General features: G+C 41.4%; 2 pseudogenes; one reads left to right on the top strand and one right to left on the bottom strand.

Moving 5' to 3' along the window:
• Window positions 1-25173: 25173 nt before the first annotated feature.
• LOC149262111 (protein HCC2 pseudogene) lies at window positions 25174-25488 on the bottom strand (annotated as a pseudogene).
• Window positions 25489-25852: 364 nt separating this feature from the next.
• On the top strand, window positions 25853-54703 carry LOC149262110 (nuclear pore complex protein NUP58-like; annotated as a pseudogene).
• Window positions 54704-72089: the final 17386 nt, after the last annotated feature.

The raw sequence follows: 72089 nt of genomic DNA, 5'->3' as shown, positions 1-72089 counted from the left end.
AGTTCATTTTTGTATCTGCATCTGCATCTTGTTCAAATTTTACCCACATGTTGATCTATGTTCAAACTTCCTTAGCCTCCATGATATCATGACAAAGAAATTGCAAAAATTTTAGCTTTGTGGAAGGTAAGATGGTATTATACTCGTATGTAACATCCCTGGTGAAAATTTCATGTAACATCCCTGGTGAAAAGTTCATTTTTGTATCTACATTTGTATCTTGTTCAAATTTTACCCACATTTTGATCTATGTTCAAACTTCCTTAGCCTCCATGATATCATGACAAAGAAATTGCAAAAATTTTAGCTTTGTGGAAGGTAAGATGGTATTATACTCGTATGTAACATCCCTGGTGAAAATTTCATGTAACATCCCTGGTGAAAAGTTCATTTTTGTATCTACATCTGTATCTTGTTCAAATTTTACCCACATTTTGATCTATGTTCAAAATTCCTTAGCCTCCATGATATCATGACAAAGAAATTGCAAAAATTTTAGCTTTGTGGAAGGTAAGATGGTATTATACTCGTATGTAATATCCCTGGTGAAAATAATAACCACGGATGAATGGGACACTTATTCCAAGCTGAATGTTAGGAAAGACATCCTAGGGGGTGTTCATTTGGTTGTTTATGGCTGAGGAAATTGGAAAAGGCAACGGATAAGTCTTTGGAAAGGAAAAATGGCTTTTTTGGCAAAATTATTTATGAAAATAATGGAAATTAGGAAAAAAATGAGGTGAAAAATCACATATTGCATGTGAGGAGAAAATTGAAGGAAAATAATGAAAAATGAAGAAAATAGAGGCCTCATTCATAAAAAGGCTTCTAAGGGTCAATTGGTAACCTTTTGTTAGTTCAGTTTTGGAGCACTCTCATTATTCTCTCTATCTCTCTCTCATGCTCTTGGATACTTATAGTTTATCTTGGACTACTTTGGAGATGGAGCAAGAAAGGCCAAGAAAGCAAGAGGAAGCAAGGATCAAGCAGGGAAAGGCAAGATCAAGTGGCTATAGTAGGCTTCATTGCAGGTATCGACTTGCATGTGTATTTTCCTTGCTAGATCTACAATGCATGGTATTGCATGTGGTTCTTTTCTATCATGGCATGGGTTTTTCCAAGTGTGACAGTGTTTCCAACCTAGCGTTGCCATTTCCGGATAGCCATGGTGTGATGGGATTCTCTTGTTTGGTCGAGTTGGGTTTCTGGATGGATTCAAAGATGAGTGGGGTGGATATCTGAATTGATAGAACACATGGCTTAGTAACCCCTAAACCAGACTGCGGGTTTCCATAAAGTCAGGTTGATTTATTGTATTCATTAATGAGAAATTCATTCCCTTGATTTTCATGTGAAAACGTACTGATGTGTATATGGATTTTGATGGCTGATATGTTTATGGTATCTCTGTTCCTATTATGTTAGTTATATATAAATTTTGTGACAACAACTATGTATGACTCTCTGCATGTTTTTACTTGTACATGAATGGATAATGTGTGTATTACCTAATATATGATAATGCAATAAATGGCACGAGGGAACAATGGTTCATAATGATTCTCAGATAAGTATGAGATCCCTACACTTAATTCTGTTGTTTACACCTGTAGGTTACATGTTCGCAATATGTTTGATGAAATGCCTTTCATGGCTAATAGGGGTCTAGTTAAGGTATTGATCAACTTATTGCTTTTGCATCATTGTTTCCCTATACATCCCCTGATTCTAAGTTATCATTCCATTCTAGACATTGGCTTTAGCTCTAGGCCTAAAAAGGTGACTTGAATCCCAAGGTCGATGGCACAGAACTAGAAACTTTGGTCCAAAGTCACTGGCATGCATGCCTATGAGAGCAAATTTAGGTCTTTGGTCCCTCCCTTGCCAATAGCATGAGAGCGACTATGGCCTAAGAGATCCATAACAACAGTGGGACCTAGGGATAGGTTGTTTGAGTGGTTAACATGTCTCCTGAGGATTTTGTTGATGATGTTGGATGACTGTGTGTGATGTTCTGTAGATTCCACTTCCTTGAGGTCACATAGGCGGTCGAATTTGATTATAGTAGCCTCTCGTCTCATGTTTACCCCAGTTTGAATGGTTACTTGGGTGGATGTGGGAGGAAGGTGTTACAGATTGGTATCCGAGCATGATTCAACTCTCAGATTGGATGGGTTGAATGTGTTGGTCAGTTGAATGTGTGTCTCTTACACTTATATACTCATTGCATTTTCTTGATAATGGATTAGGGTTTTAGTATGACTATCATGGATAATTTGATGTTGATCTTTCAAAATATATTTTTCATAAGTACGTGACTAATTTCATATGGATTATATGTCACTTACATGTTGATTTTATGTCACCTACTTACATCCTTGTATGTTAGGTTACATCCTTGAGTATTTTGATTACATTTATAAGTCTTGTAGGTTGATTACAAGGATTGATTGATTATGCTCAACTACGTGCGTTTATGCGTATGTGTAGTTGGTTAGGCATTGATTATGCATGTTGTTGGTTTCATGTGGGAATGTGTATAATGGAGTAATGGTTATTGTCAAGCATGAAATCATAGCATACATTCTTGATATGGCCTTGCAATGAAAACTGGATCCTAGTTGGAATGATGTTTATGTATTCATACATTTACTTTTGTATGTAGATATGTTGTTATGAATATGTTATACATGTATTATGCTGATTTGATGATCTTGCAGACAAGGTATCCTCCCCAAGCTATATTGAGGTATGTCAATTTATTGTGATTTGGTTTATCTGACATATTATGCATTTCAGGAAGAAATATCAAATGGCTAGCAAGATGGTTGACTACAAGGACTCTCCCTGTGAATCCAAAGAGAAGTATGGTGTTGGGAACTCTTTAAATTTGGCAGTTACATTGAGAAGTTTGAAGGAAGAGATAAGGCATTGTAAGGCGGATAATGGTCAGATCATATAGGCACAAGAGAAGTAGGTAGAGGTGAATGTTATACTTCTTCAGAGTTTGTCAGGCTTGCAAAGACAAGGTATGCTTCAGATCAGCCATGGACATGAGGATAAAAATAATGGGGCATATGGCAGTAGATCTCTTGGTAGACAAAGGTCAGATAGATATGATACAATGAGAGATGACAGGTTGTTGGACACTCTGGAAAGGAGGGAAGATGAGTACATGTATTATTCTAGTTATGGTTCTAATAGACATCATGATCATGATTTCTATCATCCTTATATGAGGAATGATAGGGGATACTTGCGGATGAGTTCAAGAAAGGAAAAACACCTACTTTTGATGGAGATATGAAGAAGCTGGAATATGCAGAGGCTTGGATACTTGGAATGAAGAAATTATTTGAGTTGCATGAGTACACGGGTAACATGAAGGTCATAATAACTATATTTAGCTTGAAAGGTAAAGCATACATCTGGTGGGAATGTGTTAAGCGAGTTAGAGACATCAAGATAGATGACTCTAGCTTGCAGGAGTTCAAGAGACTTTTCAAGAAGGAGTACTTGTCAGAAAGGTACTATGGCAATAAGGCAAAAGAATTCTATGAGCTAAAGATGGGATCAATGATAGATGACGAGTACATGACCAAGTTTTTGGATCTATTGAGTTATGCATCGTATCTTACTGATGAGAAGGCTAAAGTTCGTAGATTTGTAAGTGGTTTTCCATTAGAATTTAGAGATCGGATTGAGTATGATGAGACTCGATCACTTGGGAAAGTTATTGGGAAAGTCAAGCATTGCTATGAACAATCAAAGCATAAGAATGAATCTCAGCATGCATGGAAAGGAAAGGACAAAGGTAAAGGTAAATGGAAGCTTAAGAGGACAAGGCATCAACATGTAGATGAGAAAGAGAATGTAGCACCGCAAAAGAGATTTAATGCAACTAGACATGGACATGAGTCGTAGAAACATCATAGAGGTGTTGGTATTGGTCAGTTGGAGTGTTGTACATGTGGCAAGGAACAAATTAAGAGAGATTGTCCACAGAACAAGGGTGGTAGGTGATGAGCCCCAAATTTGGTAACATTTTGGGCTCATTCGGCCTAACTACCCTTGCTCAATCCTTCATTTTTCATAACTTATACATCATTTTTTAGTATGTTTATGTCATTTGTACGAATAAGGGTAGTCACTATTCCTAGGTGGCTAACACGTGCCCATTTCAGGATTTTTTGACACATGTTGGAGCAAAACTGAGCAGACAAGGACTAGGAGACAGCCAAGCTGGGGTTGAGGATTCGTAGGGGGGTTGTCTACGGCATTAAATATCCTTCCTCGGGATCTTCACCCCCAAATCCAAGCTCCAAAAGCCACCAAAACCGGATCTAGAAGGCAGCCAAACAGATTTTGTGGAAGCACCTGTTCACTCCCAGTTTGGTCAGCCAAGTCCCATAGATTTAGGAGGCCAGCTTGGGCCTCATGATGTATAAATGATAAGGCTTCAGCCTTCGAAGAGGACTTTTGGAAAAACTTTTGCACATTCTGCACTACAAGCTGCCAGCTCTGTTTTGTTCTTTTGTAGCCATTATTGGCATGACTCTTGACTTATGATTATTATTTTTTAATGGGAAGCAGTCAGATTTGATCTCAGCTCTGAGTTTCTAGATGAGCCATAGCTCTCGGGGTTGGGCCCAACCTAAGAGCCTAGGGCCTCCTTCTTTGTACTGATATCGTTCCTTTCAGCATTATGATTTTCCTTATATGCATTTGAAATGCAGTTTGTTGAGTTCGATTTCGTTGTGTGGTTAAGTAGGTCATTGTTGAAAAGTAGAGTTGCTTCAGATATCTAGAATAAAGTAATGAGATAATAATTGATAGGAGCTCTAGAAAAGGGTTGCCTGCACTCTCATTTTCACCTCTTCCTAGGGGTTGGAATTGCAGACAGTGCTACCCAACAAAAACACTAGTTTGCTTACCCATGCAATCTTTGGTGCAATGTTTTCATTTGTAGGAGTTATTCATGCGTTCAAACCTCTTGGAATGTTTCTTTGCTTCAGTGTTGTACATGGTTCTCTTTAGAAATAACGTTGTTGTTCATTGGTTTCATTAACAGTTAGGATAGATTAGTTAATATTTTGATTGTGTGCAGGACATGGTTGATTTGGTTAAGTATACACTGTGCGGTGCATATCCATCACTCTCTCGTCCATCTAAGCTTCGTCCAGGCCAACTGATCCATCTCCAAGTTAGATCCCTCATCTCACAACTACTCTTTTGCCCACGTCACCCTACCTTCTTGCCCTTCCATTGCCTAAGCCCTCTTTAAGACAAGCTAGCTTTCCACACCCTCTTATCACTTCATCCCTCGGTCACCGAGTTATTTCAGACTCCTACCCTACCTCCCTATCCATTCATGCATCCTCTTTCACTCACCCATAATCCAAAACCCAACCTTAGAACATCCTGTAGAAATTCTGAACATCCTGTAGAAATCCCTGAAACATCTTGTAGAACCCCTGCAGACTTTCTGTAGAAGCTCACAAATGAGGTTTCTTGGTAGCCAAACTTTGTGAAACTCTCTGGAAGGGTGTTAGGGACTCCTTAGACCCTCTCTGAACCTTCCCGACCTCTTCCAAGCATTTCTCCTCCTTGATCCACCTTTGCAGAGTAAAAAGCCAGTTAAAAGCACATGCACGATAATTCTAATAACATATTCAAAAATACAAAAAGATGTTTTCTTCAGGTAGAGGTAGTCTAGACACATGTATATTACCTTCATAGAAAGGAATGGCATCTCCCTCTGTAGTTTTAATTCTCCTCTTTGCATCAGTAGGACTAGTTGGTAGAATTAGGGTTTGCTAGGGTTTGTGGTTCTTTGTGGCTTTCAGTTTCTTTCCGCAAGTAGATTAGCTTCCTTTGAGTTAGCTTTCATCCATCAGTTAAAAAGCTTCTTCTAAGAGCTCATAGAAGTTAGCTTAAGCCCCTAGCGGACTTGTGCCAGTTGACCAAGTGACAGCTGCGGCAAGAGCTAGTACTTGTGCATACAACACCGTCGCTTCCAAGTTTGTTACGAACTACCGGGTTGATAAAATTAAAGAAGGGAGTCCCAGGAGTTGTAGCAGTATTGCTACAATACTGGAGCCCACCATCTTTTTGGCGCCGTTGCCGGGGAAGCGTCAGAGTATTGGTGATTGCCGCTTTTCTTCTATTTTCCACTACAATCTTCTGCTAAGTAGTTTATTTCATTTCCATTATTGAATTTCGTTTATGCAAAAGTAGATTAACCTTTCCCGCTTTCGTAGATTAGCATTTCAATTCTACAAGCGTAGCCTAGCATTTCATTCCTGCAATTTCATTTGAGAAAAATAGATTAGTCCTTTCATGCTTTCATTTCAATTCCGCATTTCCATTTCAGCAAGATAGTTAGTTGTAGTTCAATCTATTTTAGTTTTGCAGGTACCAGAAAAAAAAAAAAAAAAAAAAAAAAAAAAAAAAAAAAAGCAATCAAAAGTCTTTCCATTTCATGCCTCGTAGAAATCGAGATAAAACAGGCAAATTCTTACCCAACACCCCCACCACTTCACTGAGTCAACTTTCTCTCTTCTTTGGTGACAGTGATCCAGAAGAACCTATAGGCGAGCCTCCTGAGATATACGAAGATCCTATAACAAAAGAAGAGTTAAAGAACACTCCATCTGAAGCCATGGCTGACAATAGAAGAGAAGATGAGAGAATAGAAGGTGCCTTTTCCATCCGAGAGACCAATGGAGACATGAAAATGAAAAACATAAGCCCCTCTGCTTTACCTCACTTCCATGGACTGACTACTGAAGACCCTGATACCTTCCTGTTTGAGTTTGTTGTCCTTTGTCGAACCTATGACTATACCGAAGATGAGAAAAAACTGAAACTCTTCCCCTCTACCCTTAAGGATGCAGCATTACGCTGGTTCATGGGCTTACTTGGGAACAGTATCACCACTTGGGCTCAGATGTAGCAACCTTTCAATACCAAATACCGAGACTACTGTAGGTCCAAGGAAGCCAAGGGAGAAATCTTTCGGATGACCATGGGAAATAATGAGTCTTTAGAAGATTACGAGGAAAGGTTCCAACTTAGCTATAAACGGGCCAGGTGCACACTTGACCTTGAATCTCTCAAGTTGGTCCTGCTCCGAGGAGTCCCTGAAGACCTTCTAGATACCCTTCACATGCTAGCTGGAGGATGTATTTACCAACTACCTTATGAGGATATAAAGGCTGTGTTTAGAAACCACTCTAGGGCAGCCCGGAAAAGAGGTAGAGGAAACTCCCTCTCAGCTAGTATTCCTTTCTCCAAACATGAGTTTGCAAATCAGTTAGAGGATCTCAAGAGTAAGGTGAGACATACCATTGCCATGCAACTTGATACATTCCGAATCCAGCAGAAGAAAGAGGAAGCTGAGAGGGCTTTGGCTATCTTCTGCCCTGGGTGTACAAGGAAGCACCCTAAGAACGAGTGCCCATTACATTCGGTAGAGGTATGTTTCGTTTGTGAGGAGGACCACCCCACAAACCAATGCCCAACCTTACCTAGGCTTAAAGCCATGTACCAAGGAACGGAGGCACCCACTGAACCTCTCTATTTCCTCAACCAAAGGAGGCCACATGGACCTAGATCTTACCAACAGGGGATGCAAGGGACATCCCAAGCTTATTATAGCCCCAACCAATCTGCTCCTATGCCTTCCTGGGGTCCCCCTGCTCATCCTTCCTGGTCTGTACCTCCCCCATGGTCTTACTCACCTCAGTACCATACTCAGCCCACTACTCATTCATTTCACTCACATGCCCAGCCACAGCCTCAGTGGAATGCACCTCAACCAAGGTGGAGGCCCCAATACAATACTCCTCCTGCTATTTTGCCTCCACCACCAGCTCAACCACAACCATTACCTCATGCTCCTCCAAGACAACCCCAAATGCCTGCTCAACCGAACCCGAATCCCAACAACCGACAGGCCCAACAGGTATATACTGGGGAAACAACATGCCCTACCTATGCTGTGGAGATCCAGGAGATCAACCTGCGATCTAGAAAGACTCTTCCGGATTGCCAACCTCCTCCCCCAGAGGATGAGGAAGATAAACAGGAAAGTGAACCAAAGCCCATTCCACCCTTTCCTGAGAGACTAACAGCAACCACACAACCCAACCCAGAGGAGGATGAGCTTCTGGGAGAACTCAAACAGTTGTGTGTGAAAATACCACTTCTCCAAGCCATCAAAGATGTACCGATATACAACAAACTGGTTAAGGAAAAGTGTTTCAGACACCCAGGTAGGCGAAAAAGAGATGCCTCAACCATCAACGTCATAGGACAACTGTCTGATCTTATGTTGGGGCAAGTAATCTGCCCAAAGTATTTGGATCCTGGGAGTCCTTTAGTTGATTTCCACATCAATGGCACCATCATACCCCACACTTTGATTGATCTAGGGGCTGCCATTAATGTGATGACCAGAGATACCATGCTCAAACTCAACCTTCAGGGTTCCTTAAGAAAGACCTCGACAGTCCTTCAACTAGCAGATCGCTCCACCGTGACTCCCGAAGGGATTGTGGAGGATGTCTTGGTCTCTGTTGACTCTTGGGAGTACCCTGCGGACTTCTTGGTTCTTCAACCAAAGGCAAAGCTTACTGGATACCCCCTTATTTTGGGAAGGCCTTGGTTAGCCACTACGGATGCTTACATAAGCTGTCGTGCAGGAAACATGACCATCAAAAATGGTCCTATGTCCAAGCAACTAGTCCTATATCCTCCTGTCCAACCTCTATTAGAGCATGACTTACCACTTTGGTTGGAAGAAGGAGAAGAGGATGAGGTGTACTCTGCACCCTTGTGCACCTTAGAAACCACCAGGGGAGGTCCTCAAACCAAGGATGATTTGATTGAGACCTTGATTCAGAATCCACCTCCCAGTGCATTGTCCTTAGAGAAATTGGTGGAGGATACCCAAGCCAGCACCTTAGTGGACCTTTGTGTGACCAATCCAATCACTCCCAGAGTCAAAAATGTGGAGTTTGGCCCCGATAGAACGTTAAAGATCAACTCCTCCATATCTCCTTCCCAGGAAAAGGAGCTGTGTAGTCTGTTGGCCAGTCGTCTAGATGCTTTTGCTTGGAGCTATAAGGAGATGAAAGGAGTCCATCCTTCGGTCTGTACCCATCACATCTACATCAAATAAGATTGTAAACCGGTCAGGCAACCCCAAAGGAGAATGAATCCAGCCCTTAAGGACATCATCAAGGAAGAATTGCAAAAACTGTTCGATGCAGGATTCATTTACCCCATCTCGGATAGCGAGTGGGTGTCCCCTCTGGTGTTGGTTCCCAAGAAAAATGGGAAGTGGAGAATCTGTGTGGACTACCGAGAACTGAACAAATCCACCAAGAAAGACCACTTTCCTCTACCCTTCATAGATCAAGTGTTGGATGGACTGGCGGGAAAGAAGTTTTTCTCTTTCCTAGATGGGTTTAGCGGGTATAATCAGATCCAAATCAGCCCGGAAGACCAAGATAAGACCACCTTCACTTGTCCTTGGGGTACCTTTTCTTACCGAGTTCTTCCCTTTGGGCTATGCAATACTCCTGCCACCTTCCAGAGAGCCGTCTTGAGCATCTTTTCTGAGCTGGTCCATGACTCGGTGGAAATCTATATGGATGACTTCACTCCTTATAGGTCCAACTTCCAGGAAGCATTGTCCAATCTGGGAAAAGTCCTAACCAAGTGCATTGAGATGAACCTGTCCCTTAGTCCTAAAAAATGTGAGTTCTTGATGACTAAAGGGACCATGCTAGGACATACCATTTCTCGCCAAGGGTTACAGGTGGATCCTAACAAAATTGCTCTCATCAAAAAGGTTCCACCTCCTCAGAAGGTAAGAGATGTTCGAAGTTTCTTAGGTTTAGCAAGGTATTATAGGAGATTCATTAAAGACTTCAGTAAGCTAACCTCGCCATTGTTTGGCCTCTTAGCAAAAGATGTTGAGTTTAAATGGACTGACGATTGTCAGAAGGCTCTGAATGAATTAAAGGATAAGTTGGTGTCTACCCCAATCTTGAGAGGTCCAAATTGGGCCCTACCTTTCCACATCCACACTGATGCCTCGAACAAAGCCATAGGGGCAGCCTTAGGACAAGTTGAACAAAAACTTCCATACGCCATATACTTTGTCAAAAAAAACTTATCCAAGGCAGAACTGAATTATATTGTAACTGAGAAAGAATTCTTGGCCGTGGTCCATGCACTGAACAAGTTCCGACATTACATCACTAGCTATCAAACATTTGTGCATACTGATCATGCTGCAATTAGATATTTAATGAATAAACCGGATGTGAATGCTCGTATTATTAGATGGCTACTTTTGTTGTAGCAGTTTGATGTGACTATCGTTGACAAACCAGGTAAAGAAAATGTTGTTGCTGACTTCTTGTCTAGATTGGATTTACCTGCAGGTGAGGATGGAACAGTGGATGACCAGATGCCAGAAGAACATCTGTTTGCTATCTCAGTACTCTCTCCATGGTTTGCTGATATAGCAAATTACCTTGTCTCAGCACGGTTCCCTCCGCACCTATCCTCAAAAGAGAAGAGCAGAATTATAAAGAAGAGTGCCTCATTCATTTGGATCGGGGGCAACCTATTCAAGCTTGGCCCCAATCAGATCTTAAGGCGTTGTTTAAGGGAGGAGGAAGTCTTTGACATCCTCCTAACTTGTCATGACGGGCCTTGTGGAGGACATTTTGCAGCCAAAAGGACTGCCTTCAAAATTCTACAGGCAGGCTACTATTGGCCCACGTTGCATCAAGATGTCAGAAGATATATCAGCCAATGTGACCGATGCCAAAGGATGGGGAAACTGACTCCAAGAGACGAAATGCCTCTCCAACCTCAAGTGACTCTTGAGCCATTTTAGAAGTGGGGTATGGATTTTGTGGGTCCAATCAATCCTCCTTCAAGGCAAAGGTCTTACATCATTGTGTGCACAGACTACCTGACAAAGTGGGCAGAAACCAAGGCAATCAAAGCAGCGACAGAAGAAAATGTGGCTGAGTTTTTAAGAGAAAACATCTTCTACAAATTTGGCTACCCAAGAGAGCTAGTCACCGATCAAGGAAGCTAGTTCACCTCCAACTTAATCGAAGACCTACTCGCTCATCACAAAATCAAGCATAGGACTTCCACCCCCTATCATCCTCAAGAAAATGGACAGGTGGAAGTCACCAATAGAGCATTAGAAGGGATCTTGACTAAGGTTGTGAGCAGCAGTAGAAAAGATTGGGCAGATCGCCTGGTTGAGGACACTTGGGCTTACAACACCACTTGGAAGACCACAATCGGCTTCACAACTTATGAGCTGGTCTATGGGAAGAGAGCTTTGCTATCAATTGAGTTCAAGTACAACACCTTGAGGATGGTAGCTCAGCTGGACCTAGATCTCAGCCATGCCCAACAAGAAAGGTTATTGCAGCTGAATGGGCAGGATGAACACCGAATGCAGGCCCTTCTCCACTCAGGGGTGGTTCAACTTCAGAGGAAGGTATGGCATGACCGACACCTCAATGACAAGCAATTCCAGCTGAGAGATTGGGCACTGTTGTACGATTCCAGACATAAGGATTTTAAGGGGAAGCTGAGAACAAGATGGCTGGGACCATATGCAGTGGAGAAGTGTAATGACAATGGGTCTATTCTTGTTCGGACCATTGATGAGGAAGCCATCCCCATGCTCGTCAATGGGCATCGACTAAAGATCTACAGGAAACCTCTTTCGAGGCAATAATTCATCAAAACTGTGGAAAAATAAGTGCTGGTCATAGAGAAGGGTTCTGCCTCTGTTTTGGGCATACCCTGAACATCAAAAAAAAAAAAGGGAAAAAAAAAAAGAAAAAAAAAAGGAAAAAAGAAGAAAAAATAAAGTTCCTTGGGTGAAAACCTTTCTGAGGCTCCCAAGGCAGATGGTAGGGGTGAAAACCTCATTGAGGCGCCCCTGCTGTCTTTCTGAAAATTTTTGAATAAAAAAGACCCTTGGGTGAAAACCTCTCTGAGGTGCTCAAGGAAGATGGTAGGGGTGAAAACCTCACTGAGGTGCCCCTATTGTCTTTCAAAAAAAAAAAATTAAAAAAAAAAATAGAAAAAAAAGAAGAAAGAAAAAAAACAAACAAAGAAAAGGAAAACAGAAAAGAAGGAAGCAGAAATAGGAAAACAGGCTCAAGATTTGACAATTCATGCAGGTTGCAGGTATTCCATGCAGAAAAGGAGGTCTCTCAACTCCAGGACAAGGGTCCCTACTATGCTACCAGGTGACCTCACCAGCAGTCCCTCCAGAAACACTCATCTCTTCCAGGGTCTGGGCACGATTGGATCACAGTTTAACCTTCTACAGGAAGCTACTGGACTTTCTACAGGAAGTTCTGTATTTCTACAGGAAACTTCCTGTAGAATCTTTGGACGGCCCAGGACCGACTGTGTGGAAGAATTTGAAGCCCGAAGTCCAATAAGGAGGCATGCAACCAATGTTTCTCTCCATCACCCACTGCTGTCACCTCCTTCTACCACCCCTGCTACCATACAATGGAAATACCTGCACAGTCAAATTAGAACGTTGGATTCTCAGAAGAAACAATTCTCAAATGGAATAAAGTATGCAGAGGCCCAATGCGCTACTTATCAAATCAATCCGAGGACCGTGCAATCATGACCGTGATTCCACCGTTTCGGCATGCACCCTAGGAGGAGAAACGGCTACAGGATATCCTACAGGAATCCTGTAGCAGTTGATCCGGCTAGAGCATACACCATGAAGGCACCTGCAACTCATAAAGCTGGCGCATGCACCATCCGCAGCCAGGCAACCAGTCTTGTAACCAGCAGCAGTCGGTAAGAAGGAACTCCCATGCCTGTGCATGAAGCAGTAGCAAGCGGATCCATCACCCTCGTCCTGAAGCATGAAAATAACGTCGCGGCCGCACAGGTAAGTGCCTCACCCTTTTTCGTCAAATTACATGAACAATGCTCTAAAATGTGTGCGAGTATGGAAATGAATGGGTTGAGCCAATCAGGTAGCCATTCAACTGGCCACCACGACCCATTTGATGGTCTCATCCGATTCAGAAAGCGTTGGTTGTGTCAAACAAGACAGGCAATGGACACGTGGGAAGCGTCCAGTCGGGGAGAAGCGGCGATCTAACAGAAATGGCGGTGGTAGATATGAAGGGAATGATTTGGTGGTCAGGCAGACTTACAGTGGAATGATAACAGGTGACGTCGTCCAACGGTCCGGCAGGGACAGCTCACCCCCACGCCACGAGTTCCGCAGGGATTCAAATCCACCGGCTAGATCGCGTATGGCACTCCACTCATTTATCCTCAATCGCTTTGTAGTCGAGTAAGCATCTGAAATTTCTTGAAGACTGTTACTCTGAGTCCTCGGCCTGTTCAAATGTCTGGTGGTTGCACAGAAGGCCCAGAACCACTAACGCGCTCTCCAGAACCCGTGCACGACTTCTACAGGAAGCTGTGCTACAGGAAGCTCACCGCTACGGAGGAAATTAATCTATTCACGTCAAAGGTGGCAAGTCGGAACGAGGTAAGCCTGAACCTAGTCCTCCCATGCAATTGGTTCGAAGGGTGGCGAAGTCGACGTCATAAAAAAAAAGTAAAATTACAGTCTGCGCATGAATTTGCAAGCGTCGTCTTACTTCTGCATGAGAATTATCGTCATAATGTATATGCGGGGTTTTCTACAGGGTTCGGTTCATAATTGAGCCACTGTCAAGGCTCACATGTAGACAGTCGTGAATTCACAAACTGTGTGCATGACAGAGGCGTAATTCTGCGCTCTGTCTAAGAAAATCCCAAAGGTCCATCTTGTTATACGCGCCAGCCAGCTCCAGCTAACATAGCAAGCTTTCACCATGCCGGGTGGGTTCATTAGGAAAGAGCTGACAGACTCAAAGAAGCTACGGGAAAACGCTGAGGTGGTAGACCTGTTTTCTCGTGCACGGTGGATGTCGTTGTGCGACAAGCTTCAAGGTTACGATGACGAGGTGGCAGAGGAATTCCTGCGAGCTTTGAAGCCAAAATCAAAAACGCTGGCCGTTGTCAATTTGATAGGTTTGAACCTCAGACTCACCCCACAGTTCATCAGCAGAGTCACTGATCTCCCGATGGGGGTACCGTGGGATAAGGAGGAGAGAAAACTGGGCCAGAAGGCTAAGAAGGAGTTCCTTCTGCCGGAAGGGCAATTCTCAGAGGACAAGAACGGAGTTCGAAGAGCTAGCTTACAACTGCTATGGAGTGAGGTCAACCTCCAAATTATGAAGTATATCACGTGTGAGGGGAGATTCAGCATCGTGTATGGATACCATTTCCGGCTGCTCACAGAACTTAGGCACCAAATGGACCTACCCTCAGAAAACAAGTTGAGTATTCCTTACTTCCTCCTGCAGTCCATGACTGAATGTGCAACCAAGTTACGAGAGGGAACACCAGACCAGGTAGCCCATCATGGGCTCATTAAGCTCCTCGTGGAGGATGCACTCCACACATACACCGTCCCTCTCTTGTGGGAAGCCTTTCGAAACTTGACTAAGGATGATGACATCAAAATTTTGGCTGAGGAGCTCACCCCCTCCAGCAGCGAGGAGAAGGAACCAATTCAAATAGAGAAGAAAGGAAAAGGCCAAGAAACCATGGCCAAAGCACCAAAGAAAGAACACAAGGGGAAACAAGAGAAACACCTGGCTGCCAAAACAGAGGATGACAAACCCACATTAACACCCAGGGAGAAAAGGTTACAGAGCAGGGTGGAAAGGACTGAACAAGTCCACGTCAGTGAAGGAACCTCTAAGGCAGCCTCAACAAAGTCAAAAGACAAAGCACCCTCAGCCAAGCAGGCTAAAACGGTGCCACCTATTTCTACAGGAAAATAAAAAATGGCTTCTACAGGAAGCCAGAAATCAGCCGCTACAGGGCTTTCTACAGGAAGTCCTGAGAAAGGAACACAGAAGGGGAAGATGGCCGAAATCCTCGCGAGGGAGGCAGCAGCTGTGCTGGCCACCCTAAGTACCCCTCCCAAGACAAAGGAAAAATGAAAGAGGGAGACCCCTCTGTATTTCAAAGCAAGGAGAAGTGTAAGAATCAAAACAAGCAGGCCCCAACCTCCATCCAGCGACCCAATTACCATAGAAGACACCCCTACCTCGCCAAGGGAGAGGTCCCCCTCAAAAATATCATTCACTTATGAGCGGGGGAGCCCAAAGACAACTGCTTGGAAGGAGAGGATGGAAAGGTTGACTTCAGAAACCCCTCTACAGGATGCTGAGGCCATTCTACAGGAAACATTGGCCAGGCTCAAGGAGACCGAAAGAATGGAGGGAGAGGCAGCCACATCACCACCAAGGGAAGACGGAGTAGAGCCACGGAGGGAAGAAGAGGTAGAGCATATTCCGGAACCTAGTCCCTAGCCAAGCTTGAGCTCGTATTATAACTTTTTGGAGGCTGGAAAAATTATTCCACAGAAATTCACAGTGTCGTTTTCTTTGCGTTGGAGGAAGAAAGAGTGAGAACCCACACGTGGATGAGGATAGCTAAATCTAAAGGAGTGGCAGATATAGGCCCCTTGGAGGAACAACTCAAGGAGGCACGAAGAGAATTAGCTATGGCCAAACACGTGGGAAACTGCCAGCGGGTATTCCTACAGGAAGAGAATGAGAAACTCAAACTGCAGCTACAGGAACAGAGGAAAGAAAGGGGCACAGCATTAGAGGACACTACAGCAGAACCTCAAGGCAAAGAAGGACTGCAAGTTGGTCTTGGGGAGCTAAACCAGCATCTACAGGAAAGGGAATTGCAAGCACAAATCGAGATACAAGCTCTCAAACAGCAGTTGCAACAAAAAGAGGCACAACTGGCCTGCATGGCCAGTTGGGCCATGGATGCTCTACAATGTAGACAACCGGCCAAATCTTATGGCATATACCTACGGGACCAGTGGCTGCAATTCCAAATTAATGCATTAGCATAGAGGGGTATCTCCCAAATCCAAGACCCCCAATAGTTCACAGAGTTATGCAATAGCAGTTCATCAGAGGACAAGGCCAAGCTATCGGAGTTCTATCTCCATAATTTGGCCCTTCCTAATGTGACTTCATGGGATCCCAACACAGTCGTGGGAGATATGCAGTTGATGGAATTTGCCTCATGTTTGAACCATGAAGAAAAGAGAGCAGCAGAGGTCAAAGAGGTCATGAACCGAGAGTTACATGAGCCACTGCTAATTAGAGCAGAGCCAGGGGACCCCACTGCATTGATATCAGCCCACCAACACTTAGCAACCGACTCTCAAGCTTTATTGAAATACATGGATCAACAGGCTCAGGCTATAACACATTTCGAGGATATGGAGCGACTATTAGGGGACAATTGTGTTCATGCTTGCACCCGCCGGTGGAACACATTGTCCCACAGCCTCAAAATCAGGGAATATCACACTCCAACTCGAATGAGGGAAGCTCTAGTACGAGTGCCCCTCTACAAGAAGTCCATACAGAACCTCCAAGCCAGCTGGATTGGCCTCAAGCTAAGCCCACCTTTGCTTTTAGGATTGATCGAAGGCAGCACAGAGAAATAAGAGCATAAGCAGTGGGAAGAGGTGGAAAGGAAGGTTGGGTTCCATGTCAGTGAGGAGGATACTACTTCAGAAGCCTGGGATGTGAGAGTGGCGGTGAAAGCAATGAAGGACGAGGAGCTGGATTAGTTGCTCAGGGATGAGAAATCATTTTCGCTGGGGGGTGATGATGAGCCCCAAATTTGGTAACATTTTGGGCTCATTTGGCCTAACTACCCTTGCTCAATCCTTCATTTTTCATAACTTATGCATCATTTTTTAGTATGTTTGTGTCATTTGTACGAATAAGGGTAGTCACTATTCCTAGGTGGCTAACGCGTGCTCATTTCAGGATTTTTTGACACATGTTGGAGCAAAACCGAGCAGACAAGGACTAGGAGACAGCCAAGCTGGGGTTGAGGATTCGTAGGGGGGTTGTCTATGGCATTAAATAGCCTTCCTCGGGATCTTCACCCCCAACTCCGAGCTCCAAAAGCCACCAAAACCGGATCTAGAAGGTAGCCAAACAGATTTTGTGGAAGCAGCTGTTCACTCCCAGTTTGGTCAGCCAAGTCCCATAGATTTAGGAGGCCAGCTTGGGCCTCGTGATGTATAAATGATAAGGCTTCAGCTTTCGAAGAGAACTTTTGGAAAAACTTTTGCATATTCTGCACTACAAGCTGCCAGCGCTGTTTTTTTCTTTTGTAGCCATTATTGGCATGACTCTTGACTTATGATTATTATTTTTTAATGGGAAGCAGTCAGATTTGATCTCAGCTCTGAGTTTCTAGAGGAGCCATAGCTCTCGGGGTTGGGCCCAACCTAAGAGCCTAGGGCCTCCTTCTTTGTATTGATATCTTTCCTTTCAGCATTATGATTTTCCTTGTATGCATTTGAAACGCAGTTTGTTGAGTTTGATTTCGTTGTGTGGTTAAGTAGGTCATTGTTGAAAATTAGAGTTGCTTCAGATATCTAGAATAAAGTAATGAGATAAGAATTGACAGGAGCTCTAGAAAAGGGTTGCCTGCACTCTCATTTTCACCTCTTCCTAGGGGCTGGAATTGCAGACAGTGCTGCCCAACAAAAACACTAGTTTGCTTACCCATGCAATCTTTGGTGCAATGTTTTCATTTGTAGGAGTTATTCATGCGTTCAGACCTCTTGGAATGTTTCTTTGCTTCAGTGTTGTACATGGTTCTCTTTAGAAATAACGTTGCTGTTCATTGGTTTCATTAACAGTTAGGATAGATTAGTTAATATTTTGATTGTGTGCAGGACGTGGTTGATTTGGTTAAGTATACACTGTGCGGTGCATCTCCATCACTCTCTCATCCATCTAAGCTTCGTCCAGGCCAACTGCTCCATCTCCAAGTTAGATCCCTCGTCTCACAACTACTCTTTTGTCCACGTCACCCTACCTTCTTGCCCTTCCATTGCCTCAGCCCTCTTTAAGACAAGCTAGCTTTCCACACCCTCTTATCACTTCATCCCTCAGTCATCGAGTTATTTCAGACCCCTACCCTACCTCCCTATCCATTCATGCATCCTCTTTCACTCACCCTGTTATAGAAATTTTTGTGCCTTGCATCACTGAGCATGAAATGTCAATAATCAAGGGATCCAAAGTCCCTAAACATGTTGTTCCTACCCGTAGAGGAACAAGGCCAGCAAACCACAACACTTAACAAAAGTTCTCCACCTGAAAACACTCAAAAACAAAGCAATTCTGGATCATGTCAACTGCTCCACTGAGCATCTGCGCTGAATGTCAACTGCTCCACTGTCTACCTGCGTTGAATGTCAACTGCAAAGAAGGCTACCTGCGCTGGGCGAGTTTGGACATGTGGCTGAGTCATTCCTCAAGGTGTCAATGCCCAGGAAGCTTCCAAAATGACACTTGGATCAGGGAATTTGACTGGTGATGAGTAAGAGGTTCCAAATCTCCAAGTGGAAGTAAGAACCTCCAAGTGGACTCAAGAACTGAAGTGGGAGAGGACACTAGTCAGCTTCATACCAGCCTCAAGCTGACTCATCCTTTCTCCAAAACTCCTATATATAGATCTCTCTCATGAGGTCTAGGGAGGCTGGAATTTAGTATTTGCAAAGAATTGCTGTTGGTTTGTGGCTAGAAATATTGGGTGTGTTATGCTTTGAAAGGAGTTGAAGAGGGAATTCCATTCTGCTGGGAAGGAGATGCTGGGTTGGAGCCCTATGGGTTGTATCTCTTCCTGAACCCTGTTACTTTCAATAAAGCTATCTTGATTCTTTCCTATATGCTGGTGTACTTTGTATGATTTCATTGGTATATTTGATTTACTTCTAATCCTGAATCATTTATGAATATGTATATTTGCCTTTGTATTTTGTTCTTCTCTTGTTGCAAGTAGCTGTTCTCTTGTCACAGGTAGCTGTTCTCTTGTGATCTCGTGGGATTCAAGTAGCTGTTCTCTTGATCAAGCGAGGAGGCAAGTAGGTGTGGACACACAAAGAGAAGAGGATCTAGTTCGAGGGACAACCGGAAGATAACAGTAAGTCTGCCGATCTCCTCTCTTTCATATTTCATAAAGGAAGAAATCATGATAGCTGTATTCGTTTGTTGCTAAGGCGCTGTCACACCTTAGGTGGATAGGATCGTCCTAAATAGGCATTTTTCCCCACAAAAAATTGGCGACTCCACTGGGGAAGAACTTGTTTATTCATTTCATTTGTGTTTCTATCATTTGTTTACTTCATAGACTTGACAGCAACTTACTTCATAGACTTGACAGCAACTCTTGAACTGCATCTTTCCCGGATGCAAAGTAAAAGTTGCTGCTTTGATCCAGTATGTTGGACTTGTCTATGATCTAAACTAGATCCACAAATGATTTGATTGACCCTTGTGATAGTCTTTAGTACCCTATCAAAGCATCCCTCTGTTTATACCTTGCTTGTGTTTCTGATTTCGCCTGAAACAGTTGATTTTTGAGCATTTTGTGACCCAGAAACCAAGGGAAACGAGAGTTTCTCTCTTCAGCGCAGGCACTGTGAAGGCAGTCTGCATTTCAACGCAGGTCCTGAAGGGGCTACCTGCGCTGAATGTCAAACTGACAGTGTTGGACCTGTTGAACCAGTGTGGCCTTGTGCAGCTGGGGTTCTTTGTCCTCTTTTGCCCTGTTTTGATCTCTGTTTTTGCAGCCTTTAACCAGTATAGGTGCTAGTCTGATAAACCTTTTCTTTGCCTGAATTCCGCCCCAATTTTTGTACAAAAATATTGTGAATGTTTTTATGTGTTTGTGGCGTCATTTACAGTCTTCCTTTGCATGAGTAAAGTAGTCTTTCTGTAGCCTTTGATTCAGATCTGATTGAAAGTGATCTTAGAAGAGAGTTCATTGGCTGTTTGTTCAGATTGATTATAGTTTACTTTTGCTTATTGGTTTGAATTTGTTCTTTTCAAAATATCAAAACGAGTCTTTATTTCGAAAATCGCAAAGTGATTGTAATCTCTTCTACCCTTGTTGATTTCGAAGAAAGTGAACTTGTTTATTTTGATCATTGTAAAAGCAAATTCAAAGTTGTGCAAAAAGCTTTCTTTGTAGGCATTTATACTAAGAAAGTGAAAACAAACACCTGCATTGTGCATTTTGCATTTGATAAGTTTGCATGTTGGATTTAGGGAAAGTGCATTAGAGTGTGCTGATTTCTCTTTGAGAAAAGATAGTCGCTCTCTTTTCCCTCTGTAGCTAGGATTTTCAAAGTTGAAAGATTGAAAAGCTTGCTTATCATCTTAGACTGCATTTAGGAATTCGTATCATACATCTCGTTGTGAACCTTGAAAGGCAAACTTTAAAAAGATCAACCTAAAATAAACTGAATGAACCTAACAATGCTTTGTAACATAACGCACAACATAGAGGTCTAGGCTAGAGACGTGTTCCGGCGTCGTTAAACATAGTGACTGTCGATCTCGAAGAAGGTGGGTGATTCCTCCTGAGAGTCGGTGGCACTAATACGGATTGTGCTCCCACGTACCGTCACGTATATATTGGGAGACCCCTATAGGCATATATCTTTTATCCTTAGGAAGCCGTGTCGGTCGCCCTACTGATCGCAATGCAGTGAACACAGCATTCACGAAGATCGACCACCCGTACTGTAAAAAGTATTCTGTGGTTTTGCGAAAGGTTTGGCACACCCTCTACCTAGATCTCCAGAGCAATTTCTTTTGGCCTTTTTCAGACTCTATAACAGAAAAAGTCCATCCGAGCATTTGTCACTTCGGGCTCGTTAAAACATCGAAGGAGACTAGAGTCATCTTTAGCTTTTTCTCGACTCTTTAAAACTGAAAAAGCAAGTTGTGTCTAAAAGCGTCGTTAACAATTTATTTTAAACGGAACAATCACCCTTTAATCCTACGTTGATCTTTAGGTTGAAAAGATGGAGCACACCAACCAAGGAGTTCCCTTGGGTGGAAATCCTAGTCCCTTCTCCTCTTGGGGAGATGTTGGTGCGCCCCACATGGCCACATTGTCGCTTCCAGGACTGACAATTGGCCTACCAGTTTGGCTCTTTTTGACCAATGTCGTTCAGAATACCACCACTCCTGAACAGTCGAGTCAACAGTTAGATCAGACAAGAGTTGCCTCCCAGCCTTCCACTTCATCTTCCTCCCCTCCTTCCTCTTCGCTTGACGGAACTGGTCGATCAAAAAATCAGGTTCCTAAGGACAAGAAGGAGAAGAAGAAGAAAGAAAAGAAGAAGAAGGAGCCTAAGGCGACTGGGGGCAAACAAATGTCATCTAACAAAAATCCACACACCGCACTTGTAAGGCCTAAATCGCCATGCATCATATGCAGGGGAGACCACTTCCATAGAGATTGTCCCTGTATCCCACGGATACTAAGAGACTGGTCCCCCCGTTTGCACAATTCGTGAGCATCGACCTCTGATAGCCATGTCGACTGCTCACCGTCAACTAGTGGGAGTGAAACTCCAGGACAGAATGGGAAAGTTAAATTTCCCTGCAGACTGTGTGAAGGCGATCACGCCATCCACCGTTGTCCCTTCTTAGACGAGGCAAAAAGAGTTTTGGAAGATCGTCCGATTTTACGAACGAATCTTCCTCCTAGATATCAAAGACTCCTGCCAAGTCCCTCACTAGTTGAGAATCCGGCTGAGCCACTTAGATGGTCAGCCGAAGCACCTGTCATTGAAGAAGAACCGTCTGGATCCATGCTTGACGAAAGTCAAAAGGTTGATACGGCAGTTGACCCAGTTTTGCCTTCAGAGGCTCCATCTTCGAATGACACCATCACAGAGGAGAATACAGACGACACCGTCCAAGTTCTCTTCATCAGCACTGACTCTGATGATCAAGGGGGCAATGCCACCATTCCTTTGTCGCAGGAAGGAAGTTCATCAGAGCGCTATCCGGCCGTATATTCGGTCCCACCACCAAGCAACCTGGTTGTGTCCTTTGATTGGAACCAACTAGGCAGACCCCGGTTGCCAGCCAGTGTGCCATTCAGAATTATTTGTCAAATATACAGAATGGTAATGGCTGGCACTATCATTGATGAGGGGGCATCTGTGAGTATCCTTTCCTCTATTGCTTGGAAAGCGCTTGGTTCGCCGGCGCTTTTACCTGAGATGAGAAATCTATCAGGTTTTGATAAAGGAACCAGTCGACCTTTAGGGATCCTCCCCAATGTGCCTATAACATTGAAAGGGAAGACCGTTCAAATGAACGTGATGGTCGTTCAAGGACCCTTGGATTATAACCTACTCCTTGGACGAGACTATATATATTGCATGGGAGCTGTAGTCTCCTCACTCTTTAGAGTAATGTGTTTTCCGCATGAAGGAAGAATGGTCAAGCTCGTGGACCAACTTTCGTTTCCCGGATCACACATCGCAAATAGTCATGTGCCATCCCTAAATGGTCTATTCATGCAAGAAGTGTCTCAACCCACGGTCCGTCCTCCTGATGAGCGCAAGTAATCCGGGAGGATATGACTGGAACCCAGGGGGCATGCATCCTGGTCTGCTTCGGCAGGGAACTTTGGGTATAGGGTAGGTTTCCGCAGGAGAATATGACTAGTCCGTACCCCGTCCGTGGATGGAAGAGGGGTTGTTCTAGAATAGGATTCTTTTGTCAAAGTTACGTGTTTGGCACCAGTCATTCACCCTTGTCTGCTTCGGTAGACATTGCCGAGGAAGTGTTTTGTTTGAAAGATTAACGAGACAATCTTTGGGTAACCTGAAAGAGGTAAGCCTCTCTCGATTTAAAACAAATGTTTTGGCGGAGGGTAAGTAGAGGTAACCTTGAAACTCTGTTTTATACCTGGGGGCATGCAAACCTTTTGGAGTGCAAGCAAAGAGCGGTTATTTATCTGTTTTTTGGGTTAGCCGTTTCCTAACTTGTATAAAGAAAGGAGAGTGAGCATAGCTTTGGTAAGACGCAAGCTCTATAAAAAATGGGATCTTTCATGAGACACTCTTATCAAAAGACTGGGTATTCGAGCAGTTTTAGCATAAAGTTCATGCTCGTTAAAAAATAAACGCAATATCCAAGCAGTTTTAACGCGGTCTTCATGCTCGTTAAAAAATAAATATAAGAAGTGAGCAATGTTTCCTCCAGAGTTTAAGCTCATTTTTATCTAAAAAATGAACCTATTCCGGTAAATAACCACTATGATCGTAAATTTATCAGCCATAAAAACCTTGGTCGTGTTTGCACCTGCCACCTCCACTTTCATTTGGCCGATCGTTCACCTCCATATGATTGTTTACCCATTTTGAGGAACAACTGTGAAGAGTGATTTCACCTAGCCATCCTTGTGACACTGCCGTGATTGGAAAATTCCAACCTGTACCTGGAATCAGTTGCTATCCCTGTTTATCACTCGTTCCTCAAAAGACGAGTCTTCTTTAAGCTCTTTTCAACTGACTCGTAAAATATGAAAAGATTGCTGAGTTTTGGCCTTCCAGCTCGTTAAAAGGACAGGAAGAGCTATCCCTCCTCTAGATTTTAATCTTTTTGGACCTGAGGGATTATTGCACAAAAAGATCAAGCGCTTGTTTTGTTCGGCTCATTAAAGAATGTTGGACACCTAATCCTAAAGGGTTAGCGTGGAAGTTGAATGGACAAAGCAGTCCAAGAGACCTTGGGATCTGAATCCCAAGAGTCACCTATTGTACTATAAATGTACATCTATTGTTAATAAAAATTGTACTCACTGATTTATCTTTCTCATATCTGTCTTGCTATCCATGTGAGTTTAACATGGTATCAGAGCCTTGATGAGTGGCCTGTTTTACTGAGCAACTGGTCTGAGTTGCCTTGAATAGTGCTGACTAGAGCTGGCCTAGTCTTCTGTAACGCTCCATTAATTCTATCATCCCTGCGCTGTACCTGCGCCCTGCTCTTCTGAAGCTGCACACTACCGTTATGAATCCTCAGATCAACAAGCCTTGGCATTCTCACAGCCTCTAGTGAAATATTTGGACAGTGGGACGCATCAAGAAAACGGATATCTGTACAAGCAGCTGCAATTTCTCTGAGTGTAGCATCACTAACATAAGAGCAATTGGAAATATCCAAGGACTGTAATAATGGACATAATATAGCTGCACCACGAACTCCTGGATCTGAAAGCTTATGGCATGAAGATACATCAAGCTCTCGAAGAAAAGGGCATGACAATATGGCAGATGAAATGCTTGAGCGCTTAAGCGACAAGGTTTCCAGCAGAGAACAACTGACAGAGATTCGAAGTGCTCGACATCGCATAACCTCAAGATAACGCAAAGACTCATGATGAATGTGTATCTCTTGAGTACCGCCTCTCTCCAAAGCAGCTTCAGTGATTACCAACCGATTCAACACAGGAAAATCGGCCAATAAGCTGAAAAATGCGTCACTTAAAGTTCCACGGTCTATAGTTAATACCTCAAGACTCCTAAGAGTACGCAATGCTTCACGGACAAGAACATCAAAAAGCCTAAGCTCCAGAACCATTTTCGTATTTGCTCTGCAAACAAGCTATATGGTCTGATGGGCAGCTATATGGACGCTTGATTTTGTGACTGTATGGATGTCTGATCGGCGACTATATGATGGTTATGCCCAGTTCGACGCGTATGGATTGTGATTATGTCTGCTTTCATGTATTGACTGTGGGTTCATATTCAACCGAGAAAGTGTTCAAGCCCACATGCAATGTGTCTCTGAAGCGGAGAAATATGGTCCTAAAGGTGAAGTAAAGGGTATCAAGAATAAACCTAATGAAAGTCGGAATGCTGATGTTGATTTTCGTGTTATGCTGACATTTGTAGAATTTTATGAGACTCTTATAGGATTTGTGAATTTCAAACTTTATTATGCTATATGTTTAAAGTATCCACCAATACTTGATCCAAGATTGGAGGCAGCGGCAGCGGCAGCAGAACCCGCTTCAAATACTGTGAACCCGCTTCAGGACGATGTTGCTGAAATCGTTGTAGACCAGTGGAGTTGCTGAAATCTGCCCATGTCTTATATGTGTTTGATTACTCAATCCATTATTCCTTGCGCACGCGCATTATGTCATTAGAAATATAAGTTCATAAGCTATAGCATCAGTCAATTGATCTGCATTATACTCCAGCCCAAACATTCTCACAAATTCCATGTTAGGATCCTTCAAGTACATATTATGTGAACAGTCAATAAGGTAATCCGATCCTTCTTCATCAGTTTTTTTGAAATAAACACAGTACAATTGGGCTACCTGCCTTACTGCATTTACAGGTCCAGTCAACCCCATTATTTTTGCATGAAATTCTTTGAGATATGCACGCAATTGTGGAGTATCACGCAAGGGATCGACGGTAATAAAGACTGGGTTAATCCTCATGTTCTTCAAATCTAAGATATCAATGACTTTGACTATCTTGTTTGAATAAATTCTTTGCACGTGCCAATGAGGAGGGTTTCATACACTTGCTGGAGAGTATTCTTGTACACAGGATTTAATTTGTGAGCACTGGGAGTAGTGTGGGCATAGATATTTCTTAAGTCTGATTTTTGTCAGAACTTGAAAGTAAGAACAGCATTCAGTTCAAATTTATGGTGGTAAATGTACAGTTGGGAATCTTATAATTATTAAAACATTCAGCTAGACTGCCTGTCCTTGAACAGCTGTACCTTGTAACAAAATACTTGAGAGGGAGGAACTAGTGATGATGCGTTTTGTGAATGTAGTTGGATCCTGCTGAAGAATGGAGCATGCTTTGTTGGAAGTTAAATTCTCAGGTGAATTGAAGAAAAATCATTTTTTGAATGAGGAGTCTGTTTTCTGGATATCACCATTCTCTGTATGTTGAATCTATTGCAAGCTGATTTGAAGTTGTTGCCAGAAGTTTATTTGGTGTCCATCTTTTCCTCATTGTTTTATTATTTTGAGGTTAGAAATGGCTCCAATCGGTGCAATATTAGAGTTAGTGAACAATTTAATACTCTCTACTATGGATAATACAGTCAAAATCAGCAAGGATTTTCTCACCGATATTCATAGTTGTTTACAAGATGTACATGAAAAAATTGATTTTTTACAACTTGAATCACAGCTACAGAAAGAAGAGCTACATCAAAATAGACACCATTCTGAACCTGTTTCTGTTCAGAACATTGAGACAACCACCCATCAGCAGCATATTAATAATGGTACAGTTCATTCAAATAAAGCAGCAGTTCTATATACAGATGCAGAAACTCAATCTGCACTTCCCAAGCCCATCACCAGACCTTGGGAACAGCTTGTCCACAACAAGCACAGAACTGGTCTTGGATATGACAAGGACTTGTCCTTTCATATTCCAGACTATGCCAAGCCCATTCAGTTTCAGAGTGCTGGATTCATTTATGACAGTTCACCTGCTCCTCATGACAGTTCAGCTTCAGCTGTTCCAGATTCTGCCCCTCTTCCACAGCAACAACAACAACAAAAACAACAGATCGTGAAATGCCAACACTGTGATCGAGTTGGCCATATGAAAGATCACTGTTTTGATCTTCATCCATGTGAGCACTGTCATAAAACCAACCATTCTTCACACAGGTGCTTCAAAAACAAACGTCCTGCAAGAACAAAGATTCATCTTGGATGGATCGCTTCTTGGCAATGGGCATCAACAGCCAAGAAGATATTCCAAACACATGTCAGAACTTGTTCCAGAGTACTGAACAGTCTTGCAATTGAGTTTTCTCCATCTTCTCACCTTGTATCTGACAGGGGGGAAATGATGGTCATCTACAAGCTTCAAAGTCACATCAAGCGAGCCTGAGCCACAACCTGCCACACAAGTTTCAGAGTTGCAGCCAGAGACAAAGATGCCCGTGATCACAGATTGAGAACACTTCCTCTAGCAGAAGGCACCAGCTTCTTGCCAGTTTTGGAAGAGTTCCAGGAATTGCATTAAGTATTCCAGAGTTGTTGGTTATCCTTAAACCATCACAGGTTGAGACTTCCCTTTTCAGGTTGAAGTTTTACCTTTTATGCGGGGTAAGACCTCCCTTTTATGGTTGAAGGTTTCCCTCTTTAAAACAATAGGATCACTTCCTCTAGCAGAAAACTTCAGTTTCTTGCCAGTTTTGGAAGAGTTCCGGGAACTGCACTAAGCGTTCCAGTGTTGGTGGTCATCCTTAAACCACCGCCCTTTATACCAACATTTCATAGAGCACAATCAGCCTAGTGCTGCCATGCATTCTTTGCACATTTTGTATTACAGCTCTTTTCTTGGACTCATACATAACCCTTCGGATTAAGGGGGGGAATGTTGGACACCTAATCCTAAAGGGTTAGCGTGGAAGTTGAATGGACAAAGCAGTCCAAGAGACCTTGGGATCTGAATCCCAAGAGTCACCTATTGTACTATAAATGTACATCTATTGTTAATAAAAATTGTACTCACTGATTTATCTTTCTCATATCTGTCTTGCTATCCATGTGAGTTTAACAAAGATATCGAAAACTCATCCCTTTTGTATTGTTTTATACTTTTTCGGACTTAAGGGATTAGATGACGAAAAAGGAATTTTGGAGTTAACTTTACGTACCTTTTCAGACTCTCTAAAAATGAAAAGGACCAAGTTATCCTTGTCGTTAGACTCGTTAAAATGATTAAATAGTGACAAACTTGTCTTCAGACGAGAACGAGTTTCCCTATCGCTAAGCTCGTTAAAACATAGCGATGGGCTTGCCCGAAGGGCAGGTTATAGAACAAGCATATGTTATCCTCCTCAAGCTTGACAAAAATAAAGAGGTACTAGTCAGCAATGACTGGGGAAAAATTGGGAAAAATCAAGAAAACTTTGATGGTAGCAGGTCGCTCTTGAACATGACACTTTTCCTCCGTATCACATTCGGGTTGGGTTGTTTCATTCACCGGTCACATCACCATGGTCTTGCCATACCATCCATATTTGGGGTAATGCTACCAATCCATCGCATCAGTGTCGCCATATGTTCAAGAGAAGTCGTTCAGAAAGAGTCAACCGGGTCCCATCCACTGCCATACATTATCCTTCATCCATTCATGACCGCCACCCTGAATCATATGTCACAGATTGTTTTCACCTCCATTAAAATCATTAGCTCCGTTCCGTGTCACTGATGTGGGATTCATTAAGGCCCTCCTTTGACGTATCGCTCCTTGTCGACATCAGCTCATTATCCAAGGAGTTGATCTAGGAACAACCCCTTCAGTACTTTGAAGCTTGCATGCCTCAATGGCAAGTTTCTCACTTCCGGCGACAGGTATACATCAATGACCTTCGACCAGAAGATTTTGCGTGGTGTTCGACGCCAAGTCCTTTATTCACACCACGTGAATTGTACTGCAGTACCTTGAGGGTCATTATCATTATCGGTGATTCCTCTCGCGCTTGTTAACGGTTTACATCATTGACCGGTAATCAAGCGATGTCTTTCCATGTTCGACTTCAGCGCAATTCTCACATGGATCGACTTGTACTTAGAGTGAAGATCGAACGAGTTTGAAGACCCCGGATCTAGTTTCATCCATCCGGGCTGCGATATATATTCAGAAAAAATAAAGACATTTGACATGTACATCATTGCAGCAGATGATCATCCTACTCAAAGGATGATAATTTCACTAAAATTATCAGTCTACAATCAGACGATCGTCTGTTCCATGTACAAAAATGAATTTATAAAGCTGAGCATGGGAATGCCCGCCTCAGCTAGATCATGAATGCAGAATGCATCATAATGTATTGTATTGTATTTTATTACAAGTCTCCTCCCAGCAGATGGATGAACTTCGGACCCTCCTGGATAAAGCATTTCACCCGATAAACGGCCTCATACTTTAGGGGGCAACTGTTATAGACATTTTTGTGCCTTGCATCACTGAGCATGAAATGTCAATAATCAAGGGATCCAAAGTCCCTAAACATGTTGTTCCTACCCCTAGAGGAACAAGGCCAGCAAACCACAGTACTTAACAAAAGTTCTCCACCTGAAAACACTCAAAAACAAAGCAATTCTGGATCATGTCAACTGCTCCACTGAGCATCTGCGCTGAATGTCAACTGCTCCACTGTCTACCTGCATTGAATGTCAACTGCAAAGAAGGCTACCTGCGCTGGGCGAGTTTGGACATGTGGCAGAGTCATTCCTCAAGGTGTCAATGCCCAGGAAGCTTCCAAAATGATACTTGGATCAGGGAATTCGACTGGCGATGAGTAAGATGTTCCAAATCTCCAAGTGGAAGCAAGAATCTCCAAGTGGACTCAAGAACTGAAGTGGGAGAGGACACTAGTCAGCTTCATACCAGCCTCAAGCTGACTCATACTTTCTCCAAAACTCCTATATATAGATCTCTCTCATGAGGTCTAGGGAGGCTGGAATTTAGTATTTGCAAAGAATTGCTGTTGGTTTGTGGCTAGAAATATTGGGTGTGTTATGCTTTGAAAGGAGCTGAAGAGGGAATTCCATTCTGCTGGGAAGGAGATGCTGGGTTGGAGCCCTATGGGTTGTATCTCTTCCTGAACCCTGTTACTTTCAATAAAGCTATCTTGATTCTTTCCTATATGCTGGTGTACTTTGTATGATTTCATTGGTATATTTGATTTACTTCTAATCCTGAATCATTTATGAATATGTATATTTGCCTTTGTATTTTGTTCTTCTCTTGTTGCAAGTAGTTGTTCTCTTGTCACAGGTAGCTGTTCTCTTGTGATCTCGTGGGATTCAAGTAGCTGTTCTCTTGATCAAGCGAGGAGGCAAGTAGGTGTGGACACACAAAGAGAAGAGGATCTAGTTCGAGGGACAACCGGAAGATAACGGTAAGTCTGCCGATCTCCTCTCTTTCATATTTCATAAAGGAAGAAATCATGATAGCTGTATTCGTTTGTTGCTAAGGCCCTGTCACACCTTAGGTGGATAGGATCGTCCTAAATAGGCATTTTTCCCCACAACACACCCATCATCCAAAACCCAACCTTAGAACATCCTGTAGAAATTCTGAACATCCTGTAGAAATCCCTGAAACATCCTGTAGAACCCCTGTAGACTTCCTGTAGAAGCTCACAAATGAGGTTTCTTGGTAGCCAAACTTTGTGAAACTCTCTGGAAGGGTGTTAGGGACTCCTTAGACCCTCTCTGAACCTTCCCGACCTCTTCCAAGCATTTCTCCTCCTTGATCCACCTCTGCACAGTAAAAAGCCAGTTAAAAGCACATGCATGATAATTCTAATAACTTATTCAAAAATACAAAAAGATGTTTTCTTCAGGTAGAGGTAGTCTAGACACATGTATCTTACCTTCATAGAAAGTAATGGCATCTCTCTCTGTAGTTTTCATTCTCCTCTTTGCATCAGTAGGACTAGCTGGTAGAATTAGGGTTTGCTAGGGTTTGTGGTTCTTTTTGGCTTTCAGTTTCTTTCTGCAAGTATATTAGCTTCCTTTGAGTTAGCTTTCATCCATCAGTTAAAAAGCTTCTTCTAAGAGCTCATAGAAGTTGGCTTAAGCCCCTAGCGGACTTGTGCCAGCTGACCAAGTGACAGTTGCGGCAAGAGCTAGTACTTGTGCATACAGCACCGTCGCTTCCAAGTTTGTTACGAACTACCGGGTTGATAAAATTAAAGAAGGGAGTCCCAGGAGTTGTAGCATTATTGCTACAATACTGGAGCCCACCAGTAGGCCTCATATGTAAGTGCACAGGAGGAGCAGATTATTGGCGAAGTTGGTCATAGTATTCCACCTACCTATGCAGCAGTGGACAATAAGAAGGTAGAACACCAGGCATCTATCATTGAGATGGACGGTAAGCTTTGTGATCAAGTTATTTCTATTTTAGTTGACCCTAGATCTAATTATAGCTATGTTAGTCTTGACGTGGTGGATGAGTGTGGTTTTAATAAGGAATTTCATGCAGAGTCTTGGTTAGCACAGTTGGCTACAAGTACAAAGAAGCGAGTTCATCACTGGGTAAGAGCTTACGCATTTGATTTGAATGGTATGCCTACAGGAGCACATTTTAATGTATTACCGTTGGGGTCATACAGTATGTTGTTGGGCATGGATTAGTTGTATCTACATAGAACCAAGGTAGATTTCTATGACAAAGTTATCGAGTGCGTTGATGGAAATGGGGAACCAAGAGTCTTGCAGGGTAAGAAGAAAACCACATCATTTAGGATGGTGACAACTATGCAAGCAAAGTGTAGCTGCAAAAAAGGGTACAAGATATTTTTAGTACACATTTCTAGCGATAAGGGTTAGGAGGATGAGGATGCAGATGTGTTGAACATATATCCAGTGTTGCAACAGTTTCAGGATGTATTCCCTAAGGACATTACAGAGCTTCCACCTCATAGGGAGGTATAATTTTCTATTAAGCTAGTGCCGGGGGTAGCTCCAACATCGAAATCACCTTACAGGATGAGCACACCTGTGTTGGTTGAGTTAAAATTGCAGTTGAAGGAAATGTTGGACAAGGGATACATTAGGCCAAGTGTATCACCTTGGGGTGCACCAGTATTGTTTGTGAAGAAGAAAGATGGAACTCTCATATTATGCATTAATTACAAGCAGTTGAACAAAGTGACTATCAAGAACAGGTACCCTTTGCCGAGGATTGATGACTTGTTTGATCAGCTAAAGGGAGAAGCAGTGTTCTCGAAGATCGACTTGAGATTTGGATACCATTAGGTATGCATCAAAGAGGAGGACATTTACAAGACTGCATTCAGGACCAAGTATATGAATTATGAGTTTGTTGTTGTTCCATTTGGCTTAACTAATTCTCCAGCTACATTGATGTGTTTAATTAATAGTGCATTGTGTCCATATTTGGATAATTTTTTTATTGTGTTCATTGATGATATACTGGTATATTCTAAAAATGAGGAGCATGCCGAGCATTTAGTATCAGTGTTGAGGTTGTTGAGATAGCATTAGTTGTATGCTAAGCTCAACAAGTTTAGTTTCTTTCAGAGTAAGGTACATTACTTGGGACATGTTGTCTCCAAGGAGGGAATTGCAGTAGATCTATAGAAGATAAGGGCCATCGTGGAGTGGGTAGCTCCTAAGAGTGTGGATGAGGTGATATGTTTAATGGGTTTGGTAGGATACTATAGTAGGTTCATTAGGAACTTCTCGTAGATTTCTTATGCTATTACATAATTGCAAAGGAAAAGTAAGAAGTTTGAATGGACAGAGGAGTGCGAGCTATCTTTGAGCAACTTAAGTAGTTGTTGACACATGCACTAGGGATAAAGATTGCAGATTTGGACAAAGAGTTTGTGGTATGCACAAATGCTTGCAAGAGAGGGCTTGGTGGAGTCCTTATGTAGGATGGGTAGGTGGTATGTTATGCATTACAGAAACTAAATGAGCACAAGTATAATTACCCGACACATGATCTTGAGTTAGTAGCAATTATACATGCACTGAATATGTGGAGGCACTATCTTCTTGGCAAACAGTTTGTGCTTATGAGTGATCACATTGGGTTGAGGTATTTGTTTGACCAGCTGAATATGAATTCCAGGCAGGCTATATAGTTGACCACAATCAACGAGTTTGATTTTTAGATCAGGTACATTATAGCTAAAGAGAACAGGGTGGCAGATGCTCTCAGTAGACGAATACAGGTACATCACTTGGAAGTTTTGATCTCCTATGGGATGGAATTATAATATAGGATCTTGCAGGTAGGACAACAAGATGTCAGGTAAATGGAGATTGTGCACAAGTTGTGGTAGGATGATAGTTTAGGTATAGGTACATGTACAAGTACATGTAGTGGTACATGTATAGGTACATGTATTGTATAGGTAAATGTAAATGTATTGGTATAAGTACAGGTGGCAGTACAGGTACAGGTACAAGTGTAGGTGCACCTGGCATGGACTATTGTCTTACAGCAGATGGATTGGTCATGACCGATACAGGATATATGTACCAGATAGTAGTGAGCTAAAGAAGGTGATATTGAGGGAGTTTCATGTGAAACCATATTCGGGAGTTTATCAAAAGACATTGACTACAATGAAGAGATATTAATATTGGCTGAATATGAAGAGGGGTGTAGTAGAATTTGTGGCGAGGTGTTTTGATTATCAGCGAGTGAAAGTAGAGTGTAAGCACCCAGGTGGACTGCTACAATGGATCCCGATTCCGGAATGAAAATGGGAAGCTATTTTCATGGATTTCATTATAGTGTTTCTAGGGATAGTGAAGCAGCATGATTCCATCATGCTCATTGTATACATGTTAACAAAGGTTTCACACTTCATTCTAGTGAAGTCTACATTCTCAGCTAGTGATGTAGCACAATTATTCATCGAGATGTAGTTAGACTACATGGGGTTCTAAAGAATATTGTGTCAAATGGGGATGCGAAGTTCACTTCCAAGTTTTTGAAGGATTTATTTGTAGTTTTGGGCATAGATTTGGCCTTCAGCATAACTTATCCTCCACAGAAAAATGGACAGACAAAGAGGGTCAACATGATATTAGAGGACATGTTGAGGATGTATGTGATGCATCAGCAACATAAGTGGGAAGAGTATCTCCCTATGGTAGAGTTCACATAAAACAACATTTATCAAGTCACTGAGGATGAGTCCTTTTGAGGCATTTTATCGGCAGAGTTGTAACACTCCCATCAGTTGGAGTGATCCGATTACCAGGGTGTTGATTGGACAGATATGTTGACAAACATGGAATAGGAAATGCAAGTGATCAAGAAGAATCTAAAGGTAACATAGGATAGGAAGAAGAGTTATGCAGTAGGAACAGGTTGTTCAATGAGTTCCAGGTTCAAGAATAGGTGTACTTGTGCATCAAATCGAAGAAGAGATCCTTGCAGATTAGATTGTGTGCCAATATGGCACCATGGTTTTGTGGACCCTTCAACATTGTTGAGAGGATTAGGCCAGTAGCCTATCGACTTTCACTGCCTTCGACAGTGAAATTAAATGATGTTTTCCATGCATCTTTGCTTAAGAAGTATGTTAAGGATGTTGATCATGTGATTGACTAGTCTGTATTGCAAATGGAACTAGATGGAGAATTCCATCCAGATCCTCAGTGTATATTACAAAAAAAGGTGCTCATGCTCCGAAATTGAGAAATCGAACAAGTTATAGTGAAATGGAAGCACTTTGGGCCCGATGAAGCTACATGGGAGATGGTGGATCAGATGCGGGCCATATATCCTTCCTTGTTTTTTGATTGAGGCAAAGAAACTTGATATGGTGGTGTGTTATATGCTTTATGGTGGTTTGGTATATGATTTATAATGGTTTGGTATTTACTTTATGATGGTTTGGTATTTTCATTATGGTGGTTGATATATGCTTTATGATGGTTCAATATATGTTTTATGATGGTTTGATATATGCTATATGATGTTTTGATATGTGCTTAGATATGATGACTAGTATATGTTTGATATATGTTTTGGTACATGATTTTGCATATGTTTTGGTATCTATATTATGGTGATGTTGCTATATGTACTAATGTGTATGGACGTAAACTCTATAATAAGCTATTTTATAAAGCTCCACTATGCAGTATGGGTGTCATGTCATTATGGTATCATGTGGTTATGTTATCATGATGTTATGATGACATATGGGTTGGCACTCAGCAGGATGATCATTGTAAATATCATAATGAGTTATGTTATAAATCTCTACTATGCAGTATGTTGTCATGTTGTCATGATGTTCTTCTCTTGAGTAGATCTTTCATTGTAAATACTGCATCGATCCGTGTTATAAATATCCATAAGAAGTATGTATTATTTTAGTAGGTTGTTGAGGTATATGAGTGATTAAACACTGAGGATGGTGTCCCTCAAGAGGAAGGGTTCTGTAACATCCCTGGTGAAATTTTCATGTAATAAAAGTTAAAAGAAATAACCATGGATGAATGGCATACTTACTCCAAGCTGAATGTAGGGCAAGGCATCCTAGGGGGTGTTCATTTGGTTGTTTATGGCTAAGGAAATTAGCAAAGGCAATGGCTAAGGCTTTGGAAAGAAAAAATGGAATTTTTGGTACAATTATTTATGAAAATAATGGAAATTAGGAGAAAAATGTGGTGAAAAGTCACAGGTTGCATGTGAGGAGGAAAATGAAGGAAAATAATGGAAAATGAAGAAAATAGTGGCCTCATTCATAAAAATTCTTCTGAGGATCAGTTGGTATCCTTTGGTCAATTTAGTTTTGGAGCACTCCCATTATTCTCTATCTCTCATACTCTTGGATACATAGAATTTTTCTTAGAGAACTTGGGAATTGGAGCAAGAAATGCCAAGAAGGAAAGAGGAAGCAAGGATCAAGCAGGGAAAGGCGGGATTATCCAGCTACAACATGCTTCATTGCAAGTATCAACTTGCATGTGTATTTTCGTTTCTAGATATGGAATTCATGGTATTGCATGTGGTTCTTTTCTTTCATGGTATGGGTTTTTCCAAGTGTGACAGTGTTTTCAACCTAGAATTTCTATTTCCAGATAACCATGGTGTGATGGGGTTTTCATGTTTGGTTGAGTTGGATTGCCAAATGGATTCGAAGTTGAGTGAGGTGGATCTTTGAAATGATATAACACATGGCCTAGTAACCCCTGAACGATACTGTGGGTTGCGGTAAATACAGATTTTGTGTTGCTGCGTATGGCCAAGGAATCCTTGTCAGTGAATGGCGGGATATACGGTAAATCCTAAAGGTGGTTTGCTCTCTATTGGGCCTAGTAATCTCGGGTTTGGGATATTTGGTAAAGCCTAGAGAGTGGATCTCGGTTTAGGACCTAGTGATTTGGGTTTGGATTGTGATAAAGCTTGAGAGACTAGGAGACAAGAAAATTCCTCACTATGTAGGTGGAGAAATCTGGTGGCATCCATGCTTGTTTAGCCTAGTGATCAGGTGGAGATCATGGTAAAGCCTATTATAATGCATTAATTGTGTTTTCCTAGTGATCTGGGATGGATTACAGTAAATCCTGGTTTCTATTAATGAGGGTGAGGTGGTTTAGCCTCAGTATTCCTAGTTGAGTCCCACATTCATGCCTAGAATATGGCATGGGGGTAAATGGCTAAAGAGAGATTTGGTTCAACCATTCTATGGTCAGGTGGAATGTGGTAGCCCCATCTCCAGTTGGTTTTTTGCATTCATTAATGAGAAATTCATTCCCTTGATTTTCAAGTGAAAATGTACTAATGTATATATGGATTTTGATGGTTTATATGTTTATGGTATTTAAGGTCCTATTTTGTTGGTTATATGTACATTTTGTGATAGCAGCTATGTATGGCTCTCAACATGTTTTTACTTGTACATGAATGGATAATGTGTATATGACCTAATAGATGATAATGCAGCAAATGGCATGAGGGAACAAAGGTTCATAAAGATTCTCAGATAAGTATGAGATCCCTACACTTAATTTTGTTGTTTACACCTATAGGTTACATGTTTGTGATATGTTTGATGAAATGCCTTTCATGGCTAGTAGGGGTATGGTTAAGGTCTTGATCAACTTATTACTTTTGCATCATCATTTCCCTGTACATCTCCTAATACTAAGCTATCATTCCATTCTCGACAGTGGCCTTGGGTATGGGCCTAAAAACTTGGCTTAAATCCTAGGGCTGCTGGCACAGAACTGGTAAGGTTGGTCCAAAGTCGCTGGCATGCACACCTATGAGAACAAATTTAGGTCTCTGGTCACTGCCTTTCCTAAAGAATGAGAGAAAATATGCCCTAAGAGGTCCAGAACAATAGTGGGACCCGGGGATAGGCTGCTGAGTGGATGACTTGTCTCCTAAGGGTTATGTTGACGATGTTGGATGATTGTGTGTAATGTTTCATCGATTCCACTTCCTTGAGGTCACATAGGAGGTCGAGTCTGATCATAGTAGACTCTTGTCTCATGTTTACCCTGGTTAGCATGGTTACTTGGGTGGATGTGGGAGGACGGTGTTACATTACAATTAAAAAGTTTCAAATCCAAAATGTTTTGTCCCAATGAACTTTTGAGACCCTGAGTCGAGGGATATTCTACCAAAAAAAACTAGCCATGTTACTGCCTCTAGGAAATTCCAATCAAGTTACCTTCAAAAATATATTGAAAACGATAAAGTTTTTATCAGAGACTAGTTACTAAGTACAGAACATTAGTAGTCACTTGAAGCATGTGTATAAAGGTAGAAATACTTTCATATAAGCATGATTTAATGGTAACCTACATAAAATATTACCAAAAGTAGAAAATTAAAAAAATAGTTCAGCGGGAAAAACCTATATATTTCAAACATGGAGGAAATTTGAAAAGGAAAAGCAATATCAAAATCCTAATTTCAAGAATTAAGTAAAATGGATCCCAAGACAATTGATGATGGACTTGAATTTTAGGGTATGTTTATCTAGTTCACCATCCTCAAATATTAGTGACTACTACATCCAAGGAATATTTGTACCAGGTAGATCCGCAAAAGAGAATCACTTCCTGTCAGCTCAACCACAAATCCTGACCCCGAGAGTGTCAAGAGAATTGAGATCGTAACCTCTCAATGGTATAGGTGTGTTACCGATAAGGACTTGACCAACTAAAGTAATCCTTAGGGCTAAGTTTAGTGTATGTTTATATTTTGTCTTTTGTATTTTTATTTTGGTTTTTACTTAAGGTGGGCATGGGTAGTGTGGTAAAAATGAGTTACAGAATCATAAACAAACATTTAACAGGGGTTAACCATAGTCAAGCCCCATTTCCTGCATTTTGTTTAATATATTGAAGATTCAACTGAATATCTAGTTTGGGAATGATATTTAGTAATTCAGGTAATTGGAAAGATAGTGAAGAGAAAAGATTGAAAGCCAAAAATAAAATATACCTAAAAAATTTTGATGCCTCTCATTTCCCTCCTTCAGTTGAAAGTGTTTATGAATTTATAGAGGTCGAGCTTGACCATGGTGGGACCTCCAAGTATATGTCAACGGTGAAACCTTAACTTGCTGGTGTGACTACACATATGGGTATGAAGATGCCTTGCTAAATATTATTATCGATTTCCAAAAATAGCCACCTCGAACATGATGAACATGATGATGGTGGGCTCGGCATTACAAAATTAGTAGCATTAGCAACAGCATATTCACCTCTTCTCGACAGAGAAATATCCGGTTATTACCAAATGAAGTGGGTTAACATCCACCCAGATTCACAAAAACGCCTCTTGCAAATCGAGGAGAGAATTATGGAGTACAAGGATGAAAGTGAGAGGCTTGATCAATGTGTTCAAATTTATGTTACTTCAGCCCTAAATGAAGGTTTTGATCTTGATTTTGTTTGTATATTGTAGGAAATTGGTGTAAGGCACACAATGTTTTCCCAAGGAAAAAATCGTAATTTCCATTATATAGTATATTGAAAATGGCATGTTGTATCTACTGCATATGAATCATATGCCTAAAAAGAGGTGGTCCTATCCACTAGCCAGTGTAATTTCATAACATAGCATGAATGTTCATAGAATAAAACAAAAATATTGGACATAATATAAACAATATATAGATTTGTTAGGCAAAAATATAAAGCAATAGTGTTTTTCAATGGATGTTGTGGATCATGTTGTCTCTTCTACTATCTAGGGCTGCTCTATAAAAGCCCTGTGATAATACTAATATGCATTATGTCCCTGTTGTTCCTAAATCATAATTACCCATTTGGTTATTGCATGACAAGTTTGGAGTCCCCAAAGATCTGTAATCGACTGTAATAATTTTCAAGAGAAAAAATAAGGAGAAGTCTAAGACTGTTGAGTTCAACATAATTATTGGTGCCCCTGACGAAGCCCATATTTAGTTTAAAAAAATGGTCCTATGATAAGTACAAAAATGTGCCACCACTGTATCCAATAGCTTTTGTAGATGCATCGAAAAAGTCCCAAGGGATTGATTTGTCAATGACTTAAGGAACTATTTGTCGGGTGTGATGTGGACGGTCTTTATTGGGCAGTGGATCCCCCACGTAATGGTTTTGGGGCTTAAAGCCCACAAATTTGGGTAATGGTATTGTAAAGGCTCCGCTAAGTGCATAGAGCGTGAGTTGTAATGAGTCAAGTCAAAGGGTTGCCCACCCAGAAATAATATAAGATAATAGAAAGTGAGTCGGCCTACCCATGGTCCGCGGACCATGGGAATGTATAAATAGAGCAAGGCTATAAGTGTAGAATTCAGGTTTTAGTAAGCTTTTGTTTGAATCTGAAGTGTATGGGTTGTTGAATGCGATAGTTACTCTGAAGCTGTAAGTCTGAGTCGTGGGTCGTAGTAGTAGAAGAGGCTCTGCAGCTGTGTGTGTAGAGGCCTGGTAGAGTTCGTAGTTGTGTGCGCGGACCCTGCAGCTATGTGTGCAGGGTAGGAAGTGGATTGTAACTGGAAAAAGCATTAATAAAGATAAGATGGTTTTAGAATATCACATATCTGTTACTCTGTTTCTGTTTATGCATCTATTTACAGTTTATGATTGCACGCATGTCTATTTATGTTGAATGATAAAGGAAAGCATTGGGCCCACTTAAATTAATTCAAGATCTATAATACTAATAAGCATTGTAAACAGTAAAGAACCATCGTGCTCATCATCCAAGCCCTGCAAAGGTAGTTGCACTGAACAAGCAACTACACGGAAGTAGCCCTGCGTGTAGGATTGGTTCACGAACTTTCCAGACTTCATCAAGACATCCCTAGGGTGCGGAAACCTGGTTCCAGCACCCTCCCATACTACCTCGGGCGAGACCTCAGTCAACACCCTATGGACTATTGCCAAAAGGGTTGGTAGTTTCGGGATTTGTTTGGCTAAAACACTTCTGAACCTGGGTCAAGCCCCAATAAGCCAACAAATGGTTCCGTTGCTGGCACCATGATCTGCCTAAGGGATGTCTGATGTCAGAACACTGGAACCCTAGGAAGAAGGAAATTGAAGATTGGTTGGATCAGAAGCTTCACAAGTTCGTGATTCAAGAAAAAAAAAACCCCATAGATATCTGAGAAGAGGTGGCTGGATCGGTGCGTATATATGGAAATCCATGAGATCTTCTTTACGTCCTTCTCTTTAGAGCTGTATGATTGGATCGTGAGGTTAGTCGATAGCCAGGGAAGGTATAAGCTCGATAAACCAATAGTGTGGACTCCGGAGTTAGTGTGCAAGCTAGAGGCATCAAAAGATAAGATCGCATGGGTCGTAGACCATTGGCTCGATCAGATAATAGGAGGGTTTATCACTGAATTTGTGATAGACACAACTGTAAGCTACAGCGAAGCAGAAAGATGTTTTCTCAAGGGACCATGAGGTAAGTACATCAAATCTTTGAATACCTGGATTAAGATGTTGTTATGTGAAAAACAGGTGATGCGAATACATTAATGAGTGGAATGACGCGGAGTGGAAAGGTCTACAAAGGTATCGAAGGGTTAGGAAACAGTCCTTTAATTTCACCTTCACGAGCGAGTGAGGAAGAGCGTGCTTGGGTTTCTCTGAGGAGTGCGATCAGTTTGATAAGGCAATGCATTCCACAGTTACCATCCCCACTTATGCCACCAGTCACGTCACCTCCTTCACCTCCATCTTTGCCCACACCACCTCCACCAAACCCACCGTTCAGCATGGCGAGCGTGATCAAGCTGCCTGTATTCAGAGGAGTAGGGAACAAAGATCCAGATCAGTTTTGGTTTGTAGTAAGAGTAGTGTGGGAAGCACATGGGGTTATGAATGACAACATTAAGAAGGCCACATTGGTAAGCGCGCTATAGGATTGCGTGCTGACTTGGTATATCAAGCACTCGAATGATCACCCAAATGCAGGAATAGTGGAGATCCAAATCGTGTTGAACAATGAATTTAGCCAGCCGAAATCCGAAACACATTCGATCATTGGATTTAAGGAGATCACAATGCTTCCAGGTGAAACCCCTTGGGATCTGGATCAGAGGCTAAAAAGTACGATTCACAAGGCTAATATGACACTGATAGATGTGTAGCACGGTGCATGGTTTGTGGCATCTTTGACACCACACCTAAGGATGGCGCTGTCATAGCAGAAGCTCTCAACCCAAGCATAAGCCTTGGAAATGGCGATGAGGTTGCACGAAACAACAATACAAGATCCGAGGTTGGGAGTCCAACAAATCCATGCATAGCTACAAAACCTATGCTTGGAGATGCAAAGTTTGAAACAGGATAGGGCACCTCGACCAGAAGTGCACGACGAAGTGTGGTGCATAAAATGTAATGGCTAGGGCCATGATAAGGATCACTGTCCAGTATTCGGGAACTCTTTGGCAGGAGGGGGACCAATTCCATTAAGACCAAAGGCTCAGGTAGGGCCAAGTGTAGCACCCATGCTCTGGTGCGCGATTTGTCAGGTGGGGGGAAGGCACACTACGGACCACTGTCACCTATTGCAGAAGTATACACAGACTCCGCAACAGCTATTTTGTAATTTCTGTAGATCAGTGGGCCACAATGAGCGAAACTGTCAGAGTTATGAGTTGTTGATGGATTGAATATCTGGCTACAGGATGCAAATCGAGGCGTGAGGTTAGGATCTAGCTGCAGCAATAGCGCGCGGTGGATTCCAAGGATGATGATGAGGAGGAGGAATGGGACCCCAACGAGTGCGCGGACAGTTAATCTACTATAATTGCAGAGGACCTAGGCACTACGCGCATGACTGTATGAACCTGACCAGAACATGTTGTCGATACTATTATCAATTTGATCATGAAGCGGTAGATTGTCCGACGTTGATCGCACAGATGTGCAAGAAAGGGGTACTACAACCTAATCTGACTCAAAATATCCAAATGATGAGGTCTGAACCACGCGAAGAAGACCCCAACGTGAACATGGTGCTCAGAAGTGGCATGACCACAGGGGAAGATAAGGGAAAGCAACCCGAGGATGATACATGGGTTCGCAAGGCTCCTATAAAGGAACCTGAGTTTGACTTGGAGCGCGCAAGGGAAATGTTTATGGAAGCTAAGAAGAGCTTCATGGAGGCCTCTACTTTAGGTAGTAAGGATCAACCAGAGCCGGGAATGGATCCTTCTATGCTTACTACCTTTTTAGAGATGTGCATGAAGCTGATATGCAACAACAAGGTGGTTAAAGGATTACAGGAGTTGATAACTAGGTGTGCAGGGTTAGGGGAACCACGCGTAGTCCGGAAGCTAGGAAAGCATGCATTGTGCACTAGGAGGGAAATGCAGTTGACAGTGCAAATTGGCGAATATGAGATGGATCAGGTCATCCTAGACCTGGGCTCAGATGCAAATGTGTTACCAAAGTAGACATGGGAACGCATGGGCAGGCCCATGTTACAGTGGTATCCTATCCAATTACGGATGGTGAACAAACCAAAGATCATGCCCATGGGAAGATTGCAAGTGTTAACAATGGATATCGAAGGTGCAAGCACGCAGACGGACTTTGAGGTAATAGAGATTGTGGATGATAGTAACCCTTACCCCGCGTTGTTAGGGATAGACTGGGCCACAGATATGAATGGAGTCATCAACCTGAAGAAAGAGAAAATGATTTTCGAGAAAAATTCCCTACGCGTAGTAGTTCCGCTCAATCCAGCCGAAGGAGCACGCTATACTGAACCTATGCACGAGGATGACAACGATGATGAGATGGATTGCATCTATCAAATAATGGCGTAAGACTAGGATCAGGTGAACCCGACTGAAGATGGAAGAATCTCATGGGAGTGCGACAGTTCATGTACTTCGGATTTGGACGAAGAAATAGAATGCTGGCAGAACTAGTTGCACGAAGTAACAACGCTAAATTGCAACATGATGATTAGATCACTGTGGTGCGTAAGAACCAAAGCAAGGGAACTGCCAACATATGATGGGGAGACAGGCGTCAATGAATTATTAGACAAATTCGAAAGGACAGTACCAAAACAGCAGCGGTACAGTGCAATGGAATGGGCGTTGTGCGCGACACCCACATGATGGTGGCAAGCACACCAGAAGAATATTGGGAGTTGGCGTGAATGCAGAAGATGGACGCACTTATGGTTTGGAGGTCCCTAGCATTGAATGCAAGCCAGGCAGCCAGGGCGAAGCAGTTTGTGTGCCCACCTATGTCGATGGGTGCAGATGAGTGCTGGGCAAGCACATCACAAGCTAAGGATCACAAATTAGAACCTGATGTGGCAGCAGGAAAAGTGACACACACCACAAATACCCTGTGACGGAGCATTCACAAAGCTACGCAGAATCATGAATAGAGTTTACCTTAAAGCATGCATCCAGCCTTGGCTCGAAGAAGCGTTCATGATCACCACTATGATCGAGGGGAAGCTTGCCCAGATGTAGGACACATATGCGAAAAGGCAAGAGGGTGCCTCTGACGACGATGCATTAGAGAGTCGCGCACAATTGATACAGCAAAAAACGGAGGAATGTGTGGCAGATGTCTGAGAAGCACAGAGATTTCTAGATGAACTTTGCGCGAAGATCACTACACGAGCCAAGTGAATCGGGACAAGTCACGATGTTTGTGTTGGGGGCTTGTTGGGCAGTGGATCCCCCGCATAACAGTTTTGGGGCTTAAAGCCCACAATTTTGGGTAATGGTATTGTAAAGGCTTTGTGAAGTGCACAGAGCATGAGTTGTAATGAGTCAAATCAAAGGGTTGTCCTCCCAGAAATAATATAAGATAATATAAAGTGAGTCGACCTACCCATGGTCTGCAGACCATGGGAATGTATAAATAGAGCAAGGATCTAAGTGTGGAAGTTAGTTTTTAGTAAGCTTTTGTTCAGATCTGAAGTGTATGGGTTGTTGAGTGCGATAGTTACTCTGAGGCTGTAAGTCTGAGTCGTGGGTTGTAGTAGTAGAAGAGGCTTTGCAGCTGTGTGCACAAAGGCCTCGTAGAGTCCGTAGCTATGTGAGTAGGCCACTACAGCTGTGTGTGCAGGGTAGGAAGTGGATTGTAACTAGAAAAAGCATTAATAAAGATAAGTTGGTTTTGGAATATCACATATCTGTTGCTTTGTTTATCTGTTTACAGTTTATGATTATGCGCATGTCTATTTATGTTGAATGATAAAGGAAAGCATTGGGCCCACTTAATTTAATTCAAGATCTATAATACTAATAAGCACTATAAAGGGTAAAGAACAGTCGCACTCATCATCCAAACCGTGTGAAGGTAGTTGCACCGAATAGGAAGCTGCGCGGAAGTAGCGTTACGCATAGGATTGGTTCGCGAACTTTCCAGACTTCATCAAGACATCCCTAGGGTGCAAAACCCTGGTTCCAACACCCTCCCATACTACCTCGAGTGAGACCTCAGTCCGTGCCCTACAGACTATTACCAAAAGAGCCGGTAGTTTCAAGATTTGTTTGGCTAAAACACTTCTGAACCTGGGTCAGGCCCCAATAAGCCAACAATCTTCTTCAAGGATCAAGTTATACAGTGCCTCAATGCGCAAGAAGGTGAAGTTCCAACCAGTGGATGTATCATGAAATATTTTCTTATTTATGCCTATCCAAATTCCCCAACAAACCAATAATGGAATGTTATGAAGTTTATGTGTGTGGACAATATGCAAACAAGAGTTCTAAATAGTATGAATATTCGTACCCTGCCATCTAGAATTAATTGCAAGTATTTGATATAATTGGTTCCATACATGTTGTGCAATGGGACATAATAAAAATAGATGATCAATGGTTTCAGCATTATTCTTACATAAACATCATCGAGAGGGACCGTGATAGGATCTGCGCTGTAAGTTTTCATCAGTGGGGGCCTTATTGTTTAGTAGGCACCACATGAATAGTTTCACTTTTGGAGGAGACTTAAGCCACCAAAGAATATTCCAGCACCAGTATTTTAACTCTCATTCATGGTTTGAGTATATGAAGAGATAAACATCCTTAGGAGTGTATCTACCATGCGCAGAAATGGCCCATATCAGTTCATCTTTCCGCTCGGTGATCCTAACAGGGACTCAGCAAGTGCATTGATATATCTAGTCCAGTATTTACTCCAATGATTAGGGATCATGAGCTCTTGTGTTGATTTCCAAGGTTTACTAAGCATGGACGAATTATCCAGATCTGTGACCTAGGATAGGTATCTAATACCAGTAGTATCCAGGAATTACATAAGACCGAGTGGAAGAGGGTGAACATTTCCACAACTTGACCATGCATCTCTGTCAATTCGGACATTTTCACCCGACCCAATACGCCATGCCAGTCCTTGTTTAATGACTGATATGGAATGAGTGACTGCCCTCCAAATAGTAGAAATGTTTGATAAGTTCCTTATGGGACTGCGGAGCCAATCCAGTGTCGAGAGGGGGAATATATATTTTTAAGCTAGTAGAAGTAAGTATCTACCATCCCATTTTGGATGCAAGTGCCTTAGAAAAATAGCTTAGATCTTTCATTCCCCATCCCCCCCATTTCTTGGGTCTAGAAATCCGATCCCATCTTACCCATGCGAAAGTCTTGCCCTCGTTGCTTCCTCTCCATAAGAATCTGCAACAAATCTATTGTATTTTGTTGATGATACCTTTTGGAATCCAAGCTAAAGCCATCCAATAAACCAATATGGCTTCTAATACTGATTTAATGAGCACCAGTATTCTCACCCTTGATAGCCAACGCTGGTGCCAAATATTAATCATGGCTTCTATCTTTTCCACCAACCATATCCAATGAGCTATATGGTAATTATTGGCTTTGAGTCTATAACCCAAGTATTTAAGACCATCTTCAAGGGTCATATGTCTGTAAGGAAATCATTATTGTGCATATATTCGTTCATTTTGAGAGAAGTTCACTATCGAAATAGTGGATTTGATATGTTTGGACTCCATGCATGTAGATTTACAAAAATTGGATAAGATCTGCAAAAACCTTGAGGAGTCCCTTATGGAACCATCAAGAAATATGAGCACATCATCAACGAATAAATGATGAGTGAAAGTAGTAACATTGGTCAATTTAACCCTAAGGAGGTCCCCAAAAGATCTGGCTTCCGATATTATTCTACTTAAACCTTCCATAATTAGGAGGAAGAGTAGTAGTCCTTTATGGGTTATACCAATGGCTTCATGAATCTGTCGATGATTCAGGAATGCAAATTGCTCCTTTGAGATGTGTTGGGATAAAATGGGTTTAATGGAGTTGGCAATGATTTTGGAGATAATCTTGTAGATACAATTGCACAGGGAGATGGGCCTGAAATCATCAAATGAGAGGGGCTTATCAGATTTGGGGATTAGAGCAATGAATGTTGCATTGAAAGCTTCGTACATTCTGCCATTCACTCTGCATTCTTCAATAGCCAATAGGAGATCTTGTCCAATTAATTCAAAAAAAGGTCAGGTAAAATTCAACAGGCCATCCATCTGGACCTGGACTCTTGTCCTTCTTGAACCATTTCAATACTGCTTCTATCTCTCCCAATGTGACAGGTTTATTCAGATTTTCGATCTCATCTTCGTCCACAAACCGAGGAAATTGTTCGATCACCCTGAATATCTCTGCCATTGTTGCTTCACACGGGGCTCTAAAGAGACGACCAAAGTGTCTGATACCCATATCATCCAACTGGTTAAAGGATTATGCCTCTCTACCCTCCTCATCTTTTAGCGACCAAATGGTATTTGTGGTCTTCCTACCTCTGGCACATTACTGAAAGAATTTTGTGTTATTGTCACCCACTTGGAGCCATATGGATCTACTCTTAAGTCTCCAGGATTCTTCCTTATGTCGTAAGATTATGAGTTTTTCTCCTTCTAGTCGTGTTAGATGAAGTTTTTTTTCCATGGTTATGAATCCATTGTTTCCAGAGCCCTCCAATCTGGCAAGTTCAGCTTCAATTTCCTGAATTTTTTCTTCATCCCTTTTCTTCTTCTCCTTGGCCCATTCAATCGTTCTATGCTTGAGTCTAGTTAGATTACTAACTATGACTTTCGTAGGAGACCTATCAATTTCATGGCTGCAATTAATCCATGTGTCTTTTACTATTTGGTGGAATTCCTCTTCTCTTAACCAGGAAGAATTGAATTTGAATGGAGACTTTGGCTTGGGGGAGGTTCCCACAATTTCTAGGAAAATTGGAGAGTGGTCTGAAATGCCTGCAGAGCCAACCCATTTCATGATCCTATCAAACTTGTCCACTAATGGCGCCTTTATGAGGAATTGATCCAACCTTCTAGCAAGCATAGCATCACCTATCCTACGATTTCGCCAGGTGGGCTAGATCTGAGCCACATCAATGTTGAGAAAATTGTAATGATCCAAGAGCTTCTCAAAAAAATTAGAGAGGGAGTCAATCTGAGCATGGTTTCCCCATGAATCTGCATGTCCTAATGAGAATTTTAAAGTCTCCACCTATAATGATATTATCTCTCACCATGAAAGGCACCCACATTAAATCCCCCTAGAATTCTTCTTTATTGTGACAAGGTCCATCTATATTAACCAATCTCAAGGTACTTCCTAAGTCTTTGAGAGCACATCTATTGCCAATACCCCTTCCCATCCCCAGACATTATCTATCTTCATAGTTTTGTTGTTGATGCCCATGGAACAACCACCAAACCTGCTTTGCGCATCCAGAGTGTGAAAGGTCCATCCGAGAAGAAGTTTTTAATATGTTAATAATGATATCACCATCACCCAGGGTTTCCTGTAGGAAAATTACATCCAACTTCTCAAGTTCAAACAAACTCCTAAGGGCCAGTTTTTTGTTGGGGTTGGCTAAACTCTTGCATTTGAAGGATAACCACTTAATCTGGGCATCAATTATGGGTTGTATTTTGCTCTAAGAACCTAACAAATAGAAATTTGTTTACCAGATGTCACCTGAATCTGATCTTTATGAATGGCCTTAGATATGTTGGAGTGTCTGCCTCTCAATGGATTGGGTCCCTTCGGTGGGGAGGCACCACGGATGCCACAAAAGGCTGACTGGGAGGGATTGGCATGTGCTAGGGATTGTAAGTTGTACCTATGGCAAGTGTTGTTATCTAATGATGCCTCACCATCAACTAGAACCAAGACAGAAGGCCCTTCAAGAGTTCATGGGGACGTGGGCGAGTAACGAGGGGCCAATACTAGGGGACAGGAGATGGAATTCAAATTACAAAAAGAAAGAGAAATCTTAGACAAAGAAAGAGATGCAGCATGATCAGAAAGTAATTGACCAGATATATCCAAGATGGAAGTGTACTATCTTCAGAAGAGTGTGAGTGAGTAACCCTTGTTGAAGGTTATCAAGCTGTAGGTTGTTTAGGACTTTTAGTGGTGTCCTTTTGATGCGTCTAAGATATTTTTTTTGCATTATGGGTGGGTTCCTTCAATCCTCCTATCTGTGTGTGTGCCCCTGCTAACTCCTCCACCAGGCTCACATCTTTTCTTTCATTAGAAATCAGGGGACAATCCTTAAAGAGATGGCCAACCTCATGGCACCTTCTACATCTAAATGGGACCCCTTCATAGTCCAAGATTTGTAGCCTGGTGAGACCACAATATTGTAGTCTCAAGCTTTCCACTAGTCCATCCCTGATGTCCAAATGTACAAGAATTCTAGCAATAACCATATTCCCCATCTTTATAAATGATTTTTCACGGTCTAGATAAATGCCAAATCATATCCAATGCAACGAAATACGTCCTTAGACCATAAATGAAGCAGTAGACCTGGAATCCACACCCATATAGGCCCAACACCCATATTCTCCTTATCTAGATCGAAAAGTGGTGTCCACCACTTTAGAAATATTGGTGCCATCTCTATGTGCCAGAGTTTTGACATAACCTAATTGGAATGTTCAGGATGGGAAAAATTTATAGCAAACCATCCCCTTGTCATGGTTATAAAAGAAGGTATTTGTTCGAGGATTTGTCCCCATATCTCCACAACCCATCGTTTCAGCCGCGATGTGGTGTAGCTTCACCCCTACACCCTGCCAACCAAAATAGTGCTTGCAGTATCCAAATCCTATGCCATTTTAATTCCTTCCCCAAATACCAATAGACACCCTCGCTCCCTAACTTTTGTGCAATTGGATTTTTTGCCAGGTTTTTTTTGTGAACCCTCCACTGATTTCCCTACCTCATGGAGCAGGTTTTCCTCAGCTTCTGAAACCCTAGCATCATCTTGTTCTGATTTCAGTATAATATGAGGCACTCCTTTGAAGCATCCTGATGTCTTCACCGATTGGGGAGGCCAGATTTCTTGAGAAGTAAATTTTGCCTCAACTGGTCTCCTTTTCCCCATATGATATGTGTGATAAGCTTCCACCTCAATCCTAAAAACCCCACCCGCTGTTGCAGAGGATTCCCTGATTCTTGTTGCCAAGGTGGTGAGCTTCTCCTACTCCCATAATTGAATCTTAGAGGGTGAAGGAATTGTAAAAATAGGTTGCGGATGATATTACAACAAGGATGGCTTGAATGGTTCAAGTGATATGGCGGTATCGAGAACCAAGACAGAGGGTTCAAACCCTAGGGCAGAAAAAGAAGCCTCCCCATCGTCCGGGGCAGAGATATGGGCATCTACCTAAGCGATCGGTTCTCGTGCAATAACCGGTGGATTCATATTGGCATGCTAAGGTGGATACTCAGTCCATATCATCATAGAATCTATGGAGCCAGTCGAGTAATCCACTAACTCCTCTTCCATCTCAGCTGCAAGTCCTAAACAAGGTCAGCCTAAAAAAAAACATCAACGGATAAGGGCTCTCAAGAGTGCTAACCTTGTCTACCTTCAAACCATATCTGAAATAGCTTGTGCTTTTCCTTTCGTTTCCTCCTCCATCACCAGCAAACTCCTCTTCATACCTCCTGTGCTACCCTAACCAAGCCCTAATTTCTCACTAACCTTCATGACAGAGTGAGATTTTAGATCCATTTCACCTTCCACCCCCAAATTTAATAATTACTAACTTACCATTACTTATTTAAAACCTTCTTACTATGTAAAATGTAGAGATAATCATCCTTAAGACACACAATGTTAGAAACAAAATACATTTGTATATTAATTGATCTCAATGAATGATGTACAATGTGTACATATCAATACATAAAGAAATTGTTGATTAAGTTTCTAGGTCTTCTTGGACACTAATAACCACTCACCATAACATAAACTAAATCCCAAGGATTAGTTGTCTAACATTCTACCCTTAATCTGAAGGGATGTATCAAAGTCCAAGAATGAGAGCTCAAAATGCAAAAATGCATATTAGCCAAGAGCTTAATGTCTCTCAAAAAAGTTTTCAAGGATGACCACAAGCTAGAGATGGTGGTTTTTAAGAGAAAACCACAAACGATACCCACATCTGAAACCTTCCTAGCAGTTCTCAGGCCAATAAAATTTCCCAACTTTGGAACCATCAATGCAGTTCCTCGAACAATTCTGAATCTGGAAGTGCTCATTCACAAAAAACTCATTTAGCAAAAACTGAAGTATCTCTAGCTACAACTCTGTCTCTAACTGGTACAAGTTGTGGCTTAGGCTCACAGGTAGATATTTGACTCAAGCTCACTTGACATATCGAATTTGTAGCAAACCACCAACAATTCCCCCATTTTCGGATACAGGGTGAGAAGAAGAAGTAGTCTTCATCACTACAAGGCCCATCAACACTCTCGAACATATCCTGTGGTATGACCTGTAAAAATTCTTGGTTTTTTTGGACCAATCCCAAGAAGAAATCCATTCAAAATTTAATTTCTCTCTTGTAGTAGTCTTCCTTCTGGAACATCTGTTTGAATGTTGATTGTACTTTCCACAATTCTCACATGGGTGAATATCAAAACATCGATTGTTCATATGTGCAACTCTATTACACTATTGAAATAGATCAATTTGTTCTAGAACAACACCATCTAGAAATAAAACAGTACAAAATTGTATAGGTTTAGAAAAATTAGGAATATGAAAAGATGCATCTAGGACATCTTTATTATATCCCAAACCAGTTATGTGTTTGTTATTTGTAATTTATTCCCACGATCTTATAAAGGTATTAGGAATAAAAAATTTACCATGAAGACTTTTAGTTGCATCCAAATTTTCTCTTGAAATAGTCTAATCCATGCCTAATTGTAGATTGGAATTGGGCTCAAACAAAGTCTTATTCTGAACAAAAACCAGTTCAGAATCACAATTTTTCTTCTGAAGTTTGTCTTGCTGTAACTACGACTTTAGCTCCAAGAATTCTATTTTTCTTTGAGAAATTTTCAATCATGTTTGGATGTCAGATAATGTGTCCTTGTTGATTTGGAAATCTTTATGGATAGTAGACAAAATTATATATCTTAATAACTGTAGCAAATCATTGACTTTGGCCATTTTGTCATCGAGAATGCACCCAATATAAGAAAATTTACAATGATTTAACTAGGTGCTGTGTTCAACCAAAAATGCACCCATTTTACAATGCAAGTTAGAGAAGTATGAATAATTTTCAATAAGAAGGTAAGAAGGGATGAAGAGTCGGCCTAATCAATAAAATATCTATAAACTTGAAGATATTTTAAATGTAAACTCTTAACACCCTTCTTCGAAAGGTACAAAACTTATTATGTAACAGTCAATATAGAAAAAACTCCAACAACAAATGATATTTCCTCATACTTGATTCCACATGTAAACAAATGGTGATGACTCAGAATGTTGCTACCTTGAGAGTCACAATATTTATATATTTTACATTCTCAAATCCAAAATCATGATTCTTTATACATAAACAAATAAAGTATACACACCGATAAAAGTGAATCATTCTTTGAAATTTGTAGTTTTGCCTCTCAATTCGTCAGTGATAATTGGGATATTTTCTTAGCAATTTTATGTCAATAAATAATTGAAAACACTGCTGCTATCCTCATATTATTTTTTCACCTTTATGAACCGCAATTAATTGGTCAAATTCTTTGTCAGCGCTAGAAAATATTGTTGAGGTTGATGACCAATGCAACCTTTTCCAATCCAAATTTTCATGGTCATAAGATCCATGCTCATCCTTTAGAGATATCGGCTCCTCATAGGATCTAAATATTTTACCAAAACCCTCTGACTTGACTTTGATAGACAAGCCCTACCACTTCCACATTTTTCAAAAGTGAACATTCTTGATTCTCAATTTAATTTGATCATTTGTTTAAATCCTTTGAAGACAAAATTGTACAAGGTTATTCCAATCTTGGTATTGAATCCCATTCTCAAAGTTGGGACCTCACATTCTCAAATAAAAAAAATTTCCAAACATTGTGCCATCTAGATACAGCTTCACTACACATATAATTGAGATCCTTTGGTTTTGGGGTTCCATGAAACAATGGAAGCAACATTACCAGACAATCAGAGTTTCTTGTACACAAAAAAACATAGGGGAGATTGGCAATGTCAATTTTGTGATACATTTCGTTGTCATATACAAACCTTGGTTTGTATTTGTCCCATTGAAGAAACCTCATAATCGAACCTAGAGAGAAGCTTTAATCCAATACCATTAGACACACAAATTGATTTGGGGATTTTTCATGTCATTGTCGCCCATATAATATTCACAAAATAATAGCGTAAGTTGGCCTTTCATTCCATGTATCAAAGCCCTTAGAAATGATGTAAAGTACAAAAAAAGGTGCAAGATATCAAGTAGATATCGACATTGATCATGCCATTTCTTCTCATTACAACACTTTTTCTACGTTGAAAAAGGGCTCATTTTCAAATCTTATCATAAAAACACATTGTTACATAATACACGGCATCAACTTATCTCGAACACAATATCACATAGATTTCATAGAAAATTCTATCTACTCTTTGGTAAATGCATTAGTTCGAATAACATTTATTAGTTTTTCTATCTCTTCATCATGCATACCTGAACCCATAATCTCCATTGTACACTATGCATAACCATCCTTCTCAGTCACATCAACTAGAACTTCCTCCAATACGTATACTAAAAAAGCACCGATGGAATATGTTCACATCCCTAAGAGAAGAACTAGAAATTATAAAATGAAACAATGGTTTATCTCAGTCAACAAGAGCGTAAAACCCCTCCAGAGTTCGACAATGAATTTGAGACCTCGATTTCAAAATGAACAGCGCTGAAAACTTTTGACGCCACATTCATACAAATTAAAATGGAGGACACTAACGCATGGTAGAAGCTCCACACAGTGAGGCCACAATGGTAGTCCACCAAGAAAGGAGGTGCTCAAGAATCCCATAAAACTAGTGGCTCAACTCAATCAATATGCAAATGAACCTCCACTCTGATACCACTATATGACACACAATATTGGAAACCAAATGCAACTGTATATTAATTGATCTCAGTGAATAATGTACAATTTGTACATATAAATACATAAAGAAACAGTTGATTCAGTTTTTGGGTCTTCTTGGACTCTAATAACCACTCACCATAACACAAAATAAATTCCAAGGGTTAGTTGTCTAACAATTGGAGTAAACAACACTTCTATAGACAGAGAGAAGGTGCTACTTTAGGAACTTATGAATATTACAAAAGAGTATGTTGAGGAATGTTGACTTTGTAGTTCTTTCTTTTATGATACTGTGATCTAGATTCATTCGTCCAGTAGTATCATCTAGTGCCACCATCCTCAAGGGTTGATAATTCTCCAAATTCAGCAACCGCTCAGTTGCCTATCTCCTCCAAATCTATGATGGATTTCTGTAGCGCTCTACCAATCAAGCCCTCTCCATTTTTACAACGGACAGTGGCAAGATTTGATAGACAACTTGGGAAAGACGACAATGGATTGAGGAATTGGAGTGGTTGCTTCTCTTCGAGAGTGATGAAAATGGGAGTTCTAGTTCATATTTGAGATTATTGCAATATTTACCCTCAGTAATATCTAATGTCCATGCTTTATTCATAGATGTTGTTTCTCAGGTTGTGACATTTCATTAAAGAATAGGATCAATGCATGCTACAGATCTTGTTGATCAACACCAAAGGGGGGATGAGAACGACCCTTTTCTTGAAGATGATAGGTGAGAATTAGCAAAGAGAGAAGTTGCATCCAAAAGAGTTCATCTGGCATTGCATGCATCTACATTTTCACAAAATTATACTCAGGTTGCTGGCTTGTTTTCCATTTAAGCAACACCTACCTCTTCTTTGTCATGCATGTCCCATTCTACATAGTCAACTCTTTGGGATTTTACTATTGCTTCGTCTGGGTTAGGGTTTTCCATGTTTTTTTCTCTAGCATCATCTTCAAGTTCTTCATCTTTTCTCTTTTCCACACCAGCAACCTCAGTGCCTAGTTCTATTTTTGGGTCTTATGGAGCCATGCAAACACCCTCTATGTTTCGGACTTTGTAGACAACGCCATCAATGTTTGGGGAAAATACATATTCTTTTATTTTTCCTTCAGCCATAGTAGTTGCAAGTTACTCATCAATGTTTTCATCTTCATCTTTTGGCACAGGCATTGGAACTACTTCAGGTTCAAGTTTTGTGGTTTCTACTCATCCTGAAAAATGATTTGGGAGAGGTCGAGGATGTTAGGGTCATGATCTTTGGAGAAAATATCACCATATAAAAATTTGAAGCCCAAACCTCATACAAAATGATGCTAAATGGTCGATAATTTAGATTTGAGTGAATTAGTTTAAGGATGATTCAGAGGACAAAAGTCAAACTAAATTAAATGGCACGTATATGAACAAAGAAACCAGATTGACATTCAATTCCATTATAGGAAGTATGTAAGAGGAAATAGACAATTTACAACTTTCCATGGATGGTAAAGTTTCTATAGCGGTGAATAGAGCCTGGCATTGAAATGGAGAGATTGTGCATCTATATTGGAGATGTCTTTGAGAACTTTTGATAATCTTTTGGGTCAAGCTTCAGTTTTACACAATAATTAATCCATCCACCAACGAAAACAAAAGAATCTCTTAATTTTTTTTCCACCTATCATCACAATTAAAACCCTTCACTATTATACAACTTCTCCCTTGCTTTTTCATTCATTTTCATTAATTAATGGGGATATCGCTTAATTTCTAAGCCTAAATTTTATTGTGCACCTCCCCCCTCTTACTTGTAACTAAAATGGCAGGAATTTGGAATGTGAGCCACCATTAAATGTGGTTTTTTTTCCTAATTGTGATATATTGGATAATGGATGAGACGAGTTTTTGTTTTTAAATAAAAAATAAAGATTATTTAAATATAAAATGAAAATTTTGTCTCTATACTATTAAGTTTAGTTTACATAGTAGGAAAACCTAATAAAAAATATTAAGTTTATTTTGGGAGATTAAGAAGGGAAGATGTTGTTCTCCTCACTCATATTAAATTATTGCTTATAATGAATTATTCTTCATGGATTTATTATTGATTATAGTTTTTTGTGAATCAATTATCGATTGAGGTTGATAAGGTACCAATGATCTTGTTGTCACCTTTGGATTGGAGGGTGATGCAAATAATTATATGATTGATAATGAAGATAACGAGAGGCACTCATCTCCCTCTCAACTCAACCGTACCTACCTCAAACCGTTGTAGGGTTCCACCCATCTATTGCATAAGGATTATTGATTGAGAAGGAAAGCAAGGAAGTCATTAAGTTCAAGGGAGAAGAAAAGCCATGACACCTCTAAATATCACTTGGATTCTTGTTATCTATTTTCTATGACCAAGCCCAAAGGCTTTCTCTCATGTTCTATGTTCTTTTCAAAGTAATCCAACCTTGTAGACCTCCTTCATGGGAACATTAACCTACACAACTTAATAACATCCCAATAATGGTAACGGGCATGCATATTTTGATGATAGTGTTGTCCATGTGTTTTATGTTGATGGTGATAGATCTTTCTGTCCTATTGAGGGTGACAAGCATGTGTCTTACATTGATGGCAACATGCATGTGAATTGTGTCGATGGTAGTGACATTCTATCTTTTATTGATATTACATTGAGTTATATGTTGACAGTGGTGAGCTCTTCCTATGGACTTGGATATTTTTCTCATAGTGGTTCCTAGTGGCTTTACTTTCATTGAAATACAACATATTGTGTGTAATTAAAATGACTAACATAAACGATTGATTCGTATTATTGTCGTACTTGTTAGGTAGTCATTTTTTTGTTCCTAGACTAAATTAGTCATTCATAGTAGTCATTTTTAATTGTATTACTTATTATCTAGTCGTATATTTTAACCCGAGACTAATTTTATCATTTACGTTAGTTTTTTTAGTTCGGTCACTTAAGATTGTTCATTTCTGGTAGTATTTCACTTGGAAAAGCTATGATGACTAATGTTTTGAGTCACCTAGTCACTAATTTCTCGTTTTCTACTAGTGGATAAAGAAACAAACATGGTTTTAAGGGGAGTACTCAGTACACAATAATAATTGATGTTGTGGGATAATATGAGTTGCAACATAAATGTGGAATGACAAGAATCCCAAAGTCAATTTAGGTCCACAAGATATGTCCCCATGCAAATGCAAGGAAGCAAATGTAGGAGGTCAAAGAGAACTGGTTCAGGGGGAGCTACTTTTATAGCAGTAGCAGGCAATAATACTTTTAGCCTCAGGAAGAAATATTGCATAGGAAATGAAAGGTTTGAATCTTGGGTGAAATACCCTTATTTCATTTAAGTTGTGAATTCAATTTTGCCTAGCAGTCTTGTGTTCATAAAACAAAATGGGTACAAGCTTTGAATGTCCCTTAGATTTCAATTAGTATTGCTATGTCAATTGGTGGTATGGTCTCATCTAGAGCAACATTTTTGTGCAAGAGGGCATTTCTTGAGAAGGACATATTAGAGTTTTCCTAGTACAATATCCAATTTGTATCAATTTCTTGGTGAAATTGGTATTATTTATATAGTAGTCCATATTTGGAGTAACCTGATCTCAGGGGGAGCATATCACATATGTCCAATACATAGAGAAGCAACAACTACAAGAGAGTTGATCTTGGACGATGAAATTTTAATGCCTCATTAAAGATATATCAACCCTTGAGAAGAGAATTTTGCAAAAAAATATTTCACATCAGCAGCCAGCTCCTCAGCCATTAGTTATAAGAGTGAGAAGAAGCAACATATTTCCCTTTTCCATTGATGTCAAAGGCAGAGAGAATTATGGGAGAGAATGTTGTGATGTCCCATGTAGAGGAGAGAAATCCATTTGTGGCTCATGAAAAGAGAAGTGTGGAAGCATCATGAGGATTGGACATCAGTTTGGAGAAGTGATGAGGTGTTTCCATCAATGCCAAAGTGGAAGATTGTTGCACAATTGGCATTGACTTAATGGTTGGGGGAACATAGTATGTTGGCATTGATGTCAAGTGGAATGGAATTGAGGATAGAAGTAGCATTTTTTGGCATTGAGGAGCATGTTTTTCAAGGGTATTCCCATGGTTGCTGCAGTATTATTTAGAGAATCACCATAGTAGTAGGCTTATTGGTGAGAGCCATAAAATGATGACTATGTTGGTTGGGGAGTCCCATACTTTGGAGGAGAATATCTATCAAGAGATAAACTTTGCTACTCTTAAGAGTGACACAGTTGGAAATTTTTTGGAAATATATTTCCAATCGTATGTGGAACTCTTCAAAATGTCACAAAAGAGAAAGTTCTAGGCACAAGAAGAAGGGTCAAGGTGCAAAGAATAACAAAGAATTTGAAGCCATTTTTCAAGTAAAAAATGAGCTAAAAGACTACATCAAACCTACTCAACTAGAAAGTGATATAAAAGATATTTCCAATGATATAAAGAAGTCTACAAATGGCCTCCTAGATCAAAAGGTAGAGGAAGTCAAAGTTGGTTCTCCAAAAGGTAGAGTTGTGGTACTTGCCTAGAAGGCGGGAATCCCGAAGGTTTATTTAAAAGAATTACATGATGGAAAGGAGATGGGGAAGCAGGAAGCATATAAGGATGGAATATTGATATCTTGGAGACCCAGAACCTCAAATGTCTATTTAAAGGAGACTTGAGATGACATGGAGCAAGGATCACGAGAACAAATCCTGGAAGGTTGAAACCTTGGAAGGCCCAGAATGTCGGAATGTCGAAAGGCCTGAAAGGTCAGACTGATCCAGTTGGATGTTGGTGGCCACCCACCTATTCCACTTGGACCCCCACCACTGTGCCTTTCATTTTTTTAGTTTCCTTAATTGTAGCACAAATTACTACTTTTGGTTGTTTTTCGGGTCCTGAACTTTCGTAGCTGTTTTGAGGCTCTAAACGACATATTTTGGGAAAACAAGGGCCAACATGGGCTTTTTCCTGATTTTGGTCATTCGAAGGTTGTAGTACTCAAATAGATTTTTCTAACAAAGTATTGTGTGCATCAAATGGAGATCGTATGCCAAAGTTCCAACCCTAAGAATTTGATGTACCAATTTACCCAAACGGGGCTCATAGTTTTGGTGCTTCATCTCCTAGGTTTAGGTTTTTGGATGTTTAGGGTCTTCGATTGTTTCTCAATAATAAATAGGCCTTCGAGCCACATCGTAACACAGTTTATAGGCATGTAGCTACTACATCTCTTCTTAGATATAAGCTACCATCACCCGAGCTAGTCTTATCTCCATTCTGTTTGTAAGCATATTTCAGTATTTGATATTAATGAAATGAAGTATTATTTCTACTTCATCTCTATATTTATGGCTATATCTGTAATTTTTTGCATTCTTGTTTAATTTTGGATTAATGGTATTATAGAATTTTTCTCTTTCTCTATTTTTCTTTGCATGTCCCCAACAAGGTCGGGATACAAGGAGTTAGGGTTCAAACTGGTTAAACCTTTGCAAGACTAGAATCACAAATCTCGACAGCCTCCCATGGCAGAAGAGAAGAAAGATGAGGGCATGAGATCCTTTCAAAATCTTGCTCGAAGAAGCCCTCGAGCAATAAAGGAACGTGATGATGGACAACTTTGCCCAGATCCTTCAACGGTTACCCAAGGGCGACGCATCTCCTTCCAACAGCTACTCTAGAAGTGCCACACCCTTTAAGGTACGAGTTAAATTTGACATCCCCATATTTTAGGGTCAGATAAATGCAAACTTCGTAGATAAATGGTTAAATCTTCTAGAAGGATATTTTTATGTTCATGATTTTTCCATTCGGGAAAATATTACTTGTGCACTTCTCAACACCGCCCCCCATGTCAAGGACTGTTGGGAAACCTACTGTGAGAACAAGGACTAAATTACACCCTCACTATTTTTTGCCACACCCACTTGGATTTTGTTCTTAGATGCCATCAAGGAGCAGTGTTACCCTGTCAAAAGCTATGAGGATAAATACATAAAGTGGACCACACTGCGGCAATGAAGGGACCAAGATGTGCCAAAGTTTACTAGTGTTTTTCATATGCTTCACAAGAAGTTGGATATCAATGATTCTGAGAAACATTTGGTACTCAAATACCACAACTTCCTACACAGGTATATCCAGGATGAGATGGAGTTCCTGGACATATCCTCACTCGGCACAGGGTATTGATACATTGTTAGGATTGAGCATAAGTTTAAATTGAAAAAGAGAGAATTTGGATCTATGAATCCGAAGCAAGGGAAATGTGCCCCCAAACCAAAGAGAAAAAGGAAAAACCAAGGCAGGGTGATCCAAGATAACCCACTGAAGCCGCAAGCAAAGAACAACACCACGAAGACAAAGAAGAACACACTAAAGTGGTGTGAGTTCCATAAGAGCTCCACTTATAACAAAAGTGAGTGTTGGGCCAATAATTCACTAGTGGTCGAGCTGAAGGCTTCTGAGTCAAATGCATCTTCCTTCTATGAGTCAGAACCCGATAAGGGGAATGATAAAGGGAAGCATATCATTGAAATAGAGCCTAGTACCACTGTGGACACCACCAAGATCTAGAAGATTGAGCCTGAAGATCTAGAGGAGGAGGAATGCCTATTCGACTCACAAATGTGAGTGAAGGGTTATCCACTAGAGTTCATTGTCGACAGCAGGAGCCAAAAGCACCTCATTTCAGCAGAGGTTTTGAAGTGGTTGGGCCTACTAACTATAACACATTCACATCCGTACACCATTGGGTGGCTTCACCAAGGACGAGATCTTCGCGTCAGCCAACACTGTCGCCTTCCCTACAACATCAAGCCCTTCACGGATGAGGTATTGTGTGATGTTTCTCCTCTTGAAGTTTATGACGTATTATTAGGAACACCATACTTGTGGAAGAAACATGTTGTATATGAGTCTAGACCTCGCCCTATTATTATTTCTTTGGGTAGTAAGTTATACATGATACCGAAGGTAGCCCCACCTACTGCCATCTCTTTGATATATTCTAAGCAATGTAGTAAGATCATCTCCCAGACTGGGAAATTTGTTTTCTTTTTTATTCACTCTCAAAGTAAGAGGAAGATCATAGCCACATCCATGGACCTTGGGAAGGGTTCCTCCACATAGCAGAAGTAGGTGGATACTGTCGTGGAAGAATACAAGGATATCTTCTCCTCAAAGATAGGGGTACCCTTGCAATGTCGGTTCAAGCATTTGATCAATCTCACTCTCAGAGCACCTCTGCCCAATAGGCTGATATGTCGCTGCTCCATTATGGAAAACCAAGAGATCAAGTGTAAAATCCAGGAGTTTCTTTAAAAAGGGCACATCCGACCAAGTTCCTCACCTTGTGGGAGCTTGATTCTACTTGTATAGAAGAAGGATGGGACCTGGAGGCTTTGCATTGATTATCAGGCACTAAACAAAATCACTGTCAAGAACAGGTATCGAATCCCACGAATTGATGAACTTCTGGACCAGCTCAAGAGAGCCAAGTATTTCAGCAAGATCAATCTAAAGTTTGGCTATCACCTGGTTCCAATAGAGCCTATAGATGTATGAAATACCACCTTCAAATCCAAGGAAGGCCTTTCTGAATGGTTAGTTATGCCCTTCAGGTTGACAAATTCCACTTCCAATTTTATGAGGTTAATCGATGACATTGTGTGGCCCTTCACCAACTCATTCATGGTTTTTTATCTGGACGACATCCTCATCTTTAGCAATAGTTGGGAAAAAAACTTGCAACACATTTGACAGGTCCTTAAAACCCTTCAGCAGCACAAACTGTGTGCCAACTTGGAGAAATTCACCTTTGGCATGATGTTATAGACATTTTTGTGCCTTACAGCATTGAGCATGAAATGTCCATAATCTAAGGGATCCAAAGTCCCTAAACATGTTGTTCCTACCCCTACAGGAACAAGGCTAACAAACCACAGCAATTCACAGAAGTTCTCCACCAGAAACTGCTCAAAAACAAGTCAATTCAGGATCATTTCAGTGGCTCCACTAGCTGTTTGCGCTGAATGTCAAAGCCAACACTGGCTACCTGCGCTGAATGTCAAAGGAAACACTGGCTACCTGCGCTGAGCGAGAGTTGACATGTGGCAAGTTCATTCCAAGAGGTGTCAAGACCCAGGAAGCTTCCAGAATGACACTTGCCTCAGGGAATTCGACTGGTGATGAGTAAGAGGTTCCAAATCTCCAAGTGGAAGCAAGAACCTCCAATTGGAATCAAGAACTGACAGAGGGAGAGGACACTAGTCAGATCTCAAGCTGACTCATCCTCTCTCCAATCATCTATATATGGATCTCTCCTCCATGAGATCTAGAGGCTGGAATTTTGTTATTGCAAAGAATTGTTGTTGGTTTGAGATTGGAATCATTGGGTGCTTAATGCTTTGAAGGGGGTGAAGATAGGAATTCCATTTGCTGGGACGGAGATGCTGGATTGGAGCCCTCTGGGTTGTATCTCTTCCTGAACCTTGTTATTCATCAATAAAGCTATCTTGGTTTCTCCTATATACCGATGTATTTTTTATGTATGATTGCATTAGTATGTTTATTTTATTTCTAATCCTAAACTAGTTATGAATATGAATCCATGTCTTGTGTAGTGTTCCCTTCTTGTGATCTTGCAGAAACCTCTTGAAGCTGGGCGAGCGAGAAGGCAAGTAGCTGGGAACTCTCCAAGAGAAGAGAGACCGGATCGAGGGACAAATGGAAGACACCGGTTAGTCCATCTATCTCTCTTCATTCTTAATTCATAAAGGAAGAATACTAGAATAGTTGTCTCTGTTTGTTGCTAAGGCACTGTCACACCTTAGGTGGATAGGATCGTCCTGCATAGGCATTTTTCCCCACAACAAATTGGCGACTCCACTGGGGAGATCTGTTTAGTCATTTTATTTGTGTTTCTATCCTTGTTTGCTTCATAGACTCGACAGCAACGATCGAACTGCATCTGCTATTCCCAGATGCAAAGTAGACAGTTGCTGCTTTGATCCAATCACTGGACTTGTCTATGATCTGAACAATGGACTCACAAATGATTTGATGATCCTTTGTGATAGATCTTAGTACTCCCTCAAAGCATCCCTTTGATTACACCTTGCTTTTTGCTTTTATTTGGCCTGAAACAATTGATTAAATAGCAATCTGTGACCCAGAACCAGTGAGAAACGAGAGTTTCTCCTTCAGCGCAGACCCTGTGAAGGGATTCTGCATTTCAACGCAGGTCCCGTGAAGGCTACCTGCGCTGAATGTCAAAACCCCTGTGTTGGGGTTGCGCTGAACTAGTTTGGCCTTGTGCAGCTGGGGTTCTCTGCTCTGTTTTGCCTTGTTTTGATCTTTGATTTTTGCAGCCTGTAACCAGCATACGTACCAGTCTGATAACTCCTTTTCTCTGCTTAGATTCTGCCTCCTTTTGTACAAAAAGACTGTGAGTGTTTTTATGTGTTTGTGGCATCATTTGCAGTTTTCCTTTGCATGAGCGAAATAATCATCCTGTAGCCCTTGATTCCGATCTGTTGATTGTGATCTTAGGAGAGAGTTCATTGGTTGTTTACAGTTGATTATACATTCGCTTTTGCTTATTGGTTTGAGTTTGTCTCTTTTAAGTGTCGAAACAAGTATTCATTTCGAAAATCGTTAAGTGTTGTAATCTCTTCTACCCTCTCTGATTTCGAAAAAGTAAACTTGTTTGTATTTCTCATTTAAAAGCAAATTCAAAGTTGTACAAAAAGCTTTCTTTGTAGGCATCAATACTAAGAAAGCCGAAAACAAACACCTGCATTGTGCATTTGCATTTTGATAGTTTGCATGTTTGATTTAGGAAAAGTGCATTAGAGTGTGATGATTGCTCTTTGAGAAAAGATGGTGTCTTTCTTTTCCCTTAGTAGCTAGGATTTTCAAAGTTGAAAAGATATAAAGCTTGCTTATCATCTTTAGACTGCATTTAGGGATTGTATCATACATCTCGTGGTGAACCCTGAAAGGAAAACTTCTAAAAAGATCAACCTAAAATAAATTGAATGAACTTAACAACGCTTTGCAACATAACGCACAACATAGAGGTCTAGGATAGAGACATGTTCCGGCGTCGTAAAGCCTGGTGACTGTCGATCTCATGGATGGTGGGTGATTCCTCCTGAGGGACGATAGCGCCAGTACGGATTGTGCTCCCACGTACCGTCGCGTATATATTGGGAGACCCCTATAGGCATAAAACCTTTATCCTTAGGAAGCCGTGTCAGCCGCCCTACTGATCGCAATGCACTGAACACAGCATTCAGGAAGATCGATCGCCCGTACCCTAAAAAGTATTCTACGGTTTTGCGAAAAGTTTGGCACACCCTCTGCCTAGAACTCCAGAGCAGTTCCTTTTGGCCTTTTTCAGACTCTATAACGGAAAAAGTCTACCCGAGCATTTGTCACTTTGGGCTCGTTAAAACATCGAAGGAGACTAGAGTCATCTTTAGCTTTTTCTCGACTCTTTAAAATTGAAAAAGCAAGTTGTGTCTAAAGCGTCGTTAAAATTTATTTTAAACGGAACAATCACCCCTATTCCTGCGTTGATCTTTAGGTTGAAAAAATGGAGCACACCAACCAAGGAATTCCCCTTTGTGGAAATCCTAGTCCCTTCTCCTCTTGGGGAGATGTTGGTGCGCCCCATATGGCCACATTGTCGCTTCCAGGACTAACAATTGGCCTGCCGGTCTGGCTTTTTTCAACCAATGTCGTTCAGAACACCACCATTCCTGAACAGTCGAGTCAACAGTTGGACCAGACCAGAGTTGCCCATCAGCCTTCTACTTCATCTAATTCTTCCTCTCCTCCTTCCTCTTCGCTTGACGGAACTGGTAAAACAAAAAACCAAGTTCCTAAGGAGAAGAAGGAAAAGAAGAAGAAAGAGAAGAAGAAGAAGGAGCCAAAATCGACTGGGGGCAAACAAGTGTCGTCTGACAAAAATCCACACACAGCACTGACCAGGCCTAAATCGCCATGTGTCATATGCAAGGGAGACCACTTCCACAGAGATTGTCCTTGCATCCCTCGGATACTAAGGGATTGGTCTCCCCGTTTGCACAATTCGGTGGCGTCAACCTCTGATAGCCATGTTGACAGCTCACCGTCAACTAGTGAAAGCAAAGTCCCAGGACAGAGAGGGAAAGCTAGATTTCCCTGCAAACTGTGTGAAGGCGACCACGCCATCCACCGTTGTCCCTTCTTAGACGAGGCTAAAAGATTTTTGGAAGATCGCCCGATCTTACGAGCGCAACTTCCTCCTGGATATCAAAAACTCCTGCCAAGTCCTTCACTAGTTGAGAACCCAGCTGGCCCGCCCAGGTGGTCAGCCGAAGCACCTATCATTGAAGATGAACCGTCTGAATCCATACTTGACGAAAGTTTAAAGGTTGAGATAGCAGTTGACCCGGTTTTGCCTTCAGAGGCTCTATCTTCGAATGATACCATCACAGAGGAGAATAAAGACGACACCGTCCAAATTCTCTTCATCAACACAGACTCCGACGAACAAGGGGGCAATTTGCCCATTCCTTTATCGCAGGAAGGAACTTCGTCAGAGTCATACCCGGCCGTCTATTCGGTCCCACCACCAAGCAACCTAGTTGTCTCGTTCGACTAGGACCAACTAGGCAGACCCCGGTTGCCAGCAAGCATACCATTCAGAATTATCGTTCAAATATAAAGAATGGTAATGGTTGGCACTATCATTGATGAGGGGGCATCTGTGAGTATCCTTTCCTCTATTGCTTGGAAAGCGCTTGGTTCGCCATCGCTTTTGCCTGAAATGAGAAATCTATCAGGCTCTGATAAAGGAACCAGTCGACCTTTAGGGATCCTCCCCAATGTGCCCATAACATTGAAAGGGAAGACCGTTCAAATGAACGTGATGGTCATTCAAGGACCCTTGGATTATAACCTACTCCTTGGATGAGACTATATATATTGCATGGGAGCCATCATCTCCTCACTCTTTAGAGTAATGTGTTTTCCGCATGAAGGAAGAGTGGTCAAGCTCGTGGACCAACTTTCATTTCCCGGATCACGCATCGCAAATAGTCATATACCATCCCTAAATGGTCTCTTCACGCAAGAAGTGTCTCAACCCACGGTCCGTCCTCCTGATGAGCGCAAGTAATCCGGGAGGACATGACTGGAACCCAGGGGGCATGCGTCCTAGTCTGCTTCGGCAGGGAAACTTTGGGTATAGAGTATGTTTCCACAGGAGAATATGACTAGTCTGTACCTTGTCCGTCTAGGAAGAGGGTTATCCTAGAATAAGATTCTTTTGTCGAAGTTATGTGAGTTGGCGGGCTACGTCGGTCACCTTTGTCTATTTCGGTAGACATTGCCGAGGAAGTGTTTTGTTTGAAAGATTAACGAGACAATCTTTGGGTAACCTGAAAGAGGTAGGCCTCTCTCGGTGAAACGAATGTTTTGACGGAAATGAAGTAGGGGTAACCTTGAAATCATACTTTATACCTGGGGGCATGCAAACCTTTTGGAGTGCAAGCAAAGAGCGGTTATTTATCTATTTTTGGGTTAGCCGTTTCCTAACTTTCATAAAGAAAGGATGCGGGGCAAAGCTTTGTGAGATGAAGCTCCATAAAAAATAGAATCTCAATGAGACACTCTTATCATATGACTGGCTAATCGAGCAGTTTTAGCACACAGTTCATGCTCGTTAAAAAATAAACGCAAGATCCGAGCAGTTTTAACGCGGACTTCATGCTCGTTAAAAAATAAACATAAGCAATGAGCAAGTGTTTCCACCAGCATTTAAGCTCATTTTAAAATAAAAAATGAACCTACCCGGTAAATAACCACTGTGAATGTAACCTTATCAGCCATTAAAGCCTTGGTCGTGTTTGCACCGTCACCTCCACTTTTCATTTGGCCGATCGTTCACCTCCATATGATTGTTTACCCATTTTGAGGAACAGCTGCGAAGAGTGATTTCACTAGCCATCCTTGTGACACTGCCGTGATTGGAAAATTCCAACCTGTACCTGGAATCAGCTGCTAGCCCTGTTTATCACTCATTCCTCAAAAGACGAGTCTTCTTTAAGCTCTTTTCATCTGACTCGTAAAATATGAAAAGATTGCCGAGTCCTTGGCCTTCCAGCTCGTTAAAGGGACAAGAAGTGCTATCCCTCCTCTAGATTTTAATATTTTTGGACCTGAGGGATTATTGCACAAAAAGATCAAGCACTTGTTTTATTCGGCTCGTTAAAACTATCGAAAACTCATCCCTTCTGTATTGTTTTATACTTTTTTGGACTTAAGGGATTAGATGACGAAAAAGGACTTTTGGAGTTAACTTTATGTACCTTTTCAGACTCTCTAAAATTGAAAAGGACCGAGTTATCCTTGTCGTTAGACTCGTTAAAATCATCAAATAGCAACAAACTTGTCTTTAGACGAGAACGCGTTTCACTATCGCTAGGCTCGTTAAAACATAGCGATGGGCTTGCCCGAAGGGCAGGTTATAGAACAAGCATATGTTATCCTCCTCAAGCTTGACAAAAATAAAGAGGTACTAGTCAGCAATGACTGGGGAAAAATTGGGAGAAACTAAAGAAAACTTTGATGGTAGCAAGTCGCTCTTGAACATGACACTTTTCCTCCGTACCACAATCGGGTTGGGTTGTTTCATTCACCGGTCACATCCATGGTCTCGCCATACCATCCATATTTGGGGTAATGCTACCAATCCATCGCATCAGTGTCACCATATGTTCAAGAGAAGTCGTTCAGAAAAGTCAACCGTGTCCCATCCACTGCCATACATTATCCTTCATCCTTTCATGACCGCCACCCTGAATCATATGTCACAGATCGTTTTCACCTCCATCAAAATCATTAGCTCCGTTCCGTGTCACTGATGTGGGATTCATTAAGGCCCTCCTTTGACGGATCGCTTCTTGTCGACATCAACTCATTATCCAAGAAGTTGATCTAGGAACAACCCCTTTAGTACTTTGAAGCTTGCATGCCTCAATGGCAAGTTTCTCACTTCCGGCGACAGGTATACATCAATGACCTTCGACCGAAAGATTTTGTGTGGTGTTCGACGCCAATTCCTTTATTCACACCACGTGAATTGTACTGCAGTACCTTGAGGGTCATTATCATTATCGCTGATTCCTCTCGCGCTTGTTAACGGTTTACATCATTGACCGTAATCAAGCGATGTCTTTCCATGTTCGACTTCAGAACATTTCTCACATGGATCGACTTGTACTTAGAGTGAAGATCGAACGAGTTTGAAGACCCCAGATCTAGTTTCATCCATCCGGGCTGTGATATATATTCAGGAAAGATAAAGACATTGACATGTACATCATTGCAGCAGATAATCATCCTACTCAAAGGATGATAATTTCATCAAAATTATCAGTCTACCATCAGACGATTGTCTGTTCTATGTACAGAAAAATGAATTTATAAAGCTGAGCATGGGAATGCCCGCCTCAGCTAGATCATGAAAGCAGTATGAAAAATAATGTATTGTATTGTATCTTATTACAGGTCTCCTCCCAGCATTGGATGAACTTCGGATCCCCCTGATAAAGCATTTCACCCGATAAACGGCCTCATACTTTAGGGGGCAACTGTTATAGACATTTTTGTGCCTTACAACATTGAGCATGAAATGTCCATAATCTAAGGGATCCAAAGTCCCTAAACATGTTGTTCCTACCCCTAGAGGAACAAGGCTAACAAACCACAGCAATTCACAGAAGTTCTCCACCAGAAACTGCTCAAAAACAAGTCAATTCAGGATCATTTCAGTGGCTCCACTAGCTGTTTGCGCTGAATGTCAAAGCCAACACTGGCTACCTGCGCTGAATGTCAAAGGCAACACTGGCTACCTGCGCTGAGCGAGAGTTGACATGTGGCAAGTTCATTCCAAGAGGTGTCAAGACCCAGGAAGCTTCCAGAATGACACTTGCCTCAGGGAATTCGACTGGTGATGAGTAAGAGGTTCCAAATCTCCAAGTGGAAGCAAGAACCTCCAAGTGGAATCAAGAACTGACAGAGGGATAGGACACTAGTCAGATCTCAAGCTGACTCATCCTCTCTCCAATAATCTATATATGGATCTCTCCTCCATGAGATCTAGAGGCTGGAATTTTGTTATTGCAAAGAATTGTTGTTGGTTTGAGATTGGAATCATTGGGTGCTTAATGCTTTGAAGGGGGTGAAGATAGGAATTCCATTTTCTGGGAAGGAGATGCTGGATTGGAGCCCTCTGAGTTGTATCTCTTCCTGAACCTTGTTATTCATCAGTAAAGCTATCTTGGTTTCTCCTATATACCGATGTATTTTTTATGTATGATTGCATTAGTATGTTTAGTTTATTTCTAATCCTGAACTAGTTATGAATATGAATCCATGTCTTGTGTAGTGTTCCCTTCTTGTGATCTTGCAGAAACCTCTTGAAGCTGGGCGAGCGAGAAGGCAAGTAGCTAGGAACTCTCCAAGAGAAGAGAGACCGGATCGAGGGACAAACGGAAGACACCGGTTAGTCCATCTATCTCTCTTCATTCTTAATTCATAAAGGAAGAATACTAGAATAGCTGTCTCTGTTTGTTGCTAAGGCACTGTCACACCTTAGGTGGATAGGATCGTCCTGCATAGGCATTTTTCCCCACAACACATGAGCCAAGTCCAAAATTTGGGTTACATCATAGATGAGCATGGCGTGCATGTGGATCCTACTAAGATCCGAGTCATTCTGGATTTTCCAACCCCGACCACTTTAATAGAGCTTCGCAATTGTTTGGGCCTTGCAAATTTTTATCCGTGGTTCTTGTTGGGATTCTCTGATATCACTTGGAATTTGAGTTAGATTACTAAGGGTGGGGCGAAAATAAAGTTTTCTTGGTTTGAGTCCCAACAAAATGTGTCGTTGAGTTGAAGCATCGACTCTGCTCTGCATCGGTACTCACATTTCTAGACCTACAAAAACCATATGAAATCGATACAGATGTCTCAAAATATGCTATTGGCGCATTCCTCACCCAACACAAGCATCCAGTGGCCTATCATAGTGAGACACTTTTTGATACATTTGGAAGTACCCCACCTATGATAAATAGATGTATTCCATCATGAAGGCTTGTTTTCAATGGAAGAATTACATTCTGGGGAAGGAGACAGTCATCCACACCATTCACCGACCTCTTCAGTTTATACAGATACAAGGGAAGTTGTAGAACGATTGCCATCAGAAGTGGTCTACATATTTGCAAAAATTCCACTTGAACATTAAATACAAAAAGGGTAGCACCAATAATGTTGCAGACTACCTCCGTAGGCCCCCTGTTGCAGCACTGACTACTGTTCTCAACTCTTGTGGCTAGGAGACCTATGGATGGCTGTAACTATACAAAGATGATCTAGAGTTTGCTTCCACATACCATATGCTAGTAGATGGAAAGCAAGTTCTTGATTTCCACCTCCAATATGCATTTTTATGCTACCTGGGGCACCTTTGTGTTCCTTCAAGCGAGTGTGCCAAGATTATTTGGGAGGCACACTACAGTTAGGTCGTAGGACACTCTGGTGTGGAGAAAAGTGTGGTTGTACTACAGAAGTACTTTTATTGGCCCAAACTCTGACTGGATGTTGGGAAATATGTCAGTTCCTGCATAGCCTGCGCCATCACCAAGCCAACCATCAAGAAGCAAGGCCTATACACTCCTCTGCCTACTCCCAGGAAGCCGCGGGAATCCATCTCCATGGCCTATATGTCTGGACTCCATTCTACCAAGCATTGTAATGATTATGTATTTGTGGTCATGGAGAAGTTTTCTAATATGGCTATCTTGGTGGCCTGCAAGAAGAGTATCACAACAGAGGAAACTACCAAACTCTTCTTTGAATGAGTATGGGTACATTTTGGGATCCTGTAGACCATTATATCATATTGGGATAGCAGGTTCTTGAGAAATTTATGCTCAAGCCTTTGGACACTATTGGACACCAAGCTTGCCAAGTCGTTTGTCTTCCATCCCCAAACTGATGGCTAGACGGAGGTTGTCAATAGAATGATAGTGCACATACTCTGCATGTACAACTCCAAGCATCCTCAAACCTTGCATGAGAGTCTACCATATGTCCAACACAGTTATAAAAAATCTCTCCATAGCTCGACTAGTCGTAGTCCCTTTCAAGTGGGTCTAGGATTTCAACCGTTGTGTCTGATTGATGTTTCCATGCCTCATGCGACTACACAGACAAAATCCACACATGTATTTTCCGAGGCTGATAAAGCAATCAAAATTATTGATTGCATCCAACACATCCGCCAACAAGTTCATGACATCTTAGAGAAGTCAAATGCCCAGTGAAAGCAACAACATGATCAACATTGGGTGCCACACAAGTTTCAGGTGGGCGACAAAGTTTGGTTTCATTTGCAGAAAACAATGCCATACCAGAGCCCATCAGAAGCTCAGACCACTTTGATATGGTCCTTACACCATTACCAAGGCGGTGGGACACAATTATTTTGAGCTCAACATTCCTCCATTCCTTGGCCTCTACCCAGTGTTTAATGTGGACTGCCTTCGACCATACTCCCCACCATTACTAGACACATCAAACATTGCAGAACAACTCACACCAATAGAGTTAAACCCAAACTACATGGAACAGGCCATAATTGATCGGATTATGGACGCACAGGTGAAGAACACTCGCTAGTAGAAGATCCAACTATATTGGGTTGTCAAAGTTAGCACATTCCCACACCAAGGCTAGTGGCTCACCAGGGACCAAGATCAACATTAGTTTCCCCATCTCATGGAGGCACTCAAAGAAATGGGGACCATTGCTTCTTAACGGGGGATGATTGATTAAGGTGGATGTTTGTGTCCACTTGCATATTCCACATGGATCACCACCACTGTCTCTTTCAGTTTTCCAGTTTCCTTAATTGTAGCTCATTTTACTATTTTTGGCAGTTTTTCGGGTCCTGAACTTTCGAAGCCATTTTGAGGCCCTAAATGACGTTTTTTAGGAAAATTAGGGCCAACGTGGGTCTTTTCTTTTTATGTTGGCTACTCAAAAGTTGTAGTCCTCAGATAGATATTGATGAGCCCCAATTTTTGGTACAATTTGGGCTCATATTGGCCTACTTACCTTGTTCAACCATTCATCTTTTACCACTTATGCATTCATTTCTTAGTATATTCGTGTTGTTTGTAGGAAGAAGGGCAGGCATTATATCTATGTGACTAATACATGATGATTTCAGGTTTTTGGCATTAAAGAAAGCAAAAGACCACGTAAATGGAGACAAGGAGACAACAAAGGTGACATTGCGGGTTCATAGGGAGGTTGTCCATAGTCTTGATGACCCTCCTCGTGATTTTCACCTTAACTCCGAGCTCTAACAGCTCTCCCCACCGAGCTTAAGGGCAGCCAACACGTTCTACAGGATCAGCAGTTTGACTTTCAGTTGGACAGCCAAGCTCCACGAATGGGGGAAGCCAGCTTGATCTTCATTTCGTATAAATATGAAGGCCATAGCCTTTGTTAG

The sequence above is a fragment of the Pinus tabuliformis genome, chromosome 6 (assembly GCF_031772625.1).
Source record: "Pinus tabuliformis cultivar Carrire ecotype Pingquan chromosome 6, CPIR1, whole genome shotgun sequence".
Lineage (NCBI taxonomy): Eukaryota > Viridiplantae > Streptophyta > Pinopsida > Pinales > Pinaceae > Pinus > Pinus tabuliformis.
The sequence above is the reverse complement of the archived record's forward strand: the minus strand, read 5'-3'. Positions and strand labels throughout refer to the sequence as shown.